Source organism: Gossypium arboreum, chromosome 2, assembly GCF_025698485.1.
Source record: "Gossypium arboreum isolate Shixiya-1 chromosome 2, ASM2569848v2, whole genome shotgun sequence".
In the NCBI taxonomy this organism is placed as follows: Eukaryota; Viridiplantae; Streptophyta; class Magnoliopsida; order Malvales; family Malvaceae; genus Gossypium; species Gossypium arboreum.
The window spans coordinates 80,880,540-80,952,628 of record NC_069071.1 but is presented as its reverse complement, the minus strand read 5'-3'; the positions used below and the strand labels follow the sequence as shown (position 1 = coordinate 80,952,628).

Genomic DNA, 72,089 nt, shown 5'->3' with positions numbered 1-72,089 from the left:
AAAAATTTTGACCTTATTTAATGGCAAACTGAGTCTATGTGTACACTGATCTTTCTGCCCTAAAATATGTTATGAAAAAAAAAGAAACATAAGCCATATTAATGAGATGGGTTTTGTTACTTCAGGAATTTGATTTATGGGTTATGGACTGAAATGGAACTAAAAATCAAATAGCAAATCATTTATCCAGAATTAAGGGAAATCTACAGGGAGAAGAGACAAAAAAGATTAAGGAGACCTTCACAGATGAGCAACTATTCAGGGTAGTCATCAATCAACCAAGACATGGTAAGCATATAACACAATTGTATGCGGACCATGAGGAACCATAAGTGTTTCGACAATATGCAGATCAATTAGTTCAACTGTGTGTAGCAGAGGAAGACATATTGGTAGAAAAAGGATAGCCCAGAAAATATTAAAATCAGGATGCTTACGAATTCGTACAAGGATGTGATAGATGTTAGAGAATCGGAAACATATCTAGAAGAGACAAAATGCAACAAACAAAGATAATTGAATTCAAAGTGTTTGATGTTTGGGGGATTGATTTCATGGGAACTTTTCCACGTTCTTTTGGTAATTAGTATATCCTTTTGGCAGTTGACTACATTTCAAAATGGGTCGAAGCTGTTGCACTGCCCACTAATGATAGAAATTTAGTTGTAAGATTCTTGAGAAAAAAACATATTCGCCAGATTTGGTACTCCACAAGCGTTGGTCAATGATGAAGGATTTTGAAGCAACTTTGGCTAAATACAACATAAGGCATCGAATGACCACGACATATCATCCACAGGAAAATGGATAAACAACATACACTTAGTTTCTTATCAAAATCACATACACTTATACATATAATTTGATATATTCTGGACTCAGAAATACCTATTTCAAACATATATACCTATTTTCAGCAATTATTCATGTACTCTTTCATTGTTTTTGAAACATCATTCACAAGAGATTACTCCAAAAGAACTTATACGAGTCAATATTAGAGACTCACCTGAACTCACCTATAGTAGCTTCCAACTCCTAACTCAGACATCTAGTCTGAACCAGCGGCAAAAACTACTTAAAGATAATGAATTCACTATTAAACCTATTTATAGACAGATTGCTAGCATTTCAATTACAAAGAATCCCCATGCAAGGCTTCTTATTCGTATCTTACTACCCATAGACTTCATAGCATTTTTACTCTTAACATTTAAAGTTATCGAGCTTACCAGGAGATAGAACACCTTTATATTTTCTGAGAACTCTTAACTTCTAGTGTTCATATAAAAAGTAACCTGAAATAACATTTAATACTTAAGAAAAAAAAGAATTAAACAATTACTCTAAAGGAAGAGAAATACCTTCACACGGGCTTTTCTCACACATATATATATACCTACTTCCATTCAATGAAACTTGACAAGTCCAAAAATTTCAGAATATGCCCTTCCTATTGGCCTACAAGGGCCAAATGAAACATAAATGGAAGTCTTTTCCATATGTTACTTGTCCAATCAGTTTAGTTGGTTTATAACTAGATCTAGTTAATGAGACTTGCACTTCACAGTATTTAAACAACCTAGGTGTATTATACATTTGGTGGTTACCTATACAAAGCTTACTTTTCCATTTTGTCGAACTCTTTCTTTTATTGAAGAACACATCAAAGGCTAAATCCTTATATACTTCCTTGGGTGGATACTAAATTCGCCCAAAACATTTATTCATTAGAAGTTATAATTTGGTGAACTAACTTTTGAAGTGCGCTAGAATAGACATCTTCTCAGATATGCGCCTAAAATTTAGGTTATCAAAATTTGGGATGTGACATTCATCCCTCCCAACAGATTTATAGTTGACCAATCAAAGGCCTTTGACCTTTTTTACCTTGGTAAAGTTGCTGATTTAATCAACAGAACAACCTCCATTCAAGGCGGACCTTATAAAATCATCTGGAAAAATGATTTCAATGGGCTTTTCTTGGTAAAAAATTCTTACTCTCAGTTTTTCCAAAGTTGTCACTGTTGATTCACATGCCCCAAGGTAGGCTGCATGGAGATCCCTTTCAATCTTCCTATGGATACTTTGTAGAAATAATTTTCCCACCAAAGAGCTTATTGCCAACAAACTTTCTAAAATTCTCTTTGTTCGTTATGTAAAGCTGATAGAGAAACCACTTATCATCTCTTTCTCAATTGTTTCTTTGCGAGAACAGTCTGGTTTGGATCACCCCTTATCCTTTGAAAAATCTCATTAAATGGCACTTCCATATCAAGCTAGATTCTTCAATGGCTACAGGATAATGAGTTATTCACAGACTCATCAAATATATGGCCATGTCATTCATCCTTTGGATTATATGGAAAGCAAGAATGTAACACCCCTAACCCGTACCCGTCGCTAGAATAGGGTTATAGAGCATTACCAGAGTATACAGAACAATTACAAAAAATTCATGTCATTTACTATTCATATCCGAAACTAATCATATCGTCCCTTGAATGGACCCTTGAGGCCCAATTTAAGCATTAAAAACAAGTCGGGACTAAATCGGGATCTTAGAGAATTTTTCACAAAATATTAAGAATTATCTAATATGCAAGGGTCACACGCCCATGTGAGTAGGCCAAGCGACTCAAACGGCCAAGTGACATGCCAATGTCTTAGGCTGTGTGGGCACTCGATGTGAGGCACACAGTCATGTCCCAACCCATGTAACTCTCTGACTTGGGTCACACAGCTAGCCACATGCTTGTCTGCTAGGCCATGTAGCCAATTTAATTTTTAAAAATTAGGTGCAGGAGTCATACGGCTAAGATACACGCCAATGTTCTTGGCCATGTGTCACACAAGGCTAAGACACATGCCCATATCTTTGCTCGTGTGCCTAATTCTGAGCATTCTATTTCTAAACTTTAAGTTGCAAGGGACACACGGCCAGACACATGCCAATGTACTAGGCCGTGTGTCCCACCCGGTCAAGACAGACGCCCGTGTGTCTACCCTTGTGGACAAAATAAAGTCATTTCCTAGCTTTATTTCTCATCCAAATTTCCCATTAACCTTCAACAACACTTATACACATTCACCAGGCAATTCAAGACATTATAATCAAGCCTAATACAAATATTGTGTAAGATATATTAGCATGTATATTTAAATGATTAAGCTTACCAAATTTTCATTTATGTACTTAGATAAATTTGTATCATTTATACTAACTCAAATTCATTTACCATTTAATACATATATCATCTACTACTTAATCATTTCAAAACACATCAAACATGACATGGCCTTATAATTATATACCAAAGCATACCACTCTAGCCATTCCAATGGCTAGATTACAAACAACCATTTACATTCCCTCTCTTCTTACCATTAGCCTATACATGCCATTATATCAGAGTAAGTTTTCTATTTATACCAAAACAAGCTGGAGGAGATGATGCTCCAACCAATCTCCAACCTTTACGAGCTTCCAAACACTACAAAATAGGAGAAAATAAACCTAGTAAGCATTTAATGCTTAGTAAGTTTGTATAACAGAAATTTAGATTACCATTTTTATTTATTTAAAGTACACATACAAAACATACATCCAAATCAATTTTGGCCAATTTCCTAATCACCTACACTCATCCAACAAGTTAGTCACATAAATAACATATAATTTCAATAACAAAAAGATGAACTCATTATGCTAGAAATTTCCAGGTATTTCAGTAACATTTGAAATATAATTCATTTACCTTATAGTTTCTCATTTCAGGAGTTTTATCCGTTGAACCATTGAAATTTTGATGGATACTCAAGTAGTATACACGAGGTATACACATCAGTGATCCATCAATTTAGGTTCAGGGGTACCCGTTAGGGCACCTAATCAGGGTGCACACTCTCGAGCCACATATCAAGATGCTCAAATAAGCCATGTAACAGGACCCTTATCCGGGCTAAACAGGAAACTCATAAAAGTTTAGAATAGGAAGCTCATTGAGCTTAACTAGTAACTCCGAAGAGTTATTAACAGGAAAATTCGGATAGCATAACAGAGAGTTTAAACAAGCCATGTCTAGAAGCTCATAAGATCCTACATTAGGATGCTCACGAAGAGCTGCGTTTGTGTCCACAATAAATGCTGGATCACAACCGATCAAATCATGTAACAAGACGCTCATAAAGAGCTGAAGTAGTGCACAACACACCAGGATCACTACTGATTAGGATGCTTGCAGGAACTATATAACAGGACGCTCGAGAGGGCTTATAACAGGATTGCTCATCTGAACTATTTTTTTTTCCGCAACATATGCAGGACCACATTCAATATGGGAAATCATGTATCCATCGAATTTCATTATTCAAACGAAACTTAACATTTTCCAAACATTATTGGACATATGATTATTTTAAACATTTATAACATTTATATAATTCATATAGATACACACCGCACTCCATTCAATCATAAAAATAAACACAATTTAGTTACACGAACTTACCTCGAACTTGTTCGTATATAAAAGTCTACCAATCCAACACATTTTTCTTTTCCTTAGTCTAACTCTTTATTTGATCTTTCCAGATCTATAGAAATGAATTTAATGTCAATTTAATCCATTTCATACTAAATTTAATTCAATTCACATCCTAGGCAAAATTACCAATTTGCCCTTATCTTTCCATTAATGACGATTTCGTCCCTAGGATCGGAAAATGAAATTTGTACATTTTAATCCTTATTTCAAGCCTAACCAATTTTTACATATAACATTTACAGCACATATATTTCATAAAAATTAGAAATTTTCCATGAATTTTACATATTTACAAATTAGTCCTTAAATTACAATTTAATCCTTAAATCACAATTTCATGAAAATTCACTTCACAAAAGTTGTTTATCTATCAACAATCTTTCATTTTCTCCCTTGATTTCAAAATTTCAGCATATTCATCTATGGAAAAACTTTGATACTTTGATAATTTTACAAATTAATCCCTAAAATAGATAGATTAAGCTATTCTGATCTCAAAAATATAAAAAATTACTAAAAACGGGACAAGAATGCTTACCCAATTAAGCCAAGAAAGCTTGATTTCTCTTTCCTAGGGTTTCCATAGAATTTTGGGGATGAAGATGATGATAATAATAATAATAATATGATATTTTTTTAATTATTTATAATCTTTTAATTATTTTCATTTCCAATTTAGTCCTTAACCATTTCTAATTTTTCCATGGATGATTCATCAAAAATATCTACTAACTTTTCTTTAATGGTCTAATTACCATACTAAGGACCTCCTATTTTCAATTCCATAGTTATTTGATCCTATTAGCTACTAGAACTCCACTTTTTCATTTTATGCAATTTGGTCATTTCCCTAATTAAATACATAATTAGTAAAATTTTCTCATCAGAATTTTCATATAACATCCCTATCATAATTCATACCATGAAATATTATTAAAATAATTTTTTTGACTCAGATTTGTGGTCTCGAAACTAATGTTCTGATTTCACTGAAAACGGGTTGTTACCACTCTCCCCACTTAAAAATTTTCGTCCTCGAAAATCTTACCAGTAAAGAGGTTTGGGTATTGCTTCCTCATGATATTCTCTGATTCCCAAGTAGCTTCTTCTATTCCATGTCGCTGCGAAGGAACCTTTACCAAAGCTACCTTTTTATTTCTTAATTCTTTTGTCTCACGTGCCAAGATTTTGATCGGTTCCTCATTATAAGTCATATCAGACTAAATCTCAACTTTTGTTTGAGAAATAACATGTGAAGGATACGACCGATACCGTCGTAACATAGTCATATGAAAGACATTATGAATTTTATCAAGCTCAGGTGGTAATGCTAATCAGTACGCAATAGGTCTAATTCTTTCTGTGATTTCATATGGCCCAATCAATCGTAGACTCAGTTTTTCTTTACAGCCAAACTGGAGAACTTTCTTCCAAGGTGATACTTTCAAGAATACCTTGTCACCGACCTGAAATTCTATTTCTTTTTATTTAAGATCGGCATAAGACTTTTGACGATCTAAGGCTGCTTTCAAACTATCCTGAATCACCTTTATTTTTTCTTTGGTTTCACAAACTAAGTCAACTCTATGTACCTTTTTCTCACTGAGCTCTGTTTAATACAATGGAGTTCTGCATTTACGACTATACAGAGTCTTATACTGTACCATTTTAATACTGGACTGGCAACTGTTATTGTAAGCAAATTCAACTAAAGGCAGATACTTTTCCCAGTTACCTTCGAATTTTAGAATACAACACCGAAGCATATCTTCCAAAATCTGTATAATATGTTCGGATTGTCCATCAGTCTGAGGATGGAATATAGTGCTGAAATGTAACTGTGTACCTAGAGCTTCTTGCAATTTATTCCAGAATCAGGACATAAATCGAGGATCTCTGTTTGAAATAATGGAGACCAGCACTTCATACAATTTGACAATCTCAGAAATATATAATTCAGCCAATCCATTAAAAGAAAAATCTATACGTACCGGAATAAAGTGTGCAGACTTTGTCAACCAGTCGACGATTACCCAAATGGCATCTTTCTTCTTCGGAGATAGGGGTAACCTTGATACAAAGTCCATGGTAATTCTTTCTCATTTCCATTATGGAATCGTAACTGGTTGTAATAATCCTGATGGCACCTAATGTTCAGCTTTTCCTTGCTGACATATCAAACATTTAGATACAAATTTAGAAATATCTCGTTTCATTCCTAGCCACCAGTACATCTTTTTCAAATCATTATACATTTTGTTACTACCAGGATGAATAGAAATTGTACCATTATGAGCTTAAGATAAAATCTTCTGTACAAGTTCTGAATTCTTCGATACACATATTCTACCTCTGAATAACAGACAACCTTCAGACCCAATCTGAAATTATGAATCCGAAGTCGATTCACATTGTATCTGTTTTGTTTGTAACTCACTATCATCTTTCTAAGCTTCACAAATTTGTTGCAAGAATATTGATCCAGCTTTTAACTCAGCTATGATTGAACCATCTTCAGATAATGATAACCGAGTATTCATTGCTTGTAAAGAAAATAGAGATTTTCTGCTCAAAGCATCTATAACCATATTGGCTTTTCCCAAATGATAGTCAATAACCAGATCATAATCTTTTAATAATTCAAATCACCTACGCTGTCTCAAGTTTAAGTCTTTTGAGACATCAAATACTTCAAACTTTTATGATCGGTGAAAATGTGATGCTTTTCACCAAACAGGTAATGCCTCCAAATTTTCAATACAAACACAATGGCTGCTAATTCAAGGTCAGGTATCAAGTAATTTCTTTAATGCGGTTTTAGATGTCTAGAAGCATAGGCTATTATTTTACCTTCTTGCATTAATACACAGCCTAAACCATTTAATGACACATCACTATAAATTACAAATTCCTTACCCGATTCAGGTTGAACTAGCATAGGTGCTTCAATCAACAAGGCTTTTAATCTATCAAAACTCTATTGGCATTTATCAGTCCACTCGAATTTCACATCTTTCTACAACAATCGAGTTATCAGAGCAGCTATCATCGAGAACCCTTATACAAATCTCCGAGAATAACCAGCTAATGCTAGAAAACTTCTGACTTCTGACACATTTTTTTGTGGCTTCCAATTAACAATAGCTTAAATTTTATTTCGATCCACCCGAATACCTTCTGTAGATACTATATGTCCAAGGAAACCAATTTCCCTAAGCCAGAATTCACATTTACTAAATTTGACATACAATTGTTTCCCCCGCAGCGTTGCAGCACTATTCTCAAATGATCAGCATGTTCATTATCATCTCGGGAGTAAACCAGAATATCATCAATAAATAACACTACAAACCTATCTAGATACGGTCTAAAAATTCTTTTTATCAAATCCATAAATACTGCAGGTGCGCTTGTCAAACCAAATGGTATCCCAAGAAACTCATAGTGCCCATACCCAGTTCTGAAAGCTGTCTTTGGCACATTAGAATCTTTTACCCATAGTTGATAAAAACTAGAACGAAGATCAATCTTCAAAAATACAGTGGCATCTTTCAATTAGTCAAACAAGTCATCAATATAGGGCAGTGCATACTTATTCTTTATTGTGACTTTATTGATCTGCTTGTGATCAATACATAGCCTCAATGATCTATCTTTCTTCTTTATAAATAGAACTGGTGCACCTCAAGGTGAATGACTAGGCTGAGCAAAGCCCCTATCTGTCAACTCTTGTAACTATATTTCAATTCTTTTAACTCCCTTGGAGCCATTCTGTAAGGTGCTACAGATATCGGTGTTGTTTCCAGAACAAGATCTATAGAAAATTCTACCTCTCTAATCGGTGGTGAACTAGGGAATTCTTCTAGAAACATATCAGGAAACTCACAAACAACCGGTACTAATTTAATCTTCGATTCTGATACTTTAGTTCCAACACATATGCAAGATAAGCATCATACCACTTTCTGACATATTCTTGTGTTGATATAGCTGAAATCATATTAGATAACTCATCCAACTTATCAGATTCAACATAGAGTAATTTACCATTCTGACATTTCAACACAATGTATTTCAGTTTACAATTTACCACTGCATCATGTTGAGTTAGGCAGTCCATTCCCAAAATTACATCAAATTCATCAAAGGGCAGTAGCATCAAATCAGCTGAGAAACAATAATCATTTACCATCAACGAGTAGTTTTTACAAACTTTATCCACCATAACATATTGGCCCGGGGGTTTGAAATTTTAACCACAAATTCAGTGAATTCAACAGGTAAATTTTTAACAAACACAAAATTTGTGCATATGTATGAATGTGCTGAACCAGGATCAATCAAAGTAGTAATATCAATATCAAGTAGAGAAAATGTACCAATAATGATGTCTGGAGCAAAGGCATCCTCTCTAGCACGTATAGCATATGTCTTTGCCGGTTCCCGTGCCTCAGATTTAACTGTTAAATCTTTTGTAGCACTTCGGCTACCACTGACATTTCTAGGGTTTCGGGGTGGTCTACCTCTCAAGGCGATATTACTCAGCTTCGAAGTTTGATCAGTATTTTTTTCAATCCTTTCTGGACAATCTTTAAGGAAATGGTTAAAAGAACCACATCTATAGTAGACTCCACTTCTCATATGGCACTCCCCAAAATGAAATTTATTACAATGTTTACATTTCGATTTGGGGTTACCAACACTTCCTACACTTGTTACAAATGGAGATGAAGATCTCGGGTTAGAGCGTTGAGAGCTCCGCTCTTTTTTGGAATATCCCATAGATGCGGTAAAATGATCATGGTACTTCTTTGATTTCTTTGAAGCAGATGATTGTGACTTTCCCATAAATCTTTTACCAAAAATTTGGGCTTCTCTCTCTACTTGTTTCTTTTCTTTATTTAATTCCTCGACTTTGTGTGCTCGATCGGCCAGTACTAAAAATTCCCTTAATTCAAGAATCCCAATCAATAACTTGATATCTTCATTTAATCCTTCCTCAAAAAACTTACATATATCAGCGTCAGTCGAAACCCATTCTCTGGCATACTTGCTCAATCGAACAAATTCTCGTTCGTACTCAGATACAGTCATGTTTCCTTGTTTGAGCTCTAAAATTTCTTTCTTTTTTTTATTCAGAAATCTCTGACTAATGTATTTCTTTCTAAATTCTGTCTAGAAGAATTCTCATGTAACATTTTCCCTCGGTACAATAGAAGTTATAGTATTCCACCGTCGATAGGTTACCTTTCAGTAAAGATACTATGCATTTCAAGCATTCGATTGGTGTACATGATAATTCATCTAAAGCCCTAATAATATTTTCCAACCAAAATTCAGCTCTCTCCAGATCATCATCGACAGTAGCCCTAAATTCCTCTACCCTATACTTACGAATTTTATCCACCAAAGGCTTACTGACTCTAACAGGTTCAGTACCCTGTGGCATCTCTGGAACCGATTGAGGAGCAGGTGAGGGAGGTTGTTGTACAACAAGATTTGTTCTCAAGTATTCAGTGAACCTCTCATTCATTTGAAAGAAGGCTTCTTTTGCCTCCTCAACTTGGCCCTCAGATATAGCCTTCTACAACTACTAGATGCAACTCGTTAAGTAGAAGCTTGAACATTGCTCTCAGCTTCCTTAGATTCAGCTTTAGCTTGGTTTGATGACATTAATATATGAAAAACACATTTAAAATGGTTAGGAGATATCACATTATTACAAATAATAAAATGGCATGTATAGCTAAACTCATACTTGCTACATTAGTCTGAGAACTGGTTAAACCGTAGCTCTAATATCAATAAATGTAACACCCCTAACCCATACCTGTCGCCAGAATAGGGTTACGGAGCATTACCAGAGCTTACAAAATAATTACATATAATTCATGTCATTTACTATTTATATCCGAAACTAATCATATCGTCCCTTAAATGGACCCTTAAGCCCAATTTAAGCATTAGAAACAAGTCGGGACTAAATCGGGATCTCAGAGAATTTTACACAAAATTTCAAAAAAATTCTTATATACAGGAATCAGACGCCTGTGTGAGTAGGCTGTGTGACTTACACGGCCAAATGACATGATCTTAGGCCGTGTGGCCATTCGATGTGAGGCACACGACCATGTCCCAACCCGTGTCCTTACCCGTGTAACTCTCTGACTTGGGTCATACGGCCAGCCACACGCCCGTGTGCTAGGCCATATGACCAATTTAATTTTTGAAAATTAGGTGCAGGATTCCTACCGCCAAGACACACGCCTATGTTCTTGGCCATGTGTCACACACGGCTAAGACACATGCCCGTATCTCTGCCCGTGTGCCAAATTCTGAGCATTCTGTTTTTAAATTTTAAGATGCAAGGGACACACGGCCAAACCACATGCCCATGTACCAGGCCGTGTGTCACACACAGTCAAGACACTTATACACATTCACCAACCAATTTTCCCACATGCCCATTTCCTAGCTCTATTTCTCGCCCAATTTTCCCATTAACCTTCAACAACACTTATAAACATTCACCAACCAATTCAAGACACTATAATCAAGCCTAATACAAGTATTGTGTAATATATATTAGCATGTATATTTAAATGATTAAGCTTACCAAATTTTCATTTATGTACTTAGGTAAATTTTTATCATTTATACTAACTCGAATTCATTTACCATTTAATACATATATCATCTACTACTTAACCATTTCAAAACACATCAAACATGATATAGCCTTATAATTATATACCAAAACATACCACTCTAGCCATTCCAATGGCTAGATTACAACCATTTACATTCCCTCTCTTCTTACCATTAGCCTATACATGCCATTATATTAGAGTAAGTTTTTTGTTTATACCAAAACAAGCTGGGCGATAGTGTGATGATGGTCTGACCGATTTCCAACCTTTACGAGCTTCCGAGCACTATAAAATAGGAGAATATAAACCTAGTAAGCATTTAATGCTTAGTAAGTTTTTATAACAGAAATTTAGGTTACCATTTTTATTTATTTAAAGTAAACACACGAAACATGAATCCAAATCAATTTTGGCCAATTTCCTAGTCACATGCACTCATCCAACAAGTTAGTCATATAAATAACATATAATTTCAATAACACAGAGATGAACTCATCATGATACAAATTTCCTAGTATTTTAGTAACATTTGAAATATAATTCATTTAACTTATGATTTCTCATTTCAGGAGTTTTATTTGTTGAACCATTGAAATTTTGATGGATACTCAAGTAGTATATACGAGTTATACACATCAATGACCGTCAATTCATGTTCAGGGGTACCCATTAGGGCACTTAATTAAGGAGCACACTCTCGAGCCACATATCAGAATGCTCAGATGAGCCATGTAACAAGACCCTTATCCGGGCTAAACAGGAAACTCATAAAAGTTTAGAACAAGAAGCTTATTGAGCCTAACAGGTAACTCCGAAGTGTTATTAACAGGAAGTTCCGGATAGCATAACAAGAAGTTCAAGTGAGCCATGTCAGAAAGCTTATAAGAGCCTATATTAGGATGCTCATGAAGAGCTGCGTTTGTGTCCATAATAAATGCTGGATCACAACCGATCGAATCATGTAACAGGTCACTCATAAAGAGTTATAGTACTATGCAACAGATCAGGATCACTACCGATCAGGATGCTCGCAGGAACTATATAACAGGACGCTCGGGAGGGCTTATAACAGGATTGCTCATCTGAGCTATATTCTATCTGTAACATATGCAGACCACATTCAATATGGGAAATCATGTATCTATCAGATTTCATTATTCAAACGGAACTTAACATTTTCCAGACATTATCAGACATGTGATTATTTCATACATTTATAACATTTATATAATTCACATAAATACATAATGCACTCAATTCAATCATAAAAATAAACACAATTTAGTTACACGAACTTACCTCAACACTTGTTCGTATATAAAAGTCTACTAATCCGGCACATTTTTCTTTTCCTTAGTCTAACTCTTTATTTGATCTTTCCGGATCTATATAAATGAATTTAACATCAGTGTAATTCATTTTATACTCAATTTAATTTAATTCACATCTTAGGTAAAATTACCACTTTGCCCCTATACTTTTCAAAAATGACGATTTCATCCCTAGGTTTGGAAAATGAAATTTGTGCAATTTAATCCTTATTCCAAGCCTAACCGATTTTTACATATAACATTTACAGCACATATATTTCATAAAAATAAAAAATTTTCCATGAATTTTACATCTTTACAATTTAGTCCCTAAATCACAATTTCATGAATATTCACTTTACAAAAGTTGTTATCTATCAACAATCTTTCATTTTCTACCATAAATTTCAAAATTTCAGCATATTCATCCATGGAAAAACTTTGATACTTTGATAATTTTTCAAATTAATCTCCAAAACAGATAGATTAAGCTATTCCGATCTTAAAAATGTAAAAATTACTAAAAACAGGACAAGGATGCTTACCTAATTAAGCCAAGAAATCTTGCTTTCTCTTTCCTAGGGTTTCCATAGAATTTTGGGGATGAAGATGATAATAATAATATGATATTTCCTTTTAATTATTTGTATTTCCAGTTTAGTCCTTAACCTTTTCTAATTTTTCCATGGATGATTCATCAAAAATATCTACTAACTTTTCTTTAATGGTCTAATTATCATATAAGGACCTCTTATTTTGAATTCCATAGTTATTTGATCCTATTAGCTACTAGAACTCCATTTTTTCATTTTATGCAATTTGACTTTCCCTAATTAAACACATAATCTGTAAAATTTTCTTATCAGAATTTTCATATAACATCCCTATCATAATGCAGACCATGCAATATTATTAAAATAAATTTTCTTTCTGGCTAGGATTTGTGGTCCCGAAACTATTGTTCCGATTTAACTGAAAACTAGTTGTTACAAAGAAACAATCTCATTTTCAAAAACTCGAATCCATGTCCTCTGGTGGCATCCAAGGTAATCTCAAATATGACTAAAACAACCCTCAGCTCCTTTCCAAGCAAATTTCTCCCACTCATTAAAGACCTCATGCCTCATTCGATGATTACCTTCACTCCTCAATGGGAGCTCTCCCTCTTCGTTGTCCACAACAGAAAAATAACCTAATAGGAGGATCTGGTTTCGCCCAAGATCCTTACGACCTTCAGATTATATATGTTTGTAGCTTTAGATCCTTCAGCAAGCTCTTTGTACACATCCTCATCCTCAAAGCTATTCTATTACTCCTTAGATCCTTTAGTGTTAATCAATGCAAGTTAATCAATGGTAACAACAAAATGGAGAGATATTATCATGGGACGCTCCAAAGTAGGATGAAAGTTGCACCTAGCCTTTGAAGACATCAAACTCTTCCTCTAGGACCTAAAAGTTACTTTGCAATCTTTAACCAATTTGCAGCATGAAAAGAGAAACTATCCACTGGGCTAATACTACTTCACAAACATTTATTAGTTTTACTTGGCCCTAACTTTATCTTTCCTTTCTTGTCTTGTACAAAAAAATCATACAAATATAAAGTAATAAATACATTAATTTATTTTATTTTGGCTAAATATAATTATTTTGTATGCAATATATAAACATAAAATGATGTTATATAAAAATTTTGTTAATAATTTGTGAGAATTGAATCGAATTAGAATTTCAAGTATAAAATTACACAAGATCAAAGTTCATATATACAATTACACATTAAACCAAAATTCATGTAAAGTTTTTGGACCTAATTGTTACCAAAACTTGGAAATCATAAGCCAATTTAGTACTTTTTTTATGTATCTGACTAACATCATTAAAATATATTAACATAGCACTGACGGCTAATAGCATGATGACACGTGGCAACTTCACATTTTGACAAATGGAAAAAAATAATTTTTTTAAAAAAATAATAACAATTTTTTTCCATGTGTCAAAATATGAGACTGCCATGTGTCACCATGCTATTGGTCATCAGTGCCACATCAACGCTATATTAGCGTATTTTAATAGTGTTAGTCAAGTACCAAGTTGGTTGAAAATTTCCAAGTTCAGGTATCAGCTACGTCCAAAAAATTTTAGATACTAAGTAGGTATAAATTACCAAATTCAGGTACCTCATTGTTATTAACTGTAACACCCTGAATTAGGGCCCAGTCGGAACAATGGTTTTGAGACCACGAATCTGAAATAGAAATAATTGTGTTATAATTTTTTGATGATCTATGATATGTTTTTATGCTTGTGTAAAAATTTCATGAAGAAATTTTATGAATAAAGTGTCCAATTTGGCATTAGGGACTAAATTGCAAAAGATGCAAAATATGAGTTCTAGAAGCTTTTAGCATGAAATTGAATTGGATCATTAATTAGAGGTCCTTAAATGGTAATTTGACCAAGTTCTAAAATTTTGGACAAAAATGGGCTTGGATAGGTGAAATTTCAAAGAAAGGCATTAAGGGTATTTTGGTAATTTCATAATTAAATGGACTAAAAGACAAAATAAAAGCCAAAATTTGTCCATCTTTTCTTCCCCATGGTCGTGTGAACCAAGAAGACACAATGGCTAGGGTTTTCAAGCTTCCAAGCTCAATAGTAAGTGCATTCAAGCCCCATTTTTAATTTTTTTACATTTTTTAAGTCCTTGTAGCGTGATCTACCCATTCCTAGCCATATTTTGAAGTAGGGTTCATGTTTAAAATTTGACACATGTGTGACATGCATTTGTTTTGATGTTTAATGGAGGAATATGAAAGATTGATGTGTGTTTAACATCTTTTACTAAGTGATTTTGCATGAAAATGCTTAAAAAGGACCAAATTGTAAAATTTGTAAAATGGGTAGTAGATTTTTGAAATAAGAGAGAAATGTGGACTGTTATAGGTGTAAATATGGTTCAGTTAGGTTTGGGTAACAAAGAAAATGTACACAGTTCCTTTTACGAGCCTAGGGGCTAAAGTGTAATTATGAGAAAGTTTAGGGGCAAATTGTAAATTTTCCAAAATGTAATTTTTGGACCGATTTGAATACTGTGGGTGTTAAATAAGTTATATTTTATTTGATAGATCAAGAAAAAATAAAATTCGGGCTTAGATCAAGAAAGAACGAGGTTATGGACTAAATCAAAATAAATAGTCGTTTTTGCATTTGAGGTAAGTTCGTATGTTTAATAAGCATTTAATTGTACATGTATAAATGTTTAATTGATATAATTGTGATAAGTGCTTTATTATTAAAATGAAATGCGAATGCTATGGAGTACGGTATTACGGAAATGACCATGAGATTTTATTATACACTATGTAATGATATGATCAAAAATATGTCTATGATACTTGATGACATTGTGATGAGCTGTAATTTCATGTTTAAATGTGATTATCTTTATTATTATCATTATGAAGAATTACGTGATTAATCATTATCATGAGTTATGTGATTGGTCCTCTAGACAAGTTCAACAAAGACGTGTAATTAAGGAAATCCCATTTGAACCTTAGGAATAGTTTAGGATACAAGTGACATGTCACTAGGAACTATGTGATCTGAACTCATGAGTTGTGGTCTGAGTTCATAATATATGTGACATCTGAACTCATTGAGTTTTGGTCTGAGTTATATATGTTACACATGTTTTGGCGTTTCGGGTACTGGTCTCGTATATACTATCGATGGTGGAGTAGTCCAGCATATGTTGTAGATACTTGACAGCCTGTGTGAGTAGACCCGTGAGTAGCTCGAAAGCAAGCAACATGTGATATAAGATATGAGGTAGCATTGGCTACATATGGGGCACTTAGGTGCAAGATTCTGATGTATCCGATAGTATTCCAAGTGTTCAACCGGTAGTCCAAAGAGAAGTTCAACGAGTAATCCAAAGATTATGTCAAAGAAATGACAAGGTATGATCATGTTGAAATGGTACATGTACGTACTTGAAACTCCTGAACAATGAGCTTAATATGTGGTGAACATGTGGTAATGTTGCACATGAGAAGGTTATGATTATGTGACCTTGATGAGATGCGAATGAATGAATTAGCATTATAAGACTTTATTGTACACTATGCTAATGATATGATTGCATTATGTTTAAGATACATGATGACCTTGTGGTGAATTATGTTTGATTGAATGATGAACATAAGGTGTGATGCAAATTATGTGTTCATAAGCTACGACATGGGAAGGTAAATATGTGATAGGAGTTTTGAATGTAAAGTATGTAGATATACCTATAAGATACTTGTGATATACACTATGTTGTGATTACAATATTGATTTAAGTAAAGAAATGGCATGAAATGCTTATTATCTCCATACGAGCTTACTAAGCTTTAAAGCTTACTCCTTCCTTTCCATTTCTGTTAGTGTTGTCAAGTTGGCTCGGGGTTAGAGATCGTCGGAGGTAGCATCACACTATCAAGTTATCACTTTTGGGGTATTAATAAACCTTAAGTGTCTTTGAGTGAGTGACATGTATAGTGACTTAGTTATTATGATATGAGTTCTTATGATTTAGCCAAATGTATCGACTTATATCGATTTATTATATATGGCCATGAGAGGTGGCTCATATTGATTATGGTTTGTAAGCCTATCTATCCATGCTATGTTCTAATGCTTTGTGATGTGATGAAGTAGTCATGCTTATTTGCTATGAATGGTTAGTGTTATGACATATGTGCATGATGAATGCTTTATGACCAATCAAAATGGTCATAGCCAATAAGTAATTGTGTGATATAGTAATAAGATGATGATGATTGAACATGAGTGCTTGATGATTAAGTTAGGATTAATTGATAAGTTGAAAATCATGAATTAATGGTAAAAGTGGTAACAAAATGGAAAGGCCAATGAATATGAATTGTTGTGCATAGACTTGGTATCACATGAGTATGTGGTACATATGAATGACGACATGCTAATGCTAAGAATGTGTCTTAAGAAATGATGCTTAATCGTTAAATTGATGTTAGGATATATGTCTTTGATGTGTATAAATGTGTAAGGGATTAAGGATAACAAAAAGGCCTGGAAAATAGGCTAAGTACTGGTCACATGGGTAGAGACACGATTGTGTGTCTCAGCCGTGTGAAGGACATGGCCTGGAGACATGGGTATGTGTCTAGGGCGTGTGAAGTTTGTAGCATTTTTGTGAGAATTTAATTCGTCACACGGCCTAGTACACAAGCATGTGGGTTGGCCGTGTGGTTCAATTTGTTTTGCTAACGTCATAAACAGAGAGTTACACGGCCTGAGGACATGGGCGTGTCGAAGGCACACAGGCATGTCCTTGTGTCCACACTGGCGTGTGACCCTGTTTCATGGAAAAATTTTCTAAGTTTTTCTAAAACTTTCCAAAGTTTTTAGTTTAGTCTCAAACTGCTTTTAATGCATGTTTTGGGCTTCATAGACCCAAATAAGGAATGAAACACATGTGTTTGAATAGTTTTGAATATGAATAAAATTTTGTGGTCTGATTTTGCATGTTTGTGTACGCTTAAGTCTGGTAATACATCGTACCCTGTTCCGGTGTCAGACATGGATAAGGGGTGTTAAATTAACTCTTTAAAATTTATCCCTTCATATAATTTAAAAATTTTGTAATCTTGAAAGTAAAATTTAAAACCTATTTCTTTTACTAAAATAAATATTTATATCTAATTATAATTGAAGTTTAAAATCATTAGTGTCTAAATGTTTAAGTATACTATATTATAACACACCATGATGTAGGTGAAAAAGATTTATGTAAAAATGTATATTTATAAAAATTATGTAAAAAGTAAATGATATTTCAGTTGAAATGGTAACGTTGAGAATTTAAAAATCACAATGTTTTAGGTTCAAATTGTAAAATTTTTCTCTTAAATTTATTATAAGTTTAAATTATTTTTATAAATCTTATATAAAAACAAAAAACAAAAAAATATTTTTATAGTAATATTCATTACATTATAAAAGAATGATTTTTCAATCATTTTTCAACCGAGTTGATATTCCATTTACTTATAACATCAATTCAATAAAAAATTTAAATATTGTATAGATAGATATAGTTATTAAATATGTCTTGATTTGAAATGGTAAAATTGAGAGAATAGAGTTTATAATGTTTTGGGTTTAAATCTAATTATATATATATATATATATATGTATTTTTAAATTTTATATAAAATATAAACAATAAAAATAAATTCAAAATAATATTTAAAACTTTGTAAGAATAAGAGTTTTAGTACATTAAAATCTGATTGACGATAACATTAACTAAATAAAACTTTAAATATTAGTATAAATATATAATAAATTATAATATATTCCCTAAAAATAGTTTCAGTTGGAATCACAATTTCTTTTAAAAAATTCTAATAAATATGGATGTTATCTGAATACTAGAAAAAAATTATACAAGCAATGTGTGGTTTTTAGGATTATACGAGCAAGTCCAATCTAATACCTTAAAAAATTATTGTGGACTTCAGTTGTGCAATGCAAAACATAGGGCAAATCTTTTTCCATCTTAAAGTCAAGATCGTTTTGGGTATTACACGAGGAAAACGTGTTGGGTCAATAAATTTTGTAATGATGTGGGAAAGGATTTTTGTATTGTGAAATTGTAAACTACTACTTCTTTCTTTAACATGCTTAAATTTGTGCTATAAAACAACTCTCCTTCGCTTTTATTATTATTTTTTCTGTAATAAGAAAGCACGAAGCAAAAAAGTGAAGAGGGGATTTGAGGAAGTGAAATATATTTATTTATGTGGGTTTTTTGGTTGGATTTTTAAGCTGGGTTTTGCTTGAATTTTTAATTAAGATAGTGAAAGAATAATGGAGAGAGATTTTCTGGGTTTGAATTCAAATGAACCATTGGCTGTGGTTAAGGATGATGTTAACACTGATAAGTACAAAGAAATAGGTGTGATTCTTCTCTTTGCTTTTCTTTTGGGTTTAATTTTGGTTAGTTTTGAATTTGGAGTTTTTTCTTTTTGTTCTTTGTATCATGGATAGCGGAAAATTAGAAGGGATTAAATGACTGAACTTCTTTATTTTCTTTTTTGATTAGTTAAGCGACTGGTGTTTCTTAAAAGAAGTGTTTGTTTACTTCAAATTGTTTAAAAAATCCAGTCATTAGCATCTGCCCTGAAAACAATTTGTATTGTTTTCCCTTTTGTTGTTATAAATCTATTACAGGATTGGAATCTTGTAAGGAATTGTATGAGAAAAATACCCAGATAGATTTGGTTACTGGTGATTGGTCACAGATAGCATGAATTTGTTTAGACTTTAGACATTTACTGCAAGTAGTTAAGATTACATATAGCTATGCAATTATCTGAATTTGGTGATGTTTGACAATGATTTTTATTTGCATTTTAGGTTTTACTAAAAGCTCAGGGATACAATGGCCCTTTTCAAACAAAGTTTTCGCTGTTCCACAGCTGATGAACTTTAATTTTGCCCAAGGGAATAAAACCAAAAAGACTGGATATGATTCAAAAGTATCCCCTCTCTTCATGCCTATATCAACAATGGATGCTTCTGAACTTCAGGTTTGGCAATATCCCTTGCATTCAGTATTGTGGAATTGCTGTTTCATGACCATTTCAATTGAGTCTTTAGTTCACAGCTTTCCTAAATCCTATTCTAAAATGAAAAATCTATTTCTTCACTTTTCCCCTTGGCCTTTACTATGTAGAAATCGTTCAATCACAATTGGAATGGTGGGGGTCATTTTTCATTGACTGATTCTCATGTTCAACACAACACGAACATGTTTCCGGCATCAAACCAGACAATTTCTGTTTCTGGGAGCAACCCGTTCGTGAAGAATGATTTCACTACCACTGGTCAAAACTTTCCTGCTAATACTATAAAACCACAATTTCTTGGAGGGGTTCCAGTGACAACTCCACATTCAGTTCTTCCCACCCTTGGCACTGTTGGTGGAAGTGTTGAACCATGGTAAATTTAAAGTTTTAAAGTTATGTTACTTCATCAAAATTGTTGACAATACGATATTGAGACTTGGCCCTAATTTAACTTTATAATTACAAAAAGCGCCCAGACCTCTGGATCACCTGCTCAATTGACTATCTTTTATGCGGGTGAAGTGAATGTCTTTGATGATATTACCCCTGAGAAGGTGCTCCACTTTCTTTCCCTTTTCAGAAAATTGCTTTGTTTATTACAATCTTTAAGTCAGTGGAAAGCTTAGAACAGATTTTTTTTTTTTATGTTGTCTAGGCTCAAGCTATCATGTTTTTGGCTGGGAACGGGTCTTCCATGGCTTCTAATTCAGCTTATCCAAAACCCCCGGTCCAGACACCTATTTTGAAACCAGTTCAAGTTGATAGTGTTCCTGCGAACCAGCTCATAAGTACACAACTGAGCTTTGGTATGCCAAGCCCTTTACCTGTTTCTTCTCATGCTGGTACGCAGTCTTGGAGTGGATCCACCAGTACCGAAGAACAGATAATATGCAAGGCCTCAGTACCTCCAACTCCATCTACCCCTATTAGCAAATTGGAGAGTCCAAATTTGGTAAAAACCATGGGATCTGATGCTGCCACCGGCATGATGCCTTCTGGTATCCACCCTTATGCTCTTAAAGATTTTCCATTCTTTGTGTTGGCTTGCAGGAAAAAAATTGTGATGACAAAGAGGTTTTGACATCTGAATGCAATTTTTAGCTATATTTACTTTTTGGACCATGACTTATCAATGAATTTCATTTATAAATGACTTTGAATTGTTTTGCCTTCAGTTCCACAGGCTCGCAAAGCTTCCTTGGCTCGGTTTTTGGAGAAGCGCAAGGGGAGGTTAGTTCTTTTAGAAGATATTTTTGTTCTTACGTCCTAAATGTGGTTCTTGATACTCTTTCAAGCTAGTAGTTGACTATGTTTAGATTGAAGTGTTGTGAAAAGCCAAAAGTAGCAAGATATATAGGATGCAATATATTAATTCTCTACTCAAGTGTTACATGGTTTGAATATGATTTAGGCATGAATCCTGATTATTTCTGGGTTCAATGGCCGCTTCACCTTGTTATTTAGTTATTGGGCTAGGGATTTGATGCTTATGAGCAAGTTTGGTTTGAAGGGAGAGAATCGTGAAAATCCTGCCGGAAGAACATTTGCTATATCAATTCAATATGTGATTATGGTTAAATACAAATAATTAAAGCTCAACGTCTGATATTGTGCTCGAATAAAGCCGGATTATTTGCTTTTGTAGGATAATGAGTACAGCATCACCATACAATCTTATTAGCAAGAAGTCTCTAGATTATGCAACTACCATGGAATCGAATGCATAAACAAACTTTATGGCGATCTCTGCTGCAACTGAGTAGGGGAAACTCCATGATTTATGATTTGGCATTGGAAGGGAATGAATGCAAAGTTTATGTTTGGCATTTTGTTTCTCTAATGAAAAAATATATGTAACGTTGACTATGCTTGATTACCATCAACTAGAGTTTAAGCAGTAGTTGGTGGTTTAAGGTTATAATGGGTTTTTTTTTTTTTTGGTTTATATTTATGTTGGATGTTTTAGCTACTTTGTAACCCATTCAATTGCTGTTACATGGTAGAAATAATGCATTAATAAGAATTTGTATTTTCTTCTATTTACTTTTGAATTATTTTAAAACCCAATCTTTATATGCTTGGTTTATTCTTTTAAAAATTGGAAATCTATATCTATAATTTATAAATATATTAAACTGTTAATTATTTCAATTGATTTTAATGTTATTATTTTTATAAATAAATAAATATATATTTGGGTGTCTCATGATTTAGTGTTTATAATATATTTTCAACTCATATGAGATATTTATATTTGAATATTTTAATAAATAAGACAATAAAGAAGTGAGTAATTTTGTTGGTGACATACAACCATGCCCGAATTTTGAGCTCTCAAACTTGTACACAAATTTTTTTTTTTTTTTTTAAGCCCTAAAGAAACGTTGCTCTCAATAAAACTTCATAGAAACGTCTCAGGTTAGTCTGGATTTTATTTTTTGAATATTTGTAAGAAATATATAACTTAAAAAAAGGAGTTGGATTACATTGGTGACACGTGTTAGTTATACGATTTTGAAATGTGTGGTTAAATTTTAATTAAAAGAAAAGCTTATCTTTAATAGGGACCACAACTATCACCTTCATATCGTATTATTCATGATTTTTCTTTTATTACTATGAAAAATTAAGTGTTGTGTCTTAAAACTACAAAAAAGCAAAAAAGAAACCTTAACATATTTGTAATAGGACAATGGAGAAATGTACTTGCTCCTTCTTTCTCTTTTAAATTGGTGGTGTATACTTTTTCCATTTATTTATGTTTATTTATAAAACAAAAATTTAAAGGTTTTATATATTTTATATTTTAAAATTTAACCCTGTTTCTCTCATTTTAAATTTAAAATTTCATTTCATTTGTTACCATTGTTAAAATTTTTATTAAATTTTCTAGTATCACATTTTAAAATTAAAAAATTACACTTAATAGTCATATAATAATAAAAAAATAATATTGAAAATATTAAATAGGAATTTCTTTTTCTAAAACACTCATTCCAATTAATCATGATAAAATAATTTTTATTTTGTTGAAAAAGCATTTTAAAGAGAAGTTAACATCAACATTTTGAAAGAAATACTAACAATAATGCAATTATATAGACTAACTAATAACATGATAAAAGTAAAGGAATAGAATTATGTCAAAAATTAAAACATATAGACTAAATCGCAAACTACAATATTGTCTACAATTCATAATTCAAATTTAACCATTATCTTATAATATTAAAAGAAATGAGAAACCAAGACATTCAAATTATATATATTCACTTAATATTCTAATAAAATAATGAATGATATGAATTAATTAATAATATTATAAAATTTAGAAAATAAATTATATTAAAAGCTAAAATATAAAAATTAAAAATTAAATATAAATATAAAAATGGACAAAAATTAAAATTAAATTTTGTTCTTTGTGAATTAAAAGTTATTATTTTAATTGTAAAAGAGAGAGAGGAGAGTAAAGGGCACATGGACAAAAACATGAACAATCCTTTTATATAGGAGTAGATAGATATAAAAGTAATAAAACTATTAACATACTATTTTATGATAAAAAAAATTAATATATGAGTGGTTTGAGATAAATATGAACACATAAATATCCAGTCGGGTTGCAAGTGGATTGTTATCATTAGTCACGTTTTAAATGAAATTTTATTTTATTTCAAATGATTTAGGCCCCGCCCACATGAAGTTGTGTGAACAAAAGCAACTGTACAGTATTCGTCAAACATCTCAATCAAAGGTTTTATTTATTTTGCTGGGATTTTGGCCTGGCATTTACCAACTGTCTTGTCTATATCTAGGTTATTAATTATTTGTATATTTTTATGCTTATCTCTTGAGCTTTTCCGACACGTGCAAATGTTGGCATTGTTTGATGTTTATGTATGTTCTTCAACATTTTGCTTTCCACCGAAACTGTTTTCACTACACGTTAAAATTTGATTAACATTATCACAATGTATGGATTTTTAAGTTGATATTTATTTTGATTTAAATGAGTACTAGTTTATCTTTTTGCATTATAATAATTGGTTTTGATGGTTGATTATACTTATAATTTTGTTTATATATTATACATTTTATCATGTTTGTTGTGATACACATGTATTTAATTGTAATTTTAATTTGTTATATCTCTACCAGAAATGGGAGTACATGGATCGTCAAAAGTTATCACCAAATACTCACGGACCACCCTTTGACTCATATCGCTCAAATGACCAGCCACTATAACCCTACCACTATCGCTCAGACCAAGTTTTTTAGCAATCCTTTTAAAAAATATTGTGAAAAAATACTTTTAACAAGTATTTTTAAATTTTTTTTTAAGATTTGACTGTTTAGCATTACTGTTAAAAAGTGTTTTGAGAAATAAAATATTTATTTTAGACATGTTATTATCAAATAACAAATATGTATTAAATAATGTTTAAATTAGTTAATATTATTATATTTTAGTAGGAATATAAAAATTTTATTATAACTTGTTAATATTTTAATATATGAAACATAAATTTTAAATATTTTTAAGCAATAAATATTAATTATTTATAAAATTTAATTAAAATATATAAACTATATTTTAAATATTTAAATATAACTATTAATTTTTTTAATTAGGTATTAACATATTTGTATTATTTTTAAAAATTATTTTAATTAATGATTTTAACACGGTAATTAAGCACCAAGAAAAAAAAAAGAAGGGAAAGTACTATGTTATTGGAGGGTGAAAAATTAATTAAGCACCCAAAGTGCTTTTAGGAGAGAAAAAGCTAAAAATTTTAGCTTCTCCTTTTCAGAAGTGCTTTTGAAAAGCCAAAAATTTCAGCAAAAAACAACTTGTTTAGCATAGCTTTTCTTCTAAAAGTGCTTTTGAAGCAAAAATTGCTTTTTTTAAACACTACTAAACAAGCCTTCAGTAGCAATTTACTCAAATGCAAGAAAAGATACGCCACCTAGAGGTGCAGTTTTTTTAGCAACAATGCCTTTTTCAAGAACAACAAGAGCGCTAATGCCTGTAGGACCAAAAGAATGCCTAGAATGAACTGTTAATTCAAGAACTCAGAGCAGGTAGGAATCCAAACCGAGAGAACCGACAACCTCAAACGAGGACACCACCCAGTCCACCTTCCATAAACAACGATACCAAACGCAACAGAATGAACCACCCATTGACAATGCACATCCGGTTGGTTCCCTAGGCCAAGGCCACTGTGATAATGACATCTCCTTTAAGGAAAAAATGCAAGCCCTAAAAAATGTACTCCAAGAATATTGGGGGGTTAATATCAATGAAGCCACTTAAAGAAATTCTAATGAACCCCTTGTTGGAAAAAAATCGATTTAAAAATAATTTTCTATCACAACAAAAAAAAATTAAAAATCGAGCAGTTTGCACCAAGGTGTCGATGTTGCCCGATGCTCTTGCACTACCATGGGCCTACATTATCGATGGTGTCAAAGGCTCTCACAAAGCCAAGGCACCCAGGTTTCGACGCTCTCACACCACCAATGGCCTACTTTGTCGATGGTGTTCGAAGCTCCCGTACATCCAAGGCACCAAGGTGTTGATGCTGCCCGATGCTTCTACTGTTGGATCTAATGCCCTATGTGTAGTATTTTCATTTATGTACACTTGTAAATTTTTCGAACAGATTGGTTAATAAAAAATTCATGAATTACATAAATATACTTGCATGTATAAGACCCTTAACCCATTTCCATCATTGGATTTGGGTTACAAAGTATTACAACACATAACAAAATATTTTACATCATTAAACAATTCATTTATTAAATTAAATAACAACATTTGAATCTACATTTCATTCACAGCATAATCACAGTTACGAGCTTTAAACGAGCATATAGAACTTAAAAATGACTTTGAAAACATCCAGGGACCATTTTAAATTAAAACAGAAAACATGAATAATTTTGAAATTAGGGGTCACACGACCATGTGGTCAAGCTGTGTGACAAAGCCTAGGTCATACGGCTCAAGGACATGGTCCTGTGGCTAAATTGTGTACAATTTGAAATATGGGTCACACAGTCATGCCTCGGCCCGTGTGTCTGCCCGTGTGAGTGTTCGAAATATGATCACACGACCTTGTCGCAGACCATGTCAATCTTCCACCTAAAATTAACAAGACACACAGCCATGTGAATTGACTGTGTGTGGCATATGACTATCTGACAGCCCGTGTCTCAAAATTTGTACACCCAAAATAACTTCCAAAACAAACAATTTCATGATCCCTTTTTTAAGAACCAAATCAAACCATTTCCAACTCCTTTCACCTATTCAAAACACATCTAAACATGCCAAAAATATACCAAAAACATGCAACCTATGTGCCTGACCAATATGCCTACACTGGCACCACAATTTAAATATTATTCCAAATTCACATTCAATATACACAAGTTCTTATTTTATAAACCAATAAACATATCTATTCATATGTTTCTTTTATATCCAATGAACCAAGCATCAAACCACTTTCATAATGCATATAGCAAATGGTCAAAAGCACTTATAGAGACATACCATTGTCATCGTACACCACATTCAACTAACATACTAATTAAACTTTACATCAATAAACTCATCTCATACTTCAATTGACATAAAACATAACCATAATGTTTATGACATATATTTAATGCCACTTATAACCAGACCAAAGTGAATAGATAGTTACCGATCAAGTTGAGGGATAGTATGATCTCCAAAGCCAATCCAATCAACAGCTTGCATCCGACGATCTATGAGGAAGAAAAACCAATACGAGGTAAGCTTGCATAAAGCTTACTAAGTTCGAAATAAACTTTAACTTACTGTAAATGATATAGATTAAACATTTCACAAGATATTTCAATATAATGGTCATGAGTTCCTTAATTACCGATACACAACACAAATCTCATAAAGTTATTAAGTTCATATATGAAACTTATAAGTTTATCATATTATCAAACATATACATGAAAAACACATTTGGTACACAAACCAACCATCACATATTCATTTAACATTTAACATCTTTATTTCTAATGCTCATTTCAAATGTCCATTTTCCCATATTTATATTCTCATAAATATTTTGTATAACAATTCATAAAATTGTTTCATATATATATATATATATATATATATATATATATATATATCATATAACCATTTCATTTACACATTTAACTCATAATCATTCTGTATCACATTTCGTTCAATAGTTCATATAAACATATCATTCCTGAATCACTTACTTCAATTAAACAATGTGAAAACTAAATAAAAGTAGATTAATCATACCTGTCAATCACTTACGAGACACGTATGGGATTAGTTTGAAAATGGTTCATCATATGCTTCCTGTTCTATAATAATTCAATCCAAACTAATTCATATATGAAACATATTACAAAAATATTCTTAATACATCATTCAAATGGTATATATCAATATTTCAACATTAAACACATATTTTCATAGCCCGATGAACTATAGCAATATGACTCAGATACTCAGGTAACTACACCACACCAAAGGCATCAAAGATGTGTAACAGAAACACCGAAGTGCAAATAGAGGCACCGAAGTGCAATCTTGTACAAGCGCACATTCTAACCTTATTGGCATGTCAATTGTATCCTAATCGTTTACTTCGTTCAAACGAGCACTTAACATAATTCTTAACATTGTAAATTAGAGGCACTTCCACAATATCCATAAACATGCATTAAATCAATTATGTTCACTTGAATATGAACTAACCATATTATTCACCAACTACCAAATAATAATTTCTCACTTGTACTTAATAGTAGACATTTTATAATTTCAATTTGATATCATAATTCAATCCAAAAACAATTTAACCAAAATATAAAACCACAAGTTTTAAATATATATTTTTTCATTACTATGAACTTACCTAAACTGATTCTACAATAAACATGACTCCAAAGACTAATCAGTAATTTTTCCTTTTTTTCACATTTGTCCAACGATTGATCTGTTTCTTGATCTAAATGTAATAATTTTATTAAACTAACCAATTCAAATATCATAAAATACTGAAATTCATATATTTGACCATTAATCTTTATTTTACACTTTTACCATAAACTTTTACTTTTTATTCAATGTAGTCCCTAAACACGAAACTTTCAAATTAACCACATTTAATTCCAATTCATGTTAGTTGAATTCCTATAATCCCTATACAACCCATATTTGTCACATTCTCACAAGAATTTCATGCAATTTCACTATTATAACAATTTAGTCCTTAAACATTAAAGTCAACTAAAACCACTTTACATGGAAATTTTTTTGTAAATTAACTTGTAGGGAGACATATTGTAACACCCTATACCTGGCCTGGTTGCTAAGCTCGAATACGGGATGTCACACTACCGTCTTATGTCATATACAAGAAGTAGAAAGCTCATTGTAAGCAAAATGTCCACCATCTTTATAACACCCCTAACCCGTATCCGTCGCCGAAATAGGGTTACGAAGGATTACGTAAAAACGTGTCTCAAATCATTCATTTCTAACATTTAACAATCATTGCAAAATCTAATCTAACACATGCATAACGTCCCTAATTTGAGCCCTCAAGGCCTTAGAAACATTTTAGAAATGATTCGGGACTAAATCGGAAACGTTTAACACTTCATGGAAAAAGACGAAAAAATTCACACTGCAAGGTCAAATGCCGTGTGACTCACATAGCTGAGAAACACGGCTATGCCTCAAGCCATGTAGACATTCGAAGTAGGGACATAAGCCATTTCCCAACCCGTGTCTGTGTCCGTGCTCGTGTAACTCTTTGACTTGGGTCATACGGTCAAACCACACGCCTATATGCTAGGCCGTGTAACTCTCGAAATGCAACCTTTAAAAACCTATAAGGGATGCACAATGGTGTCACGTGACTGTGTGTCACACACAAATTAGACACACGCCCGTGACTTAGGCCGTGTGGACAAGAAATAGGCCAAATTAAAGTCATTTCTTTCACCCAATTCAAGAACACCTAAACAAGTCATTTGCACTTATGACTAGAGGTAAGTGAAATTCGATTTGATTAGAAAAACTCAATAAATATTTCAAATTTTTAATTAAATAGTTCGAGTTATTTGAGTTAATCAAGTTATTTGGATCAACTCAAATAAAAAATTAAGTTTTTCAGTTTAACTCAAATATGAATTACACAATTTGAGTTATCCGAAAATTCGTATAAGAAAAGACAAAACTACGTCGTTTTGTAAATGTTTACCTTTTCTAAAGTTAAAAGTCGAAACCATTAAGTTAAAAGGTAAAACTACATTGTTTTGATAAATGTTTACTCATTAAGTTAAAAAGTAAAACCATTATATTGTTTATATAGTTAAATAATTTTGTACTTCGTTTACTAGTTAAATAATCAGTTCATGAAAACGCAACATTGAGTATAAGTAATAGGATTTGTTAACTTGACTCGACTTGACTCAAAATTTTTTTACTCGATTCGATCCGATTCGAGAAAAATTCAAATTGAGTTTGGTTGCTAAAATAGGATTCGTCAACTCGACTAACTCGAAATTTTTTTACTCGATTCGACTCGAATCAATCGAATACACACCCCTATTTATGACCAAGGTATCAAAGCATGTTCAACCATGCATAAAATGATCATTTTCAAATAACCAAATTCCATTAAACCAATATGCCATAAAGGCACCTCAACACATACATTAAGCATACTTAAATATTGCATATTTAACCATTTATCTATTTACTTGTGTCCATATCAAAACATATCAAAATCACCTTATCATTTGAACCACTTCTCACATGCATCAACCATTTAAATGTTACAAGTCTAGCCATTTTCAAATGGTTCCAACAGCCAACATATATACATAACAAATTAATGACTAAGCATTTAAACAAACATCAAACACAAGTCCAATTATACATCCCATTATAACCTTTGCTAAAACATTAAAAACTACCGATATAATCACTAGACAGTGTGATAGATCTCCGATGAGCTTCCAAACCGATCAAGTTTTCGATAATCTGAAAAGTAAAGGAAAAATAATTACGTAATCAATAAATGTTTAGTAAGTTCGTATAAATTTTAAACATAACATTTCATTTCAATAATGAACTTTATAATGTAATCATAAACCTATACCAATGCCACAAGATTTATCAAACCATAATCATCGACTCACAAATGAGTAAGTCCATCAACACCACATATATCTATCATTCCTAACATAGTAAGATTTTATAAGACTTTTACACAATCATTAACCCTTTTCATAAGACTTTGAAATCTTTCATGTACTTACTTTCCATTCCATTTACTTACTTTAGCTTAAATGACATTATCAACTCACAAATTAGGGTATTTATCCATAACCTAGATAAATTCATCCATAACTTAAGTAAATTTCTCACATATAAGTAAACCCTTTAACTCATCAATCTATTTACATTGTCACATTACATTTCAATTATGAATTTACCGTTTTATTACATTTCCTTACTCATATCATTTGCATAACACAAGACATAAGACACAAGCCTATATGTCATCATCAATACATAAGTTAGTGCATATACTCATAATTCACTCGAAATATCATAAGGTAAGTCATATACATTAATAACATCACTTGAAATCATTAATTTCATGAACATAAACATATTTTCATTGAACATTACCTTTTTATTCCTTTTCATAGATTCATGACATAAGTCTTTTGAATATTTATCGATCCTTTCCTTTTCATACCCATTGAATCAAATGAAATAACATCGAATAATAGAAATAATATTTTCAATACAACTTACCTGATACAATACATTGGCACGAAGACCGTCATGCTCGAAGCCTGATATAATACACTGGCACGAAGCCTACTAGGCACAGAGCCCGAATATCACCAGCACAAAGCCTGCTAGGCACAAAGCAGGAATATCACCAGCACAAAGCCTACTAGGGACAGAGCCCGAATAACATTACGTTTATGTTTCTTAAAACATAGATAAATGAAATTCACGATTTAACCAATAATGAAATAGTATGAAATATTCAATACAATTAATAATAATCGTATAACGAACTTACCTAGCTAAATTATAGAAATGTCAAAGTACAGAGGCTATTTGGTAATTTTACATTCTCTTCGATTTTTCACTCGATCTTGATCTAAAATAGTTTTATTCAATCTATTAATTTAGACAGTAAAATAATGTATTTTTATGAAATTTAGTCATTTTTTACATTTTTACAAAATTTCCCCTAAACTTTTACTTTTATTCAATTTAATCCTTGAGCCTAAAACATGCAAATTAACCATTTTTAAAACAAACTCATTCCAACCGAATATTCATGGCATCCAAAATAGCCCATTATTGTAACAATTTCGCATCAAATCCTTTTATTTTTACCATTTCAACAATTTAGTCCCTAATCGATAAATTCATCAAAAATCACTTAATAAAATACTTTTAAATACCAACTAACACTTCAAATTCATCATTTAACAACTCAAAACACAAGGTTCATCAAATGAAAAAAATTAAAATCTTTAACAGTTTCAAAATCGAAGGTACGAGCTAGCTGGACTTAGATACAATGATTTCAAAAACATCAAAATTATTAAAAACAAGTAAGAATTACTTACCATGCATAAGAATATATGCAAGCCGAACCTTATAAACAACAATGGTGTTTCTTTCTCCCCCATTCGGTCATGAAAAACAAAGAATGAAGAAGATGGCCACTAATTTCATTTGTTTATGTTAAAATATTTATTTAATTACCATATTACCTTTGCTTATAAACTAAATTTGTTTAAAAATTACACCTTGGAACCGTTCATTAATAAAAACAAGGTATAATTACCTTTTAAACCCTAAATTTTATGGTTCTTCAACCCTTTAATACAATTAAACTAATAGCAATTGACTTTTTTAACTTTTACAATTTAGTCTTTTTCGCTTAATTAACTATCGAAACGTTAAATTTTTTCAACGAAACTTTAATAACACCTTAATGACATTCCGTAATTATTTATAAAAATATTTATACCTTGGTTTATAGAAACGAGGTCTTGATACATCATTTTTTAAAACCACTTGACCTTAGGGTCTTACCACTCGAACTTAATAAATCACTTAAATAACATAAATTATCAAATCAAAAACCTTTTTAAAATCATGTTTGACTCATAAATATTAAATAATAATACTTACAAACTTACTCGTCGAATTTGGTGGCCCCGAAACCACTGTTTCCGACACCACTGAAAAACGGGTTGTTACAATCTTGTTGTACATATAGGTTTTAAGTCGGTCATTCAAGATAGTTACCATTGCTACATGCTAATTTTACAATAATTAGGCTTGTAAACAATTAAAATCATGTAGAATGTCCATTTAGTAAAATTCCCAAAACATGTTCGTAGGTATCGATACTGACACTAAGGTATCTATATTTTCTCTAAGTGGTATCGATACCACTTGGAAAAATGATATCAAACTTGCATTCTATTTCTATATTAAAAACCCAACTATCGAAAAATATCGGTACCACTAAACAAGTATCGATAATTTCGCCCCCGAGTATCGATACTCGAGCATAGGTATCGATACCAAAACTCTATTTTGACACCCTGCACTATTTAAAACACAGAGGTATCAATTTTAAATCCCGAATATCGATATCTCTGCCTTGGACATCAAAATGCAGTATACATATGCAATGAACTCGTTCTAAATTAGATTCTAAATATCATGCATTGTTTACTTTGATAAATAATCATTTTACGGCTAAATTTATTAGTTCAAACTGTCTAAACGAGTCCAAACAAGATACATCAAGCCATCATAAAAATTCATGAACATAAGCAACCATATAAACTTACAAATTTCCAAAAACGAAATAACAAAATTAGTAAATATCCCAAACATATCATGGCACTAAACAAGTCTACCACATTGCCTTTTTCCCAAAACGTAAATAAAAAATAGAACACCTACAAAATAATACAAAAGTCTTGATTGGATCACCTCTCGGAAACCACACCGCTCACACCGGCACACAACTAATCTGCAAAGTTTAAGAAGAGAGTGGGTGAGCTTAACAAGCTCAGCGAATACCTAGAATAACTACCATGCAACAATTCATCAAACATCAACGAAAGAACCGTATAGCACAACCTCAACAGTTCCAACTTTAGTGTTATGATATACTTATTTGTGCATTATTTTCTAGTTATTTTACATGGTAGTCATATTCACTGTTAAGCATGTATCACATTACACATATAACATTTAATCATATATCACAATACTCAAAAACATGTTTATAAATAAATTACATTATGGTCAAATGTCATAGAAACACATATCACAATACACACATATTCATAATTTAAGATAATTTGGCACTTGAGCTATGAAACATAAAAGTGAGCTCTATCATCACTCATCGGATACACAAATCTCCAATACACCAAACATAAACTCATAAAGTCAAACATGTCCCAAAAGTGAAGCATAAAGCTAACATTCTCCTTATTTCCCCTCACACGTCCCATTGAATGGAGCTTAGCTCACATTCCCTTATCCTTCCAACATGGGCCTCAACGCCCAAAATCACTCATATAGGTGAGTACTCACAATCCTATGGCATGCCAACTATATCCAATGGTTTCAAGATCACAATGTCAAAATATCCAAAGTCAAACACATATCACTTACCGATTATCCGTGCACAACCATTGCATATTTGTATCTTTAGCGAAACATTTTCACTAACAATTGACATATACATAACGTATACATATACGCACTTTCACAACAGTGATCATAACCACATATCACATGTTATAGCAGCTCACCTCAATTCACATAGTCACAAACACATAAGCACTTTATTTATAAGATAACATAGGTATGAGAAAGCTTACACTCGGAATTTAGAGTAAGGGTTTAGGCTACTACTATATTTCTAAATAATACATTGAATCATGTCCACAAGTAATTATTCTAAACACCACCAATTACGCTTTCGTTGAAAAGCCGAAAGCTCAAACTAGCTTTTCCTTTCCTTTATCTCTACTCGTAGAAGGTTATATCGAATTCGGAACTTCAACACAACAAATTCACACAACAATACATCCAAAAAACAGGCAAGGACTTATTACAAGCATACAAAACATAAGCCTAAACTAAGTTCTCTTGTAACTGAAACTTATAACATAGTAAACTTTAAATTTGAATATCTCCATCTAGACTTAATCTTTTCACCTAAAACCAAATTTTTTCATCTTATAATTCACCTACGACTAATTCTCAACCTTTAAACTACACAAACTTACTTGATTTAATATATCAACTTTTTTGACATGTTTTATGGCTATTTTCTGAAAATTCATTGAAACTCAGGAAATCTTTAACGAAATGTCAAAGTAAGTTTAGAAACCTTCTAATTATGTTAAAATAAGTTGAAAAATACTTTGAAACCACGTTTTTATCCATGAACCCAAAAGTCACCATTAAAGACTTGGTTTTCGGCTTTTATTTAAAAGATGCAGTTTAATGGCTAAAAACTTGGTTTTAAAGACTAAATAACATTTAAAACTAATAGAAAGGTGAATCGTTACCTTAGTTGATGAAAAATTGAGCGTTTGATTAAAAACCCGAAAGCTTGACAATTAAGGAACTATGGTATTTTGGGTGTTTTCCCTGGTCTTTTATAGAGGTTGAAGGTTCAAGGGTGATAAAAATCAAATAGGATTAGGAATTGGAGTTCAATATTGATTAGAATAGCAAGAGAGAATCAATGGATGGCAAACACAAATTTTGGAGAGGAGTTAACTTCAAAATTGTAAGTGGGAAGGAAAAAATAGGTTGGTAATTAAATTTTGGTTTAATTGCTTCATAAAGACTCACAATTTTGACTCTTTTACAAATCAGTCCTATTTTCAAAATTAAAGGTATTTAAAACTCATTTTTAGAAATTAATTTAATTTTCTAAAAACCATAATTGAAAACATTATTGATAAATCATGTTGCAAAATTTCAAGCACTCTAAGGCTAAAATTCCCAAAATCTCCCTAAAACTCCTAAGCCCTATTTTGGAGTGTTACACATACCTAATGGCATCTTATATCCTGTCCTGTAAGCCCATAATACATCGTCCAATCTTGTCGCCCAATCTTTCCTATTTGGTTTCACCGTTTGTTTTCTAAAATTTGTTTATTTTCTCGGTTAGATACCTCTGCTTGACCATTAGCCTAGGGGTGGTATCTATTGTCATTTGATGTCGTACACTATATTTGGCCAAAGTAGCCTCGAATTTTTTACTGCAAAAATGGGATCCTTCATCATTGACCAATGCACGTAGGGTTCCAAATCTGACAAAAATATTTTTTCTCAAAAACTTAACTATTGATTTTGTGTCATTAGTTGGTAAAGTCACATTCTTGACCCACATTGAAACATAGTCGACAGCTAATAAAATGTACTAGTTCCCAAAAGAACTTGGGAATAGTCACATGAAGTCAATCCCCCAAACATCGAATATTTTTACCTCAAGTATCCTTGTTTGCGGCATTTCATCCTTTCTTAATATATTCCCAGTTCTTTGACATCCGTCACATTTTTGTACAAACTCATATGCATCCTTGTTCATGCTTGGCCAATAAAGCCCCGATTGAAGAACTTTATGGGCTATCCGTTTCTCGTCAAAATGTCCTCCACATGGGGATGTATGACATCCTTGTAAGATATCAGCTGCTTCTTCTTCAGCTACACATCAACTAGTTAGCACACTATCGGAAAACATACGAATCCTCCCATATATAATTTTTACTTTATGCATGATCCTTTTCTTTTGTTGCCATGACAATTTTGGTGGAAAGACGCCCTTAGCAATATAGTTTACATAATCACATACCATGGAGTACCATTACTTTTGAACCTTGCTTTGCAGATATTTATTCTGAATAATTGTTCGTCAACAAAACAAAAGTCTCTTTTATTCCTTTAGATTTCAGTTATTCTGTGTCATTCTCTATCCTAGATATATGGTCTACAATTTGATTTTTTGTTCCTTTCACATCCATTATCCATAAATCAAACTCTTGAAGTAGTAATACCCACCTTATTAACCTAGCTTTCATTTCCTTTTTATTCATAACATATTTCAATTTTGAATGATTAGTGTACACATAAACTCTGTTTGCCATCAAGTACAGCCGAAATTTTTCACAAGAAAACACAACGGCAAGCATTTCCTTTTTAGTTGTAGTGTAATTGCACTATGCTGAATTGAGTGTTTTACTTGCATAATGGATAGCTCCAAATAGGTTATTTCCTTTTTGTCCCAGTACTGCCCCTACAACAAAGTCACTAGCATCACACATTATAATAAAATGTTCTGACCAATTAGGAGTAAAATTATAGGGGCAGAAATAAGTTTTTCTTTTATTACCTAAAAAGCTTTGATGCATTCCTAGTAAAAAATGAACTGTGTCTCTTTCTGTAGTAATTGATTCAACGACTTAAAAATATGAGAAAAACTTGGATAAATTGCCTATAAATCCCAGCATGACCCAAAAAATTTCTTACTCCCTAGACTGTTGTAGGATTTGGAAGATTCTTAATAACCTCAATCTTAGTCTTGTTGACTTCTAAGTCATTTCTTGATATTTCATGCCCTAAAACCAATCCTTCTTTAACCATGAAATGACATTTTTCCCAGTTTAATACAAGGTTGGTTTCTTCTCATCTCTACAAGACTTTTTTAAGATTGTCCTAACATTCTTGAAATGAACCTCATATACTGAGAAATCATCCATAAATACATCCAAGCCTTCTTCTAACATGTCAGCAAAAATAGCCGTCATACATCTCATAAAGGTTGGTTTCTCGCATCTCTGCAAGACTTTTTAAGATTTTCCAAAATTCTTGAAATGAATCTCCTTATACTGAGAAATCATCCATAAATACATCCAAGCCTTCTTCTAGCATGTCAGTAAAAATAGTCGTCATACATCTCATAGAGGTTGTCGGGGCATTACAAAGCCTAAATGGCATTCGTCTGAAAGTGTAAGTACCAAATGGACATATGAAAGTAGTTTTCTCTTGGTCATCTGGATGTATTGGGATTTAATGATGTCCTAAATATCCATCAAGGAAATAATAATAATGTTTTCCTCTTAGCCTATCAAGTATTTGATCAATAAATGGAAGTGGAAAATGATCTTTTTTTGTTACATCATTTAGCTTTCGATAATCAATGCATACTCTCCAAACAGTAACTGTTCTTGTTGGAATTAATTCATTCTTATCATTTTCAACCACTAGTAGCCCACCTTTCTTTGGTATCATTTTCAACCACTAGTAGCCCACCTTTCTTTGGTACACACTGTATAGGACTAACCCATTCACTATAGGAAATAGAGTAAACAATTCCTACATTTAACCACTTAAGTAATTCTTTTTTACCACTTCCTTAATAGCGGGATTAAGTCGGCGTTGTGCATCCACAACTGGTTTTTTTCCTTATTCTAATCTAATCTTATGTTGACATAATATAGGATTAATTCCCTTAATATTAGTGATTGTCCATCCTATATCTTTTTTTGTGTGTCTTTAAAACACTTAATAGAGCCTCTTCTTGTTCTGAACTAAGCCCGGTACAATTACTGGTAATGTATTTTTCTCTCTCAGATATCTGTATTTTAAGTGCTCCAAAAATGGTTTTAAATCTAATTCTGGAGGTTTAATAATGGACGGTATCATTTTTGTTGTGCTTAAAGTAATTTGTTCTGTTTGTCTTTTACTTTGTTGCCACCAATCTAGCTGAATCACTGTCTAAGCATTCACTTGTTCACTATCATCCCATTTTTCTTCCTCTGATTCATATTTGTGATCGGCTAACTCTGTTTTACTGGTTTCCAATTTATTGCACTTTTTCTGCCATACTTCTAATCCTCGATATATTCCCTAGGAAGATTTATTTTTATTGAATCTCTCTAATATTTTCATTACTTCCTTCTCGATTTTCTTCCAGATGATTCCTCCAATCATGATATAAAATTTTCGTCTGTTCTTATTATTCAATCCATCATAAAAATGCTGAATTTGAATTCAAAAATGTAAGCCTTCACCTAGCACTGACCTAATGATGGTTTTAAATCTTTCCTAAACTTGTCCTAATGTTTCAATCATGTATTGTTTGAATTGAAATAACTTCACATAAACACTAAGTACTTGAGTCACGAGGAGAACCTGACGAAGAAATAGTTGCACAAAATCAATTTGAGTAGCAATAGTATCAGGTGAGAGTGCATCTAACCAGGCTTTTACTTTTTTGTCCAATGTGAACAGAATTAGAAATAGTTTGATAGTGTCTAGTGGTACTCCAGTGTAAGTGACAGTACTGCATATATATTCGAATTGTCGTTAAAAGACTATAGGATCCTCTATTTTAGGATCATTAAATGTGACGTTGTTAGCAATCCACAATAGTAAAAAAGGATTTAGCTCAAAGTTCGAACTATAAATAGTGGGACAAGTAATACTAGATCACAACCAGTCCATATAAAAAAAGGTCCCTAGCGGTTGCATCATACTTCCCGGATTTGGAAGCTAAAAAGAAATAATGGAATGTTAGCAACCTAAGACTTTAAATTTTGTATCTATAACCTAAAAATTTCCTAATTATTCTATTAATATAAAAAATTAAAATTAATATCGTGACATTGTCTCCTTGGCAATGGCACCAACAACTTGACCAGCCTCAAACGTACCAACGTCTAGAGTAGAAATTCTGTACAAAAGATGTGAAAAAGCAGTATCTGTACGTATACGGATCATGTTGTAATATAGTTACAATGGAGTAGGTAAGTGCTTCAAGGATTGTACCCAAGAGAGGCAAGCACTAAATTAATTCTAATCTAAGCATAAATAGATTTAACTACTACTCTAATCAAATTATAGTACGAAGAATTAAAACATGGGTTTGGTTGGATAACTTATAATAAAAATAATAAGAAAGTAAATAAAAGTAAATAAATGAAAAACAAGGAATCAAATAATCGAATATAAATCAAATATGGGCATGGGTGATTAGGTTACTTTGGTAATCAAAATCAACTGTCGTCTAGAGGTTTCTGTTCAATCAACAAGTCAATACCCCAACGGGATCTTCCGATTCATCCACTGAATATTGAGTCAGCAAGAATTACTTACCTTCCAACCTCACAATCTAGACCAGTTCAGAGCTTAGGTGTTTACAGATTAGGCTTAACAGATAGGCAATACCAAATTTGGGTTAATTCCTACATTGATGACTTCCTAGGGTTGTTAGGCCTGGGGTTTAGATTATTCCTTTCCTAACAGCTGATTCGTTAAGAAATGCCTACAAAATAGTTAATTATTCATACCTCCACTTACTAATCTTTCATGGGAGAATTAGTTCCTCGTGGATCTAGTAAACAATATAAACTTTAATGGAAGAATGAATATAAAGAACAATTTGAAGAATAGAGTTTAGAGTAAGTCTGACTTGTATTGAGATTAAGTGCAAAATCCTCACAGAGCTTGATAATAATTCAAGAATCTAATTTCTTTGCAAAAGTAAATAACAAGAACGACAACAAAATCTAAAACCTAAAAAAGAGGGAAAACTAAATGCTAAAATTAAAGAGAAAATTATACAATAGAAAAAGGTGTCCACAACATGTGTTGGCTAAGCATATCTATAGACTTAGAATGGCTGTCGTCCTTAATTCTAGGTCAAATGACATTCTCGAGCTTAAAGTTGGATTGTACAGACCAAAATGTCCCTAGCTCGTATTAATTTCCTATACAGAGACGATGTCACGACACATCAAGTTCTGTGTCGCGACATCGAGGGCAGTATACTCTTTTTTAGGGTATCTTCAGGGGTATGTCGCAACATCGTCATTCTGTGTCGCGACATTGAAGACAAACTTAGAATTATTCTATTCTGCCCCTATGTTGCAACATCCAATGCTCTGTGTTGCAACCTAGTGATCAGTATCTAGTTAATACGTCTTCTAATGGTCTCCTGCACATTCACAAAGTATATTAGCTCATCTTTATGCCTCATTCGGTCCCTAAGGTCAATAAAAGACTCAAATTACACATTTTATTAACTTAACTAATTAAAACTTAACTAAAATGCTCATGTTCAAGCTCCTAAAGTGCAAAAACTAGTTTAATCTGCTACACCAAATTACGACAGATCAAATGGCACTTAACAACACCTACTATAGGTTATACTGAGATATTAATTTAAAAAAAAAAGAAATTAAAAGAAAAAATAAATAAATGCAATCCTAGTCATTAGTTACGTGCTTCCCACGATGTTGTATGTTGCAGCTGCTCGCCGTTGTTGTATGATGGATTTGTAACCATTAATGTTATGGGTTAGTTTTTGGTAGAATAATAGTTAGATGTGTTTATAAGTTGGGTTAGGTTCATGCAAAGTATTTAGATTAAAATTTTTAAGTTCGGATTCGATCCAGTCCATTTATATTTTTTTTAGATTAGATTTTATTTAAAAAAATTTAAAATATATATATAATACACTAAATACACTAAAAAAGTTAAAATAAAAATTTTCTAACGCATTAAAAAGTATTTATATTTTAAACACTACTATAAATATAATATATGTTTTATTATATTAAAAACACAAATAAATGTAATAAATGTTTTATTGTATTAAATATAATTTTTAAAGTTTTATATTTTGAGTTGGGCTATTTAGTTGTGTATGTTTTTTTTAGATTTTGAGTAATATGTTTAATTGCCATTGGATTAATGATTAACCTATATAATTAATATATTTATTTTTATAATTTAATATATTTGGGTCAAGCTTGGGCTAAAAAGTCTTGTCCAATGCCTAATCCATATAGAAAACGAACCTTAAATTTTACCTAAACTCATTTTTTGAGCCTCGTATTTTTGTCCAAACTCTTTCATTTTTCATGCTAGTGGCTGACTCATGAGCAAGTCTACTAGCAGTGTACTTTTTTTTTATTCCACAATAGTCTTGAAAAATTGACATGTATCTCTTTTTTAAAAAAATATTTATTTTATTACTATTTCAAGCAGGGGCAAAATGTTATCATGTGTCTTGGGAAAATATTAAAAAAGTTAAAAATAAATTAAAACAGACACATATAATGTGTTCAACCCTACTTAAGAAGTTAAAAAACTGCACTTACAGTGGACAAAATACTAACCCTTTTACTATACTATTAAAAGATAATTGTCAACTCTTAACCTGCTTTTAAAATTTAAAATTTAAAAATTTAAAAATATTTTATCAAATAATTTCCCTAATATTATTATATTTCTAAATTATGAGTTTCCCACCATTATCTCCATAAATTTATCAATTTTGAACCCTCAATCTTAATGATTAATGAAAGTAACCAAGAAAAGAAAATCTTTAAGTATCTGCGACTAATCTCAAAAGCTATCTTAATTTAGAATTTTAATACAGAAAATATTTTTAAATTTTTTTCAATCATGAGGAGCATAAATCTTTTTATTCGTTTTGATATGTTTCTGCTACTTTTCATGTCACGTAGGTATTTTACATAATTTATTATCATTATGATTCAATTTAAAAATAATTTATTTATTAATATTGTCTTTAATTTATCATAATAACTCAATTTAGAAAAATTAGGTGTTAGTGTTTGACTTTTTATTATATTTCTCATTTATAAATTTAAATAATTTGTTTATATATTAATAATTTATTTTATCATCTTATTTAAAGGTTTAAGAGAGATTATAAGTAGGTCTAAGCATTGTACAAAAAACTATTTTAGGCTAATATACTAAAATAACCCTTAAACTATTACACTTTATTTAAACAAGCCCATAAATTATTTTTGTAGTAAATAAGCCCTAATTTAAGAATTTTACCAATAAAAGTCTGTGATTTCAAGTCAATAAAATTATATACACCTTACTACCAACATAGAATTTAAAAGAGTAATCATAATTTTCAAAAGAGTAATTAATTAATTATATATATAAGTATTTTCAAGAAATTTTAAAAATATTATTTTATTTTCTTTCTCGTCAGCATTAAATGTAAATTAATTTAAATTTTTAAAATAATTTTACTTTAATATTAAAATATAAAACTTTCAAGAGTAAAAATTATAGGACTTATTTAACTATAAAAATACTATAAGGACTTATTTAAATAAAGTGTAGTAGTTTAAAGGACTTTTTAGCATATTAACCTTTACTTTACAAATATTTTAACATTTTTATATTTATGTTGTGTTTTTATATATATATTTAATTATTTTTAATGTTTGTTCATGTTTAAATTTCATCCGTATTTTGCACAATTTTAACTTTAAATTTATTTAAGAATTATATCATTATATATGACATAATTTAGCAAGTGTAATATTAAAAAAAAAATAATCCACTTAGTTTTACATTTTTTTATAATTAGCATTTTAACAATTTAACCTCATATTTTATATTTTATTTATATAAATAATGTATGTTAAATTTGATGTAAATTAAAAATAAGCTAACTATAAAATAGTCGATTACACAACTATTAATTTAATAGATTTCGTCACTCAATTTTTCAAAATCAAATATTTTAATCACGCTCATTAGTTGTCTTTAGATAAGTGACGGAAAGTTGAGGTAGGTCTTTTTTTATTGGCCTAATAATAATGTTAACCCTCTAATGTAAAAAAAAACAATTTAGTTGTAATCTAAATAATTCAAAAAAGGAAAAATAGTTAATTTTTTTTCAAAATATTCCTTAGCGTACCTCCAAAACCCACTAAATTTAGAAGAGCATTTAATATTATTCATATTATGCTTATTTTAAATTGATGCCACCATCGTGAATATTATAAAAAAACAAGTTGACTTAAATCCAACTTAGTCTCATATTTTAAATTAATAGCATATTATTTAATTAAATTCCTCCCAAAACATTAATGCTTAATGGTATTACAAGCCATTTATCTTTTTAAAAAAATCAATTAAGCCTCTTCAAACTTTTTACATACAATTAAGCCTTTGAATTACAAAAGCTGACCAAATAGACCCTTTAACTAACGTTGATTGTTAGTATTTAATGGTCATGCTGGTGTGACCATTAACAGATGCCACATCAATATTGAGTACTAACGGTCAATGTCAATAAAAGGATCTATTTAACCAATTTTGTCAGTTTAAGGCTCAATCGAATCAAGAAGGTCGGAAGAGTTTAACTGATTTTTTAAAAAAGTTTTGAGGATTTATTTTATCAGTAAGTAAAAAATTAGTAATTTTTTAGATTATTAAAAAACCATTATTTTGGAAAAAAAAATCTTATTTTAAAAATATACAAAACCTTAATTTTCGAGTAGAAAAAAAATGCAATATGAACTATTTCATGAAATGAAAAATCTTGGTAAGGGTTTTTTTTGTGCTTTGTTTTTCTTTTTTTCTTTTTTTCCAACTTGCCACCAATAACTTGCAAACTTAAGTAATCCAAGTAGGTTGGTCAAATTACCAAAAACCCAAAAACTCCCCAAAAATCTAGATTAGGAATTGAAATATAAGCTAAATTAAACCAAGAGAGGTAATTTTGTCAATTCCATGTCTAATGAGATGCCCAACTAATCTCTCTCTAATGCTCATTAATCTTTTTCCTGTTCTTCTTTTGATCATTTGATTTCTTTTTGTATTTTTTTATTTTTAATACATATATTTTGATTTTTATTTATAATTTATGTGTGCTTTTTAGATTTTTAAATCACTTTTATAATTTTCATCTGAACTTTTTAAATATTTTCCTTTTCTTTTTGAATTCTTTAGAACTAAAACTAAATTGACAAATTTTATAAATATTGAATGCTAAAGTTATTGAATTTTTAAAATTGGAACTAAAATAATATTTTGTAAACATCAAAGGTTAAATTTATTAAAAATTTAAATTTATGATCTAATTGATAGAATATGTAAATATTGAAAAACTAAATTATTATTAGGTCAATAGAAAAGGCCCACGTCACTAAACTAATGGCAACTAATAAAAAAGATTAAAATATATGATTTCAAAATGTTGAGTGACTAAAAAACAATTAATAATTAGATGACAAAATAGAACTAAAAACATAATTGAGTGACTAATTTTATAGTTTGCCCATTAAAATTTCCAATTACTTGATTTATATAATAAACTTTCGACCGCTTAATAAATAGTATTACTATTTTAGATCAATATGATAAAATATCAGATCAAACATGAATGATAAATACAAATATCTATAAAATTAGTGATTAAATCGTTAAAATATTAATCATAGAAAGAAATACGCAGAATGTAAAATCACTTTAGTTTTTTACTCGTGTAAATGGATCAGATTTTACGAAGCACAAGCATTTTCTAGTAAATAAAACATTGAACCCTACCCAAAATTTGTATAAAAATATCAACTGCATATTCCACAAAAAGGGGTTAAACGCAAGCCTTTGACTATAAACAATCTCGATTCATGATGTTAAATTTCTTATACATACAAAACTTAAATGGTATTTTATGTCCCTGCACCTAATAACTCGGAATTGTCAAAATTCTTGGAATTTGAATGAAATTCTTTTTAGGTATGATCAGTGAAATGCCTCGTCCAAATTAGGGTTTAGCTTTGGAACAAACTTTCACAACTAGGATAAAAATCATCCATGCATTAGTTCGTCTTTCTACTGAAGAGAAAATCTACCAGAAGTGGATTGAACTACTACGGGTTGAGTGGAAAATGACTTGTTATCAAGTCTTTAATTGGCGCCAGACCTCTAAACATTCCCTATTCCCTTTCTCTAATTAAAAAAATGGCACTCTATAAGTATATCCAACAACCCGTCTTACTAACTAATCTCATATAATCCATCAAGCAAGCATATTCCCCTAAAATAAAACCAGAACCACAAAAATGATGTGCTATATTTACAGTATGGATGAGGCGGTTGTTAATATTTATAGGCACACTTAGAAGATCCAACATGTCAATGTTACTATGTTAATGGTGAGTTGGTTGCAACAGTGACCAAGAAATCCAAACGCATAAACAGTGTTTGCAGGACGCAGTTGACTTTAGTTTCACCAAATATATATGAAAGTTATTCAACTCTATAATACCATGCGCACGTTGTGTACCTTTGCAATCACTCGTTTCCGCCATTTACCTATTTCCTTCCCTTTCTGCAACTCCCAATGCACAAGTTTTTGGAAACTGCTTATAAAATCAAGAATGATAATTTGGGGATAATTAGGACAAGCGCTCCTACCTAGAAAAGTCGAAATTAAGAAAATAAATAACTGAATAAATATATGGACGAATTTATTGCCTGAAATTTTCAACTCCAGCAGCTCAACAATTCTGTCAATTGTTGCCTCACAAATCATATCAGATGTAAAAACAACAGCAGGAGTACTTGGGGCCAACAAGGAGACCTTTCCACCAATGAGTAGTTGTAGAGTGAATAGCATTCCTTATACAACGTAAAGCTCTCTCTCATTCTAAAATACCCTGCTGGAGCTGGATAGAAGCTGCAACATCCTACACGAAGGAAGGAAACTATTAATGCATGCCAACCTCATATAAAGAAACCAATAAGACCTTTAACCAGATATTAAAGAGCATATTTCTTTCAAATAAGAGACACCATTGCCATCATTGACCTTCATTCTGATTAGGAAACAAAGTAAAAGCCCCCAAAACACAACATTGGATCACGCTATTACATGCCAAACAATTTTATGTACTATTTCTCTTTCATGAAGATACTGAAAAGAACAAAAGGGAACTTGAGACAGTTTCAGTTTAATAACAGTATACTATATTTTAAATATTATTAGGAGCACTTGTAAGTTTAAATAGTCATCACCTCTCCATGTAGTAGTTCTCCAAGCAAACATGGATGTGTAATTGGTGAATATTGCAAGTTCGCCGCAGCTTCAAGTGAAACATTAGGAGTTTGTCTGCGACAAAATCTGATGAGTTCCAATAGTGGGTAAGGAAGGTCTTGGCATATATGCATAGCCATCAAATCCCCTCCTATGTGTTTCCCGGATAACTATAAACAATGCTTCATTATCTGGGATGCTTTCTATGAACTGCAACCCACTTTGAAGTAATTCATAGAAGAGCAACCTGCATTTATCTTCCTTGACCAACAGCCAAATCAAGTCCAAACAACTGTGCAACCACTCAATTAAAGCCTTGTCTGGTCTCTAGGACATTCCAACACATTCTTAATTCCTCTATTGTCTTTGATCCCAATAAGCCAACCAATTCAGCATATGGATGAAGATTTCAGCATGTAACACTGGTTTCAAGTTACATACAAGCCCAGTTAAAATGATCTTGCAACAGAGCCAACGTAAATTGCTTACAGCATTACATCAAATACATATTTAATCAAAATTCAACATTACTCACTAAAAGGGTTAGTCTGAACTTTGAAAATTCAGTCAGTCTTGTAAGCTTTTCGATGAAACCAAGCAATACCTTTCTATCTTAAATATTACAAATCAACACATCCGATCCATTATAAAAAAATTTCAATTGAAAACAACAACATTGTTTTTTACTCAAACACACAAAACCACCATCACAAATCTAAGTAATAAAAGAAGGGGAAAATCCATTGCTCATGCACCAGAAGCAACATCCCTGACCTTGCTTTGCAAGTATCCAACATAGTCCTTGACATGGCTAGCCGTGTCATAAATCCGGGTTCGTGCAGAACCAACCCGGTTGGACCCAGGTGGGTGCATGCCCCAAAAGTAGCGGAACATCCAAGTGGAGCCAGCCGCGACGGCGCCTCCGAAGCCGCACGCCAACAAGAAGCCGGCAGCGGTGAGAAAGAGCAGGGTGCATCCGGGGAGCCAAATGGGGCTAGTAAAAAGAACCAATGGCATAAAAAAGATGAACCCGAGAACGGTGGCAGAGAGGGCGAGAGCAGTGAGGATTAGGAGAGTTAAGGCCGAAACGAAAAAGATGAATAAGAAAGCGAGAAGAGGGGTGGTGTTGGGTGCATGAGATAGGATTATTTGTAGGAAAGTGAAGGCAGGGGCGATGCAGGTAGGCCTTGCCGGCCGCTGCTGGCTCGGATTACTTTCCGCCATGCTTGAGAAATGGGAGCTCCAAGATGGAGGAGGAGTTGAGGGAGAGGGGCTACAATTGTGGGAATAGACACCGGAAAGGGGTGACTTTTGCCAGGAAATTGCAAATCTCTCCAATTCATTCAAGATACCTTTTTCCTATTACAGTCTTTGAAGGAATAGACTGGTGAATAAAAAAAATTTATTTCTGTACCCCATTCAGGATTAAAAAAGTTGACAGGAGAGGTTAAAAGGCGGAAAAAAATTGGGCAGAAAGAAGTTAATTTAAATCGTTGAATTCGAATTATTGTAGGAGGAATACATTATATTTATTTATAAGCTTGTAATATTATATTTTAATAGAAGTATAGTAAGATTAAAATGCTTTATTCTAATTAATATAAAATAAATAGAATTTAATAAGGATTTAAAAACCTTATTCTAAAATAAAATAAAAGAAGTGTAATTATATATAAATTTTACTTTTATTTTATTTTATCACTGTATTTTATTTAAATAATGATTCAGGTCACTTAATTCTAACAATTTCCACCTTGACACGAATTCTTAATAAATAAGTTCTTCATCGCGAACTCTCAACAAACAAGTTTTCCACCTCTTTTATAAAACCCCTTAAGGGTTTAACTTCAACAATTAACACCAACCAAGTCTAAGAAATGCTTAAATTTGGTTATAGGAAGTGACTTAGTCATCATATCTGCAGCATTTTCATGAATACTAATTTTGCTCAGAACAATATCACCACGAGCAATAATATCACGAATAAAATGATACCAAATATCAATATGTTTTGTTCTCTCATGAAACATTTGATCTTTTGTAAGGAAGATTGTACTCTGACTATCACAAAATACTGTACTGATTTGAAGGTCTTCATTGAGTTCACTAAAGAGTCCCTTCAACTAAATAACTTCTTTACAAGCCTCAGTAATCGCCATATACTCAGCTTCAGTGGTAGAAAAAGCGACTGTAGTTTGCAAAGTGGCTTTCCAACTTATTGCACAACCTCTGATTGTAAAGACATAACCTATCAGAGATCTTCTTCTGTTAAAGTCTCCAGCAAAATTAGCATCAATATACCCAATGACTCCATCTCTAGTTCTTCCAGATTGTAAGCAAACATCAGTAGTACCTCATAAGTATCTTAAAATCCATTGAACTGTTCTCCAATGTTCTTTACTAGGATTCACCATGTATTTGCTAACTACACTAACTGCATATAATAAATCTGGACGTGAACAAACCATAGCATACATGAGAGATCCCGCTACACTAGAGTATGGAATGTAACACCCCTAACCCATATCTAAAGTCGGAATAAGGTTACGAGGCATTACCAAATAATATATCCCATTCACATACATTTATACATTCATTATCAAAAACCATTCGTAAACATTCACATTGTCCCTTATAAGGTTCTACGAGACCTTAAAACATGCTTAAGAGTGGTTCAGAACTAAACCGATCACATATAAAAATTTCCGAACATTTAGAAAAATTTTACATTCATATGTCAGACGCCCGTGTAAGCAGGCCGTGTGCCTCACACAACTACCAGACACGCTCGTGTCTTAGGTAGTGTGAAAATAGAGCATACATATTGACTTGCACCACACGGCCGGAGACACGCCCGTGAGCTTTGGCCGTGGGAAAACTAGAGAGGTTACTGACTTGGGTCACACAGCCAACCACACGCCCATGTGTCTAGCTCGTGTACCCTTCGAAATGGCTACACACGCCCATATGCCAAGGCTGTGTGCCTCATACGGTCATCAGACACGCCCGTGTGTCTAAGTCATGCTCGAAACTGACTTAAATTCGCAGGGCTACCTCAGGGGACACACGGCCATGTAACATAACCGTGTGTCGCACACGGCTGAGACACACACCCGTGTCTCTACCCGTGTGGACAAAAATAGGCCATTTGAAAAGCCAATTTTGCCACCCTTTTCTCATGCACACATGGCAACCAAATTTGTACAATTTCAACACATATATAAGCAACCAAAACATACTATTCCAAACACATAACAAGCTATCTATCATCAACCAATCCAACTACTAAGTTCCATATACAAATATACCAAATCCATCAAAATTTTTCCATTCATCAAACATTGATAACTAACCAAATCAACATTCATTTAACTATATCCACAACTATAGCAAATATACCAAAATGACATTAGTCTATACATGTCATATATGATATATAAAAAGCTTCAAAAGTACCAACGAGTTGATTCGATAGTGTGATGATGGTTCCTGATGATCCCTGATGTCTGAGCTAGCTTCGATACTCTATAAAACAAAGACAAATATCACACAGTAAGCTTCATAGCTTAGTAAGTTCATACCAAATATACTCAACAGTTCATATAATACAAAACATCAATTACTAAACACTTATTAGTTCTTATATCATCATTCAATTCTAATCCACCACCATTTAACATGTATATACAAATTCATCAAGCTTCATACACATAGTATCAACTACCACATAGGTATCATACATACCTGAACTTTTCTGTATTTATTTATTTCATTCTCACCTCTTTGTTCAATACATTAATTCATTCAGAAGTCATTCGATGCTCTAAGAATTCGCACACTTAGTGCCATCACATTAAACTGAAGTTATCTCAGTATCGCACACTTAGTGCCTCATATAACCGAAGCTATTCCAATTCGCACACTAAGTGCTATTTATAGCCGAAGCTATTTTAAAACACACACTAAGTGCCAAACATAGTCGATTTATCATCGTACCCAATCGTAGTCACAGATATACAATTTATGCATTATTAAAGCATTAAAAACATAATTGTAACTTCATTTATCACGTACGAACTTACCTCATACTCAGAATTGACGAATCGGATCAATTACTCGATAACCTTTGCTTTTCCCCGATTTAAATCCGAGTTCTTTCTTTATTGATCTATATGTATTCAAAATTAACCCATTTAATCAACAATTCATTCAATTTACTCCAAAAACACATAAATGGGCATTTTGCACATTAGCCCCTAATTTTTCACATTTCCTCAATTTAGTCCTTATTTCAAAACAACTCAGAATACACAAAATTTCAACATGCTCATGTTAGACTGAATTTTTCTTTGGTCTTTAGCAGTCCATTAATTCCATTTATTTCACATTTAGACCCCTATATTTTCAAATTTCAAAATTTAGTCCACAATAAGTATTTTTATTAAAAAATCACTTAACTAAACATGTATATCAAACACCAAGCTTGCATAATTCATCATCAAACATTATAAATCTCAAGAATTCATCAATGGAAACTTTGAAAATCATCAACACTTTCAAAAATTGAAGCATGGGCTAGCTAGAACTCAAAACAACGATCACAAAAATGTAGAAATTATCAAAAATCAAACAAAATACATACCTCAATCAAGCCAAGTGTGTGTCAAATATCAAAAGCCCTAAATGACCATCTCCTTCTTCTTATTTTCGGCTAGGATGAACTAAAATGATGATAATTTCATTTGTTTTATCATATATATCATTAATAATTTAATTACTATTTTATCATTATTTAAAGCACTTAAAACACATAATATAAGGCCATTAAAGTCCATTAACCTTGTCAATGGCATAATAACATCATAAGGACCTCCCAATTAACAAGCCATGGCAATTAAACACTTTTACAAAGTGGAATGCAACTTTTTCATTTTACGCGATTAAGTCTTTTTCTCAAATTAAGCATTCAAATGATAAAATTAGCATATGAAATTTTCACACATATATAATCATATGCTGTAAAAATAAAAAATAATATTAAAATAATTTTTCTGACATCAAATTTGTGGTTCCGACACCACTGTTTTGATTTAGCTAAAATCGGGCTGTTACATGGAACATGTAACATGTACTTAATCTTATTATCTGATTGTGGAGACAAAGCCAATGAAAGTCTAAAATGGGTTACTAAAGGAGTACTAACAGGCTACCCCTTCTGACTTAGGTACAATTTACTTACTTTTCTATCTCTGAGAATCTCCATACCAAATATCTTCTTTGCTGATCCCAAATCTTTCATCTCAAATTCTTCACTTAGTTGTCCTTTGACCTTTCTTATCTCTCCTTTATTTTTTACTACTATCAACATGTCATCAACATAAAGAAGTAGATACACAAAAGAACCATCATTGTTTTTCTTAAAGTAAATACGACTGTCAAAACTACTTCTTTTGAAATCATGAGAAGTCATAAAGGAATCAAACCTCTTGTACCACTGTCTTGGTGACTGTTTCAAATCGTAAATTGACTTTTTCAGCAAGCAAACATAGTCTTTTTTTTCTGAGACTGTAAAACCCTCTGGTTGTTGCATGTAAATATCCTCCTCAAGTTCTCCATGCAAAAATACAGTTTTTACATCTAACTGCTCAAGCTCCAAATCATGCGTGGCGACAATACCAAGCAAAGATCAAATCAAACTATGCTTCACAACTGGGGAGAACACATCTGTGAAGGCCACTCCTGGAATTTGATTGTAACCCTTTCTAACAAGCCTTGCTTTATGTAACATCTCAAATTAGTGCCTAGTTAGAACAATGGTTTCGAGACCAAAAGTATGAGATAAAAATAATTATTTTATGATTATTATGAGGTCCATGATATGTATGCATGCTTGTGTGAGAATTTCATGAAGAAATTCTATGCATAAAATGTCCAATTGAACTTTAGGGACCAAATTGAATAAGATGCAAAACTTGTGTTCTAGAAGTTTTTAGGATTAAATTTCCTTAGTTTATAAATTAGAAGGTCCTAGTTAGCAATTTGACCAATTTCTATAATTTTGGACAAAAATGGATATGCATAGGAAAAATTTGAAAGAAAGGCTTTAAGGACATTTTAGTCATTTGGTAATTAAAAGAATAAAAAGGGAAAAATCAAAGAAAAATTTTCTCATCTTTTTCAATCTAGGGCCGAAAATAAGCTCTCCATAGCTAGGGTTTCTTCACTTTCCAAGCTTGATTGTAAGTCAATCCTAGCCCCGTTTTTAATGTTCTTTACATTTTTGAAGTTGTCATCAACCAATCTAGTTATTTGTACCATTATTTTGAGCTAGGGTTCATGTTAAAAAACTTACCCATGTGTGTCATGCATGTATTTTGATGTTTAATGGAGGAATATAAAAGTTTGATGTGTGTTTAACATCTTTTGCTAAGTGATTTTTTATGGAAATGCATAAAAAGGACCTATTTGTAAAAGATGCAAAATGAGTAGTAAGATATATGTTTTAATGAGAAATGAGGGCTTTTATGAGCATGTTATAATTTTGTCTAGGCTTGGGTAACAAAGAAAATGAACACATTTCATTTTACGAGCCTAGGAGCTAAATTGTAATTATGTGAAAGTTTAGGGGCAAAATTGTAATTTTTCCAAAGAATGATTTATGGACTGATTTGAACAATGTGATAATTAAATAAGTGAAATTTGATATTATAGATAAAGAAAATGGAGTCCGGACCTAAACTAAGGGAAAAGCAAGGTTTTGGACTAAAACGTAAAGTTAGCAATATTTTGGAACCTAGGTAAGTTGTGTGTAAGTAATTCAACAATTTCATTATCGTGTATTTAATGCTTGGTGTTGTATGAAATATGTGTAAATGCCCTTATGGAATTTGAATTGAAATGATTCAATAATAATTTGATGATAGCTTTGTATCTCAAAAATCTCAGGTGACCCTAAGGAATACTTAGGATTTGGATGTCATGATATCATGATTAATGAGATACTGTGTAAGACCATGTTTGAGACATGGCATCAGCATCGGTACGCAATCCCGTGTAAGACCATATCAGGGATATGGCTTCGACATCGATAAGTGATTTCGTATAAGATCATGTTTGGGACATGACATCGATATAAGGTCCCATTTAAGACCATGTCTGGGACATGGCGTCGACACCGATTCAAGACTTCGTAGAAGACCATATCTGGGATATGGCATCAATGTGCAGTACTATGTAAGACTATGTTTGGGACATGGCTGTGGCACCCTATTTGGTGTATAACAGTCCCAAACATCCTCCCGTATTCTAAGTGGTTCAACGGGCCTTTCAAGATCAAAGTTAAGAGATGGAGAAATATGAATAAGCTATAAGTAGTACAGGTATGTACGTAAACCTCATGAGTATGGAATTTGAGCCGTGATGGAAAATTTAGCATGAGTAAGAAAGAGTAAGATAAGTCGTGTAGTTCAATGACATTAATATCAATTATTATTATGTCCATTGTGTGTAAATTGAAAATGTAGTGGTAATTAGTAGCATTTTTAACTCATGAAATTGTATGATCTATGTTGTTTATTAGTTACATACAACTTACTAAGCTTTATTCTTACCCCTTCTCTCTTTTCCTTTTTCTTAGCATTGCTAAGCTAGATCGGGGATCGTAGACGTCAGAGCTCAAGTCACACTATCAACAAATCTTTTAGGGTCTATTTGGTTTAATACATTTAAGTATGGCATGTATAGGGGACTTATTATTATTTTTATACGTGTCATATTGGTTGGCCAAAGTGATGGCCCATATTGGTATACTAATTCATTTTGTATATGGCCATGAAGTATGGCTCATATTGATTATTGGGTTGTAATCTTAGATATTGATGCATGCATGAGATGTGCTGAAGCCTTTGAGGTGTGTGATGAGTTGGTTGTTGACAATGAATGATAAAATATGGAATCTATGCTTGATGGATGATTGATGTCACTTGGTTAGGTTATAGCATGGTTTAAAGTAAGGAAATGTTTTGAATGATTCTAGTAAGTTATAGAGACCCAAATATGTATACTTTGGCATGTAATTGTCATGCATGAGTTAAACTATGGATGTTTAAGTAAACCATTTATGCCATGATATTCACCATTGGTATATGAGGGTGTGCATGTGTTAGTGAGGATGAGAAAAGGGCTTGGAAAATAGCCTCAAAGTTGTCTACACGGGTAGACACACGGGCATGTGTCTAGGCCGTGTGTGACATACGGTCAGCCCCGGCGTGTTGTCCGGACATGTGTTCCTTACACCCTAGTTTTGCAAGTCAATATGCATGGTAGTAAACACACAGGCAGAGTTACGGCCGTGTGTCCCAATCGTGTAGAAGACAAGGCCTCAGGACATGGATGTGTACCCAGGCCGTGTGGAGTCTGCACCTTAAATGCGAAAATTAAATTCGCCACATGGCCTAGCACACAAGCGTGTGACTTGACCGTGTGACCTTTAATTAATGCTTACGTCATAAACAGAGAGTTATACGGGTTGAGGACACAAGCGTGTCCTAGCCACACGGCCTACCCACACGGACGTGTGGCTCTCCCAAGTTGGGAAAATTTTTCCTAAGTGTTGTAAAATTTTTAGAAACACCCAGTTTAGTTCGAACCAATTCTAATGCATGATTTGGGCCTTGTAGGCTCGTATTAGGGAAATTATGATTGAATATGAAAAATGTATGGGAAGTTGTGATTGTTTAGTTGTTAAGTCCAGTAATGCTCCGTAACCCTATTCCGATGATGGATACAGGTTAGGGGTGTTACACTTTATATCTGGGTTCTTCAACTCCTAGAGTCCCTTCTTTCTTTTTAAACACCCATTTACAACAAACAACCTTTTTGCCTTTAGGAAGTTTTACAAGATCCCATGTTCTGTTTTTGTGGAGTGATTCCATCTCCTCTTGCATAGCAAACATCCACTTTTTTTAGTCTTGACAGCTAACTACCTCAGAATAATTAGATGGCTCTTGGTTTGCATCTATATCTTCAGCCACATTTAAAGCATAAGCAACTAGATTAGCCTCAGTATATTTCTTTAGAGGATTAATTTCTCTTCTAGTTCTATTTTTGGCGATAAAGTATTGTGGTGAAGAAGTAACTCTATTCTCGATTTTTGTACTGGCTTGAATAGTCGACTCTGTATTAATCTGATGCTCTACCTACTTTTGATTTTTTAATTGGAAGAGTCTTTAAGAGATAAGTTAGGTAGCATAGAAGTATCATAAAAAACAACATCTCTGCTAATCACAACTTTTCTATTTTCAGGACACCATAACTTATACCCTTTTACACCAGCTTTATAACCAAGAAAAACACATTTAATGGATCTCGATTCCAATTTTCCATTATCACATGGGCATACGCAGGACAACCAAAGATCTTTAATTCAGAATAATTAGCAGGATTACCAGACCATACCTCTTATGGAGTCTTTTTCTCAATGGCAATGGATGGAGATCGGTTGATCAAAAAACATGCAGTAAAGGCTGCTTTTGCCCAAAACGACTTTGGTAAGTTGGCATTTGACAATATACATCGAACCTTCTCCATGATCATTTTGTTCATTCATTTTGCATGCGCAATGCCATTTTACTGTGGAGTGTGGTGAACTGTCAAGTGTCTCACGATCCCTTCTGACTTGCACAGTCTATTAAACTCATCAGGACAAAACTCTAAGCCATTTTTTGTGTGAAGGTATTTTATTTGTGTTGCTGTCTATTTTTCAATCATAATTTTCCAAGACTTAAATGTGGAAAACACATATCTTTTCTACTTCAGGAGGAATGCCCAAACTTTTCTGGAAAAATAATAAATAAAAGTTAGCATATAATTAGCTCTACCTTTCGAAGGCACTCTGGATGGCCCTCACAGATCAGAATGAATATACTCCAACATTCTATTCATGTTATGGATTCCTCTAGTGAATCGAACTCTTTTTTGCTTCCCAAAAACATAGTGCTAACAGAACTTCAGTTTGCAAATTCTTTACCCATTAAGAAGTCCTTTTTTGCTCAATTCTACCATGTCATTCTCACTCATATACCCTAGGCACATATGCCAAAGTTTAGTAATATCATCTTCTGACAAGGAATAGAAAGCGACAGCTACACCACCAATAACAGTAGAACCCTACAAAATATATAACTTGGCAGTCTTTCTCTGCCCTTTCATCACAACAAGGGTACCTTTGGAAATCTTTAAAATCCCACTTTCAGCTGTGTATCTATACCCTTTTGAATCAAGAGTACTCAACGAAATTAAATTTCTCTTCAATTCTAGAACATGTCGTACGCCACTAAGTGTTTTGACAATTCCATCAAACATCTTAACTTTAATTGTTCCAACACCTGCGATTTTACACGAAACATCATTTCCCATCAAAATAGCACCTTCAGACATTGTTTCGTAAGTTGTAAACCAATCCCGATTGGGGCTCAGGTGGAAGGTGTAGCCTGAATCAAGTATCCACTCCTCACTCACTTTAGAATTATTGATAGAAGTGACTAGAAGTTCATCATCGCTATAGCCTTCTACAACATCAGCTTCACCGGAATTTTCTAGTTGTTTTCCCTTTTTATTCGCAACCTCCCTTTTAATCTTGTTCTGTAGCTTATAGCACTCAGATTTAATATGCCCTTTCTTCTTACAGAAGTTACAAGTTTTATCTCTATTTGAAGACTTCGATCTATCCTTAGATTTACCGCGAGGATTTCGTTCCTGCGTCCTTCCATGATCATCATCAGTATTCCAATCTTATCTCCCATGAATAATGAGACCCTCTCCCTGAGAGTCAGGTTTAACCACAAGATGCTTCATCTTATCATACAAGGTCAAAGAATCATAAGCCTATTCAACTGTGAGAGACTTGCGGCTATATAAAATCATATTTCTAAAGGTTGAATAAGACGGGGGCAACGAACAAAGTAGAAACAACCCTAGATCTTTCTTATCATACTGAACCTCCATAGCTTCCAAATTTGAAAGAATTTGTTTGAACACTTGATAAACTGTAATTTATACATGTTTTTATCCCATGCTTAGCACATTTATGGATGGTTTCTCCTTAGATTTGGTGAATTCAATGCTCCTAATTCTTTAATTTCATGTTTTATACTTAGGTGAGCATAGGAGAGTAAAATGAGTGAGAAACGGGCCGAAAACGGACAAAATGGACCCACATGGGAAATCAACACGACCTAGACTTCCTCACACGGGCGTGTTCCACGGCCATGTCCCTTTGGCAGAATCGAAGCATGACTTACACGGGTAGACTACATGCCCGTGCCTATTCAACAGCCTTGACCACGGGCTGGAGTAATCGCACATGAGCGTATCACACGGGCGTGTCCCTACTGAGCCCAAGTATAACCCTATTAGGAAAAGGCCAATTTTGAGGGCTCTTAGGCATTCTAATACCTATTTAAACACCTGATGAGGCACTTAGGAAGGAGACACAGAGTAGGAGGTAAGGAATTACTCAAGGGAAGCCGATTGGTCCATCTCAGAAGCCGGATTCATCATCAAGACTGAAGATCTCCTTTCAATTTCCATTCAGGGGTTTTGGGTTTTCTTTATGTTTTGTATTCATTATTCTTCTGAGATGTTTTCTTCTATAATTATGAACTAAACCTCCTAAATACCTAAGGGAAATGAAACCTAAGACAGATCTTGTTATTATTATCTGAATTGTATGATAAATATTTGACTTGTTCTTAATTATGTGTTCTTAATTCTTGTTTTTATATTCCAGGATATTGATTCAAATTAATGCTCTAATTTAGAGGAGGAATAGACCCTGTCTAAGAGTAAATTTGTCATAATTAAGTGGAGTTGATTGCACGCATAGAGATAGGGTGATAAGATTTTGCCGGATTAGGGTGAAACCTAATAAAAGGATCTATAGATCGAGCTAATGCAACACTAGGTGTTAATTAGAAAGAGATTTCAATTAATCAACCTAGGGTTAAACGTTATTAGTCTCGAGAGAGATAATAATAAAACTTAGGGATTTCTACGGATCAAGTCAAATGAATAAATCATCTGATTCAGAGTCAAATAACAAGTGAAGTCTAGGTGGATTTTTACTTGGGTATTGTCTTAATCAATCGAGTTTTCCCAAAAGCTTTTCCCCAATTTCTCTCTGTGCACTCTTAGTTTAGTTAGTTTAGATAACCAAATCCCTTAATTTTTAGGCTAGATAATAAAAAGAAGGTAATTACTAGTACTCTTGGTTCCTTTGGGTTCAACAATCCGGTCTTGCTAAAGCTATACTACTCTTCGATAGGTACATTTGCCTTCATTGTGATAATAGTTAGTTTCAAGAATGGTTAATTATAAATATTTAAAACCTGTCGCGAATATTACGTATCAAGTTTTTGGCGCCGTTGCCGAGGAACTAGGATACTAGGAACACTCAATTTTTATTACTTTAGCCATTTTACTTTATTTGCAATTTAAATTTTTATTTTCTTTTCTAATTTTTCTTTTCTTCGTTCCTAGAAGGTTTTTATAGTGTATGACTAGAAAAAACCCGTCGAGACCATTACTGTTTGTTAGTGAGATTAATCGCATAGTTCGTAAAAACTGAAGTGAAATAAGGCGAAGCTTACGATACACAGAGGAAGAGCAAGAGGATGATACTTCAACCACAACCGAGGAGATGGCTGAAAGCCAAGAAAATCCGCTACCTCCTGCGATTGCTGTTAATCAGAATCCTACTCCGCGCACTATATATAATTATGCTAAACCTTCTTTAACAGGAACTGAATCGAGCATAGTTAGAACTGCTGTAGCTACAAATACTTTTGAACTGAAACCTAACACAATTCAAATGATACAGCAATTTGTTCAGTTTGATGGTTTGCAGGACAAAGATCCCAATGCTCACTTGGCAAACTTTTTGGAACTATGTGATACATTTAAAATTAATGGCGTTTCTGATGACACCATTCGCCTTCGGTTATTCCCTTTTTCATTGAGAAACAAAGCTAAACAGTGGTTGAATTTGTTACCACGAGGGTTAATCACTACTTGGGAACAAATGACTGAAAAGTTTTTATTAAAATATTTTCTGCCGGCTAAAATGGCTAAATTACATAATGATATCTCTTCTTTTGTGCAGATGGATTTAGAAACACTCTACGATGCATAGGAGAGATACAAGGACCTCTTAAGAAGATGCCCTTACCATGGGTTACCACTCTGGCTATAGGTTCAAACATTTCATAATGGCCTGAATCTTTTAGCTCGACAGATGATCGACGCAGCCGCTGGTGGAACTATCAATAATAAGACACCTAAAGATGCTTATGAATTTATAGCAGAGATGTCACTGAATAATTATCAGTGGCAAGTCATGAGGACAAAGCCAACAAAAGTAGACGGCGTTTATAACGTCGATTCGCTCACCATGCACTCTAATCAGGTAGAACTCTTGAATAAGAAAATTGATAGTTTTCTTAGTTCTTCACAGGTTCACCTAGTAATGCAGTGCGAAGCAAGTGGAGGTGGATCGAGCAATCCAGATTACCCACCCTATGGCTATAACATGGAGAACAAGCAATTAAATTCATGGGTAATAATCTTTGACCTCAAAATAATCCTTATAGTAATACTTACAATGCAGGTTGGAGGAACCACCCAAATTTCTCATGGTGAGGCCAAAGAAATCAGTAACCACCTCCACCTCCAAGCTTCCAACAACCACCCTACCAACAAGAGAAAAAGCCGAATCTTGAGGAGATGCTAACAAAATTCATCTCGGTGTCAGAAACTCATTTTCAGAATACCGAGACAACACTTAAAAATCAACAAGCATCGATCCAAAGGCTCGAAACTTAGATAGGTCAGCTGTGACAGCCTTAAAATGACCCTAGTCGGAATGTGGTTTCGGGACCACAAAATCGAGGCATAAAAATAATTTAAAATTTATTTTGATGCCTATAATATGTGTTAACTCATGTGTGACATTTTTGATGTTTTGATTTAGAGTTATAAATGTGAATTTCACTAGAAAGGACCTAGTAGTAAACTTTGGAAGTATGATGGGGAAATGTGTGATGACTAGTGGATCATACATGCAAAAATGAGGGGTTTGCATGTCAAATTTCCCATATATCATAAGTAGTGGCCGGCCATGATGGGCTTATATGCACATAATATGTATTAATTATTAGTTAGTAGCTTATATTTTATAACATAAGTAAATAAAATAAGGAAAAGAGAAAAGAAACAAAGGAGTCTTTCTCATGTTTTCTTCTTGGTCGATTTTAAGAGAGGAAGAGGAGGAGCCATTCGGTCATGGTAGGCCTTCATTAAGGTAAGAAACTCAAGCTATTCCTTTAAAATCTTAGCATGGTTTAAGCTAGATTCTAAGTCCCTTACTTAACCATGCCGAAATCTTTGAAATGGATGGTGATATGAACATTCGGCCATGGTAGAGGTTAAAGAAAAATGGTGGTAATGTTATATATTTTGATAAGTATGTTAAATGGTTTGAGATTTGAACTAGTCATCAAATCCTCTAGGTAGCCCATGCTAAGAATTTTGAATTTTGGGATGACTAGAACTTTCGGCCATGGTAGCTATTGAGGATTTAGGTTTGTGTTTCATGTTAAATTGGATGAATCTTGGTGTAAGGGTGTTTGACCTAAACTAATGATCAAATAGGTGCATAGATACAAAATGGAAAGAATCGGCCTAAGTGTTTTAGTCATTGACATATATATATATATATATATATGTTACCGAATGTGTGCTTAAGGAATTGGTTAAGTACATTGTTGTTAAATGCTTGTTGCTAAGGAATTTTGAATGGGTTATAAATTGAGTTTAATGTTCGAGGAACATTGGTTTGGACACCTAGTGCCGAATGTGTTCAGACGCAACTTACCAAGTGCATAAATATGATAATGCTATGATGGTAGACTTAATTGGAATTTGGCATTGTAAGTGATGCCTTGGGCTCTTATGATGGTTAGGGACAAAATGTGTGTTGTGAGGAATGAAATGATGTCTATGAATTCAAAAATGCAAGGTATTAAGCTAGTCCTATTATTCGGTGGTGCATGAGTAGAGCACATGTATAATGCTTGAATAACTAGTTAATAAAGCTATTCGCGCCTAATTGTATAATATGAATGTATTTAATCGGATTGTTAAATTGATAAATTATTAAATAAGCTCTATTTGTTTGAATTAAGCTCAAGAGCTTAGAGGACCAAAGTTGGATAAGGGGAAGGAAAAAGTGATCGAATAGCCATCGAAATCATTCGACAACATCCAAGGTAAGTCTTCAAGTAATGACCCTACTTGATTTATATTGAAATGATTTGTCATATTATGGCGGATAGCCGAATGTGCATAGAGCCTATGTTATAAAGCCAATTGAAATCATGCTCTTTGTGTGTGGCTATTGAGCCGAAATTAGAAAGGTTTGATAAATGATTTGTGTTTGAGCCTTAGTAACGGAAATGAAATATGGATGTGTCATGAATATTGATATATGTGTGCATGAGCATTTGAATGATATCCGGGCTAAGCCCCGAAGGCATTTGTGCGAGTTGTTATATCCGGGTTAAGACCCGAAGGCATTTGTGCGAGTTGTTATATCCGGGCTAAGACCCGAAGGCATTTGTGCGAGTTGTTATATCCGGGCTAAGACCCGAAGGTAATTGAGCGTGTGGTTATATCCGTCTAAATCCCGAAGAAACTTGGGTTTGAAGGTGAGCGATTTGTGCTATAATAATTTTAATTAATACGCTCGAAAAACCCAAACGATAAGGTATGTTTGCATGTGCATCGGAAAAGTTGATTCATTTTAAATAGTATTCGTTCAATCGACTAACGAACTTTCGGCTCTTAGATAGGTTGATACCTTGTGTGTGTATATGTTGATGAAGCGTGAAGTAAGTATGATTATGAGAATGTGTATTAATAAAGTGATTCATTTAGCTATGTGAATGTAATACTTTAGTCAAAGCTGATTTCATTACTTGAGACTTACTAAGCATTAAAATGCTTACCCTGTTCCTTTGGCTCTCTGTTTTATAGATTTTGCTCGTTAGCTATCGGATTCGGGATCATCGAAGTCGAAGTCATCCACACTATCAAAGCCCTTTTGGTACTCTTTTAGTTGAACTCTGGATATGGCATGTATAGGACTACCGTAATACGTTTGGGTCTGGCTATACATGCCATTATGTGATTAATTGATAGTGTGGTGATTTCTGACATTTGAGTTTGTGTTTATTTATAGTAATGGATCCCGATCCCAACCGAAGCGATAGTGATGATGTGGAGAGTGTGGCGCTGCTCCCACACAAGGGACAATGGCGGGACTCTCAACCTATTGCTAGCAATCCGAATGATGAGGCTAGGCAAGCTTTTTATAGCGTGATGAATGATTGGTTCAACCAATACATTCGAACTAATACTACTGTTCCACAACCTCCATTCCCAACAAACACAACCCCGCACCTACAATGCCTCCGAGAATCGACCAAATAAGGTCAAATAAGCCCCAGTTGATAGAATCCGAAAACACGGGCTCTTGAATTTAAGGCTACGAATAGTGATGATGCCGAGCAAGTTTGAGTTTTGGTTGGACAACACTATTCGGTACTCGATGAACTATCTTGCACACCGATGAATGCCTAAAGTGTACTATCTCCTTGCTACGCGATTCGCCTACTATTGGTGGAGTACTCGACTTCATTGTGCCCCGAGAGCAAGTAACTTGGGAGTTCTTCCAAACCGAGTTTGAAAGAAGTATATCGATCGAGATTCATTGACCAAAAGCGGAAGGAATTTCTTGAACTCAAACAAGGTTCCATGTCTTCATCGATTATGAACGAAAATTTGTGAGGCTTAGCCAGACGCACGAGAATGCATTTCCTCAAAAGTCAGTAATGTGTAAACGTTTGAGGATGGACTAAATGATGATATAAAGTCGTATGTTGGCATCTTGGAAATCCGAGAATTTGTAGTACTTGTTGAGCGAGCTTGCAAGGCCGAGGAGCTCAAGATGGAGAAAAGAAAAGCCGAGGTGGGAGCAAGGAGTTTCAGAAGAGGTCTTCGGAAGCCCTTCCCACGATCATCGAAGAAATTTAGAGATGGCTTGGGCGGTCTAGGGACACTTCGGGCTTTTCTAGACGAGATCGCGATCGACCCCTGTGAGCACACGAGTCACTTGATCGCCGATGTTGGAAATGATCGTCGAGATAGAACGGAGTGCCGTGATTGTGGCAAATGGCATTCGAAGTTGTAGATTCCATGACCGCTCTGTTACAAGTGCGGATCGTTGACCACTTCATTAAAGATTGCCCGAGGTTGCTGAGCAGAATGTAAATCGAGTGGGAAACCGGTGCTACCACTACTCGAGGTAGACCATCTAGAAATACGGGCAATGCTAGTGGTGATCGAGAGGATCTAGAGATGCTACGACCAGATCCGAGGCTCGGCGCTCTGCTAGGGCTTATGCTATCTGCACGCGAGGATGCTTCCTCGCCGATTTTATTACAGTACTTTCACTCTCTTTGATACTAATGTGATTTCTTTGATTGACCACGGTTCTACTCATTCTTATATATGCGAAACCTTAGCATCCAAAAAGACTTTACCTATTGAGTCTCTCGAGTTCGTAATTCGGTGTCAAATCCTTGGGTCGTCACGTGCTTGTCGACAAAGTGTGTAAGAAATGCCCTCTAGTAATTCGAGGTTCCTATTTTTCGGCGGACTTGATGCTTTTGCCGTTCGATGAATTTGATGTTATTCTTGGTTTGGATTGGTTGACCGTGCATGATGCGATTGTGAATTGCAAAAGCAAGACTATTGATTTGAGGTGCGCAAATAACGAGATGATCCGAGTTGAGTCTACGGACTTAAAGGGTTGCCACTGTAATATCATCAATGTTGGCCCAAAAATATATAAGAAAGGGTGCGAAGCATACCTTGCGTATGTACTTGATGATAAGGAGTTAGAAATAAAACCGAATCGGTGCTGGTGTTTTGTGAATACCGGATGTTTTTCCCAAGAATTACCGGGTTTGCCACTGTTCGGAGATAGAGTTTGGTATTGAGCTTGTACACGGACTACGCCAATTTCGATAGCTCCGTATCGTATGGCACCAACCTAGTTAAAAGAGTTGATGACTCAGTTGCAAGAATTGACGGATAGAGGTTTCGCTCGACCAAGTTTCTCACCTTGGGGTGCACCAAGATTGTTTGTGAAAAGAAGGACGGAACCATGAGGTTGTGCATTGACTATCGTCACCGAATAAAGTGACGATAAAGAATAAATATCCGTTACGCGTATTGATGATTTGTTTGATCAACTAAAGGGAGCCTCGGTGTTTTCAAAGATAGATTTGAGATCGGGTTATTATCGATTCATGAATTCGAGATTCGGATATACCCAAACCGCTTTCGAAGCGAGATACGGCCACTCTGAGTTCTTAGTGATGCCGTTTGGGCTCACTAATGCCCTGCGGTATTTATGGATTTGATGAATCGGATCTTGAGAAAGATTTGGACCGGTTCGTAGTTGTGTTCATTGATGACATCTTGGTCTATTCAAGAGTTGAGACCGAACATCTTGAACACCAAATTAGTGTTGCAAATTTTACGGGATAAGCGGTTATATGCTAAGTTCATGAAGTGTGAGTTCGGTTAAGAGGTTAGCTTCTTGGGTCATGTGGTATCTGCATCGGTATTCGAGTTGACCGAGCAAAATTTTGGCCATACTTAACTGGAAGCCTCAGAAATATTACGAGGTTCTGAGCTTTTTGGGGCTTGCCGATTACTACCGACGGTTTGTAAAGGTTTCTCGATAATAGCCACACCCATGACGGCTACTTCAAAAGAGGTTAAGTTCGAATGGACGGAAAAATGTCGAAAAGTTTTGATCAACTGAAAACTTATTTGACGGAAGCTCAATTTTAGTGCGGCCGAATCGGGCAAAGAGTTTGTCATCTATAGTGACGCCTCCTACTTGTGTTAGGTTGCGTATTGATGCAAGAAGGTCGAGTTGTGGCCTATCGCGTCGAGACAATTAAAGCCACATGAGAAAAATTATCCGACCTATGATCTCGAATTAGTTGCCATCGTATTCGCCTTGAAAATATGGCGGCGTTACTTATTTGGTGAGAAGTGCCATGTATTTTCGGATCACAAAGTCTCAAATATTTGATGACTCAAAGAGACTTGAATCTGCGACAAAGACGTTGGCTCGAGTTGTTAAAAGATTATGAGCTTGTCATTGATTATCACCCGAAAGGCTAATGTGGTTGCGGACGCCTTAAGCCGAAATCACCGCTTGCTTTACTACGGGCGATGAATGTACACTTATCTATTCTACCCGACAATGTGTTAGTAGCGAATTAAAGGCCAAACCATTATTGATTCATCAAATTCGTGAAGCTCATAAAGTCGACGATGAGTTGGTTGCAAAACGGGCTGAATGTGTTCAATGTGGAATCGGAGTTTCAAATTGATGATGACGATTGTTTGAGGTACGAAATCGGTTGTGTGTTCCAAGAAATTCGAACTCATTTCGATGATTCGAGCGAAGCTCATTGTAGCCGAATGTCAATTCACCCGGGAGTACGAAAATGTACAACGATCCGAGGCGTCGCTTTTGGTGGCATGGTATGAAGCGAGACATTTCGATTTTGTTTGAAGTGTTTAATATGTCGCAAGTAAAGGCGGAACATCAAGTGCCTACGGTTTACTTGACCGATCATGATACCGAATGGAAATGGGAACGAGTCACGATGGATTTTGTATCTGGGTTACCAATGTCGGCAAGTAAGAAAGATGCGATTTGGGTCGTTGTCGATAGACTGACTAAGTCGGCTCACTTTATCCCCGTCACGAGTGCCGATGTTGTGGCAAATGGCATTACGAAGTTGTAGATTCCATGACCGCTCTCGTTACAAGTGCGGATCGGTTGACCACTTCATTAAAGATTGCCCGAGGTTGCCTGAATAGAATGTAAATCAGAGTGGGAAACCGGGTGCTACCATTGCTCTAGGTAGACCATCTAGAAATACGGGCAATGCTAGTGGTGATCAGAGAGGATCTAGAGATGCTACGACCAGATCCGAGGCTCGCACTCTGCTAGGGCTTATGCTATCTGCGCGCACGCGAGGATGCTTCCTCGCCGGATGTTATTACTGCAGACTTTCACTCTCTTTGATACTAATGTGATTGCTTTGATTGACCTCGGTTCTACTCATTCTTATATATGCGAAACCTTAGCATCCAAGAAGACTTTACCTATTGAGTCTCTTGAGTTCGTAATTCGGGTGTCAAATCCCTTGGGTCGTCACGTGCTTGTCGACAAAGTGTGTAAGAAATGCCCCCTAGTAATTCGAGGTTCCTGTTTTCCGGCAGACTTGATGCTTTTGCCGTTCGATGAATTTGATGTTATTCTTGGTTTGGATTGGTTGACCGTGCATGATGCGGTTGTGAATTGCAAAAGCAAGACTATTGATTTGAGGTGTGCAAATAACGAGATGATCCGAGTTGAGTCTACGGACTTAAAGGGGTTGCCAGCTGTAATATCATCAATGTTGGCCCAAAAATATGTAAGAAAGGGGTGCGAAGCATACCTTGCGTATGTACTTGATGATAAAGAGTTAGAAATAAAACCCGAACCGGTGCCGGTGGTTTGTGAATACCCGGATGTTTTTCCCGAAGAATTACGGGTTTGCCACTGCTCGGAGATAGAGTTTGGTATTGAGCTTGTACACGGACTACGCCGATTTCGATAGCTCCGTATCGTATGGCACCAACCGAGTTAAAGAGTTGAAAGCTCGGTTGCAAGAATTGACGATAGAGGTTTCGCTCGACCAAGTTTCTCACCTTGGGGTGCACCAAGATTGTTTGTGAAAAGGACGGAACCATGAGGTTGTGCATTGACTATCGTCACCGAATAAAGTGACGATAAAGAATAAATATCCGTTACTGCGTATTGATGATTTGTTTGATCAACTAAAGGGAGTCTCATCTTTTCAAAGATAGATTTGAGATCGGGTTATTATCGATTCATGAATTCGAGATTCGGATATACCCAAACCGCTTTCGAGCGAGATACGGCCACTACGAGTTCTTAGTGATGCCGTTTGGGCTCACTAATGCCCTACGGTATTTATGGATTTGATGAATCGATCTTGAGACGATGATTTGGACGGTTCGTAGTTGTGTTCATTAATGACATCTTGGTCTTTTCAAGAGATGAGACCGAACATCTTGAACACCGAGATTAGTGTTGTAAATTTTACGGGATAAGCGGTTATATGCTAAGTTCATGAAGTGTGAGTTACGGTTAAGAGAGGTTAGCTTCTTGGGTCATGTGGTATCTGCATCGGTATTCGAGTTGACCGAGCAAAATTTCGACCATACTTAACTGGAAGCTTCCGAGAAATATTCTTGAGGTTCGAGCTTTTGGGGCTTGCGAATACTACCGATGGTTTGTAAAGGTTTCTCGATGATAGCCACACCCATGACGGCTACTTCAAAAGAGGTTAAGTTCGAATGGACGGAAAAATGTCGAAAAGTTTTGATCAACTGAAAACTTATTTGACTGAAGCTCAATTTTAGTGCGACCGAATCGGGCAAAGAGTTTGTCATCTATAGTGACGCCTCCCTACTTGTGTTAGGTTGCGTATTGATGCAAGAAGGTCGAGTTGTGGCCTATGCGTCGAGACAATTAAAGCCACATGAGAAAAATTATCCGACCCATGATCTCGAATTAGCTGCCATCGTATTCGCCTTGAAAATATGGCGACATTACTTATTTGGTGAGAAGTACCATGTATTTTTGGATCACAAAAGTCTCAAATATTTGATGACTCAAAGAGACTTGAATCTGCGACAAAGACGTTGGCTCGAGTTGTTAAAAGATTATGAGCTTGTCATTGATTATCACCCGGGAAAGGCTAATGTGGTTGCGGACGCCTTAAGCTGGAAATCACTGTTTGCTTTACGGGTGATGAATGTACACTTATCTATTCTACCCGACAATGTGTTAGTAGCCGAATTAAAGGCCAAACCATTATTGATTCATCAAATTCGTGAAGCTCATAAAGTCGACGATGAGTTGGTTGCAAAACGGGCTGAATGTGTTCCGAATGTGGAATCGGAGTTTCAAATTGATGATGACGATTGTTTGAGGTACAAAAATCGGTTGTGTGTTCCAAGAAATTCAGAACTCATTTCGATGATTCTGAACGAAGCTCATTGTAGCCGAATGTCAATTCACCCGGGGAGTACGAAAATGTACAACGATCTGAGGCGTCAGTTTTGGTGGCATGGTATGAAACGAGACATTTCGATTTTGTTTGAAGTGTTTAATATGTCGCAAGTAAAGGCGAACATCAAGTGCCTACGGGTTTACTTGACCGATCATGATACCGAATGGAAATGGGAGCGAGTCACGATGGATTTTGTATCCGGGTTACCAATGTCGGCAAGTAAGAAAGATGCGATTTGGGTCCTTGTCGATGGATCGACTAAGTCGGCTCACTTTATCCCCGTGCGCACGGATTTTCATTGGATAAACTAGTGAATTGTATGTTTCTCAGATTGTGAGATTACACGGGTACCGATTTCTATTCGTCGGATAGAGATTCGAGATTCACCTCGCGATTTTGGAAGAAATTGCAAGAAGCTTTGGGTACCAAACTGCATTTTAGCACTGCTTTTCATCCCCAAACCGATGGTCAATTCAAGCGGATAATTCAGATACTTGAGGATATGTTGAGATGTTGCATCCTCGAGTTTAGTGGTTCATGGGAACGGTATGTACCTTTGATTGAATTCGCCTACAATAATAGTTTTCAGTCAAGTATTAAGATGGCACCTTACGAGGCTTTGTACGGCGTAAATGCCGTACACAATTGTTTTGGACCGAGCTCGGTGAAAGTAAAATTTTCGAGTGGATTTGATTAAAGATCTTTGAATGAAAAGTATAAGTAATCCATGAAAGTCGAAGATAGCCTCCGATCGTCGAAGTCGACGCGGATCTGAAACGAAAAGACATTGAGTATCGGTGGGAGATAAAGTGTTCCTTAAAGTTTCGCCTTGGAAAAAGATACTCGATTTGGCCGTAAGGAAAATTGAGTCCGAGGTTCATCGGGCCATATGAAGTATCCGAACGAGTCGGTCCGATTCGCGTGTCGTTTGATTTTGCCCCGAACTCGAAATGATTCACGACGTCTTTCATGTTTCGATGCTTGACGTTATAGATCGATCCGTCGCACGTAATTAGTCTATCGAGGTTGAAATTCAAGCCAATATGAGTTATGAAGAAGAACCGATTCGTATCCTAGCACGTGAAGTGAAAGAGTTGCGAAACAAAAGGGTTCCGCTAGTGAAAGTGTTATGGCTCAAACACGGATAGAAGAAGCTACTTGGGAACCCGAGAACTCTATGAAAGAGCGATACCCAAACCTATTTACGGTAAGATTTTCGGGACGAAAATTTCTAAAGTGGGGAGAGTTGTGACACCTTAAAATGACCCTAGTCGAATGTGGTTTCGGGACCACAAAACCGAGGCATAAAAATAATTTAAAATTTATTTTGATGCCTATAATATGTGTTAACTCATGTGTGACATTTTGATGTTTTGATTTTGAGTTATAAATGTGAATTTCACTAGAAAGGACCTAGTAGTAAACTTTGGAAGTATGATGGGAAATGTGTGATGACTAGTGGATCATGCATGCAAAAATGAGGGTTTGCATGTCAAATTTCCCATATATCATAAGTAGTGGCCGCCATGATGGGCTTATATGCACATAATATGTATTAATTATTAGTTAGTAGCTTATATTTTATAACATAAGTAAATAAAATAAGGAAAAGAGAAAAGAAACAAAGGAGTCTTTCTCATGTTTTCTTCTTGGCCAATTCTAAGAGAGGAAGAGGAGGAGCCATTCGGTCATGGTAGGCCTTCATTAAGGTAAGAAATTCAAGCTAGTACTTTAAAATCTTAGCATAGTTTTAAGCTAGATTCTAAGTCTCTTACTTAACCATGCCGAAATCTTTGAAATGGATGGTGATATGAATATTCGGCCATGGTAGAGGTTAAAGAAAAATGGTGGTAATGTTATATATTTTGATAAGTATGTTAAATGGTTTGAGATTTGAACTAGTCATCAAATCCTCTAGGTAGCCCATGCTAAGAATTTTGAATTTTGGGATGACTAGAACTTTCGGCCATGGTAGCTATTGAGGATTTAGGTTTGTGTTTCATGTTAAATTGGATGAATCTTGGTGTAAGGGTATTTCGATATTTTACAAATCGAGAGTATTTCGATAATTTCACAAATCAGGGGTATTTTGGTAATTTTACAAGCCAGGGGTATTTTGGTAATTTTACAAACCAGGGGTATTTTAGTAATTTTACAAAGTAGGGGTATTTAGGTAATTTTACTGATCGAAGGTATTTTGGTAATTTTGTAAACCAAGGGTATTTCAGTAATTTTGTAAATCGAGGGTAAAACGGTAATTCTGTAAATTGAGGGTAAAACGGTAATTCTATAAGTCGAGGGTAAAATGGTAATTCTATAAATCAAGGGTAAAATGGTAATTCTGTAAATCGAGGGTAAAATGATAATTTTATAAATCGAGGGTAAAATGGTAATTCTATAAATCGAGGGTAAAATGGTAATTCTGTAAATCGGGGGTAAAACGGTAATTCTGTAAATTGAGGGTAAAACGATAATTCTGTAAATCGAGGGTACTTTGGTAATTTTACAATTCGAGGGCATTTCAGTAATTTGGTAAACTAAAGTATTCTAAACAGGGATAACAATACGAATGGGCCTAAAGCCTACTCTCGGCCCAAATAGGCTCACACGCTCGTGTGGCCCTTTTAGCCCAAATCTAGCCACAAATATGAGATTCACCTAGCTTAGTCCAATATTTACTACACAATCAAACAACTTATCCAATGGGGCCCGTAGGCCAATTGGGCCCATGACCCTTTCTACCATCGCGCCAAGTAGCCATCCTACGATTAGAGTAGCGAAAAATACACACGATAGGAGATGGAGTTAATCCGCGCTCCAAGCACTCTTAGCCGACGCCCAACCCAAACGAACACGCCATAAAGCGAAAGGGATCAGCCAAGAAAGGTACCTTTACTCTCCTCGTGCTTCTCTCTATTTAAAGCCAGCTTCGCATCCACTCTTATGTTAGTTTCCCAATGTGGGATCCCTCCATCATTAGAGTTTAAATTCAACACCAACTCTTGCTGCCCCCCTGTTAGCAAAATAAAAGCTCTTTGCTTGCCATGATTTTCGAACCCTGGACCTCTTTGCCAACTTATGACGCCACCTTCCTGCCTCTTATGTGTCGCTACTTTGCCACTAGACCACAAGGCTTTTTGTGGCACAATTTCTCCAACAATATTCTTAAGGCCTACCTACTACACCCAGGGTTTGATTCACCTTAAACCAAAATGTTGCTAGAGTCCAGGTTTGAACCCAAGACTTCTCCAACACTTCTCATGTGACAGCCTTAAAACGACCCTAGTCGAAATGTGGTTTCGGGACCACAAAACCAAGGCATAAAAATAATTTAATATTTATTTTATTGCCTATAATGTGTGTTAACCCATGTGTGACATTTTTTATGCTTTGATTTAGAATTATAAATGTGAATTTCACTAGAAAGGACCTAGTAGTAAACTTTGAAAGTATGATGGGGAAATGTGTGAGGACTAATTAAAGCATGCATGCAAAACAATGGACTTGCATGTCAAATTCCCCCCCCAATAGCTAGTGGCCGGCCATGACAAGGAATTATGGGCAAAAATCATGTCATGAAACATGTTTGGTAAG

The 72,089-nt window shown here is 34.0% G+C and overlaps 2 protein-coding genes and 1 non-coding gene across 4 annotated transcripts; 1 reads left to right on the top strand and 2 right to left on the bottom strand.

Moving 5' to 3' along the window:
* Window positions 1-18,969: 18,969 nt before the first annotated feature.
* On the top strand, window positions 18,970-22,215 carry LOC108462772 (protein TIFY 6B). 2 transcript variants are annotated; one of them, XM_053025048.1, is made up of 7 exons: window positions 18,970-19,503; window positions 19,965-20,137; window positions 20,284-20,549; window positions 20,646-20,730; window positions 20,832-21,250; window positions 21,352-21,406; window positions 21,822-22,215. In XM_053025048.1, exons 1-7 carry the CDS (start codon window positions 19,416-19,418, stop codon window positions 21,855-21,857), a joined length of 1,122 nt encoding a protein of 373 aa, XP_052881008.1. In that variant the 5' UTR covers window positions 18,970-19,415; the 3' UTR covers window positions 21,858-22,215. The 2 variants fall into 2 exon arrangements, with proteins under 2 accessions (XP_052881008.1, XP_017618170.1); XM_017762681.2 differs by having other exon boundaries at window positions 18,977-19,503; window positions 20,832-21,174.
* A 24,569-nt stretch (window positions 22,216-46,784) lies between these two features.
* Window positions 46,785-47,680, bottom strand: LOC108463996 (oleosin-like). Its single transcript, XM_017764044.2, has one exon. It carries the CDS (start codon window positions 47,425-47,427, stop codon window positions 46,951-46,953), a length of 477 nt encoding a protein of 158 aa, XP_017619533.1. The 5' UTR covers window positions 47,428-47,680; the 3' UTR covers window positions 46,785-46,950.
* An 11,650-nt stretch (window positions 47,681-59,330) lies between these two features.
* Window positions 59,331-59,436, bottom strand: LOC128289922 (small nucleolar RNA R71). Its single transcript, XR_008279563.1, has one exon. It is a non-coding gene; the product is annotated as a small nucleolar RNA R71 (small nucleolar RNA).
* Between the last annotated feature and the right edge of the window lie 12,653 nt (window positions 59,437-72,089).

What these genes read in the sequence shown, in the direction of transcription:
- LOC108463996 (XM_017764044.2), bottom strand. Translation starts at nt 47,427, where the DNA reads ATGGCGGAAAGTAATCCGAGCCAGCAGCGGCCGGCAAGGCCTACCTGC.
- LOC108462772 (XM_053025048.1), top strand. Translation starts at nt 19,416, where the DNA reads ATGGAGAGAGATTTTCTGGGTTTGAATTCAAATGAACCATTGGCTGTG. An exon ending in TGATAAGTACAAAGAAATAG is followed by an intron (nt 19,504 to 19,964) that starts GTGTGATTCTTC and finishes TTTGCATTTTAG; the next exon opens with GTTTTACTAAAAGCTCAGGG. An exon ending in ATGATATTACCCCTGAGAAG is followed by an intron (nt 20,731 to 20,831) that starts GTGCTCCACTTT and finishes TATGTTGTCTAG; the next exon opens with GCTCAAGCTATCATGTTTTT.